Here is a 52,217-nt window from a genome sequence, read left to right on the forward strand (position 1 = left end):
CTCTTGTGTATGCGCTCAAAGTGATAACTATACTGAAAAATTTGTTGGCATTTCCTTGCTGAGGTGTCACAGTTTTGCAGTGTGCACCGATCAGCCACAACCTTAAAACCTGGAAACGGTTTTAATGTTGTGGCTGACTGGTGTATTTTTGTAGCGGATTTGAAATACTCTAATCCTGTCAAAGTTTACAGCACAAATGAATGTTTGCCAGCACTGATGGCCAACAAGCCACTTGATATCTTATAGATATTTGAGTGGTCTTCAGTCACGGGGCTGGTGGTAAATTGTACTGTATGTAGAGGTCTCTCACCTCTTGTTCAACCATCTCTGCCAGGCAGACTAGAAATTTTAGAGATTATAAATTTGTCCTTACATTGTCAAATATTATATATTATATTATATAATATATTTTTTTTTTTAATATATATGTCTATCTATATATAAAGATAGATAAATATTTTTTATTTTTTATACTTTTTTTGTCCTTTTTTAATCTTTAATTAAAATAAAATGTATTTAAATGGACCTTGTGGAACTTGTATTTAGTCACTTTTTAAGAGGGAGGGAGGGACAAACACACACACCCTCACAATCACACACTTTGTCTGCACTTTCTCACTGATAAAAGGACAGACAGACAGACAGACAGACAGACAGACAGGAAGTGCTACATGGTAGATTTACAGTGTCACCACAGTGATTCATCTCTGTAGGGTAAAGTGACAGGTGGGTAGGTTCCTCTGGTTTTAAATGGACTGTTACGCTTAGAAACACACACACACTTACCAGAAACGGGCAGAGGTGACACATCGTGATGCATGTGATTGTGCCCCCGTGAATGAGAATGTCAATGTGTAGTACTCTTAAGGAGAACCCAGCACAAACTGAAATTTCCTAAAGAGGAAGTGGGAATTTTTTTTTGGGTTAGTGGTTAGACAGACACATGTTAGTTCAATGTCACAGATCAACTGTAATTCTAGACTTATGAATAACAAACTTTATGTATGTAGCACATACATAAAACTTAATAAGCAGAGTGGAATAGATTTAAAGGACTGCCATTGCTCACCTTTCTGTAGTGGGTGCGGCAACACTGAACCAGATTTATACACCTGGTTTATGTGTGTGACTCATAGGGTAGAAGTGTGTGGGTTTTGCAAACAAACCGTGCACACTATAGTTTCCCAGAAAGCTCCGCTGTAGACCGGTCTAGTCTTCATTACAAGTGAAGGCATCCTTGAAGGGGTGGGACCAGAATAAGGACAGCGATTTACTGGTAACCTCTAGACACCGTGGTCATGCTCTCACACAGAACCGTTGCGTGCATCCAATCAGATGTGGAGTTGGAGCAGACACTGCTGAAACCACCCTCTTGTCTGAGCCACGGCTGAAGAGTTCAACTGCTGCATGAACTGATGTAGCGTTCATTGTTCAGTGTAGCCGAGCCAAAGCGGGGAGTATCCAGCTAGTGAAAGCATTAGACTGCCAAACAACAATGACGAGGCTTCCCAGCTTTTTTTTCGAGAACAACACCGGTGTTGCTGAATCCTGACAAAAACTGCAGTGTAAAAGCAGCACTTGTGGTTTCATGGCCTGTTACGCGCTGGGCTTATGTTAGCTAATGTTATTTTTTGACCAGGCGCAGTAACACTGCCAATTTACACTTTGGTTTTTCTGCCGATTAAACAAAAGAGATATGATGTATTCATTTGTAAGCTTTAGAAGTGCTGATAGGCGTCGTTTGTCACATAGAGACAGAGCCAGGCTTTCCAGTCTTCATTTTGTTTTATTTCTAAGCTAATTGTATACTAACTTCACCCTCAACTCAGTTAAATTCATCCCCAAGTTTGTATCAGTAAAAAGTAAAATGCTAATAAAAAAAAAAGGGAAGATTAAAATTACAACATGAATGTGCAGGAACTGTAAACTAGATGGAGAAAGACAAGAAGAGCTTTCACTGCAATTATCTTTAGAAAACGTCATAATTTGGTGTAATTTTTGCAGTTTCATGACATTTGTGAGAGTATGTGTAACTTTTTCAGACACTGTATAGTACACTTCATTTCTAACCTGAGGTTGTAACCTGAACGAGCCTCCAACCTTTTCCTCAACCAGAACTCCAACGCTAAAACCAAACCTTACCATAAGGCTTTCTGGGGTTTTTTTTTTTTTTTTTCTCTTTCTCTTTTTAATTCTCTCGGGTTTAGACAAAAGGAGCCCCCCCCCACACACACAAGCACACACACACACACACACAATGTTGAGTCATACTGAACAAAATACTCACAGCTTGATTCAAGTAAAGCCTGACTGGTTTGAGCATATAATTATCTCAGCTTGAGGAAGAGGTTGAGCAGAGGTGGAATACACACACGCACACACACACACGCACACACACACACACACACACAGATAGACCACAGTGGAACATGAGTCAGTGATACAGACAGTATGATTGCAATATTTTCATTTTTATAGGTGTTATCAATGCTCACTTCTTGAAGCTTTACTTAGAAATTGAGATCAGAGTTACGCACAGTGTGCATGTGTGTGTTCTCATGGGGCTCGGGGATGATGATGAGTGAAGCATACGTAGCAGTTTCATTCATAGCCTGTCAGATCTCAGGACATTCCCGACTATTTTGAGAAGTGAAAGGTGAAGTGAGGTGTTTTGTGACCATGTGTGTCGTTATCAGCTGATTTCTGTGGAATCCTCTGCTGGGAATTTTCTGTCCTTTAAAACAAACAATCGCACACACACACTTCTATGGAAATTAATCAAATAAAAAAATTCTTTAAAAAAAGTGTAAGGACAAAGTGAAAAAAGGATAACAGGTGTTATGTTACTTACGATGTAAAGAAGGTGCTCTGTTTTTTACTCTTATTCAGTGAGTTCAAATGAAATAGATCCTGACAACAATATGACACTTGATTACTCTCATGGTGGAGGATATTTGCTCCCACATAAACTATTACCCCCTATCTGGCAGCCTAAGCGGTTGCCTTTGTATTTGGACAATGGTTTCCTATGACCAAACAGCAATTCCTGATATTTCTGGTAAACCAATTGTTACTCTGACATGATGTAGAAACATACTTCCCTGAATGCCATCAGTAGTCACCAGTTTTATTTGTTTCTTCAGGCGTCTTGAAATCCTTTTCCCTTTAGCTGTTGCTGGGATTTTTCAGAATTTACAGTATGATGAGAACTGATTTGCAGGAAACTTTGTGGAAACCTTGGTCACCACATAAGGGTGAGTTTTGAAACTGACTTTCAAGACGTTTAATGTAACACCATCAAACAGCGTTTCCCTTTCAGCAGAGAGAAGGCAAAGTCCCTTTTTTAAAAAAAAGAAAAAAAAACCTGCTCAATTTATGTGGGAAAACATTGTTTCTACTTTTGGTGAAGCTTCAACTAAAGCCAGTTCTTCTAGCAGCTACAAGAATTTCCCAACTTCTATTTTAAAACTTTCTCACATCAGCAGCATCCCACGCACTGTAAAGCAATTTATTTCATATTGTGTTGGACTTATTTAATGAATTTATTTTTTCTTGGCTGCAATCGATAAATTCTCTGCTGGTTGCCCCGCAACTGCTCCTAGCCAAGAAAAAGTCCAGCATATGACCCATGTAACATCTTTTCGTTCATAGAACTGAGTATTAGAGGTGCTAACCAAGCCAGGCAGCCCAGCCTTGTCAGAATCATTTCCCCCATTTCAGTCTTTGTGCTAAATTATGCTAAACTTAGCCTTAATATTTAACGGATAGCTATGATGGAGGTATCAATCTTAACTTTAACTCTCCTACAAATAGGGGATAACTGTATTTCCCAAAATGTCAAACTTTGGCTTTAAATGTAGGGTCCCCTAATCAAATACCAGAAAATAATAAAGGTACCCCGTAGAGTTTTTGGCCAGTAGTAGCCTCGTTTTGCTTTGTTTGTATCTCTGCTATGCTTTTGTGTGAAGTGATACACACTCCTGATGATGGTTTCACACAGTTGGATTCTACAAAACATAACACTGAAAAAAAACAACAACAACAATGTACCAGCAAAAGGCAAAAGGGAAGATGTCTTGCCAATATGTACATGGATGTAAACAATGCAGGTTACAAAATATACAAAAAATCTGCATCTCTAACAAAACCAGGGACTGTACATGTTATAAATCTTGGGTCAACAGCTGATATTTAGAACTGGCATATGCAAATAAGTGTCATCTAGTTTTAAAATCTTCAGTGACTGAGTTGATCTGTGCCACTGCAGGGAGAAATCTTCAAATCTTTCTCAGATCTCTTCTGTCAAAACTTCAATTTGATGCTGTGACCGTGGAACAGATTAAAAAAAAACCACAAACACACACACACACACACACACAAAACCATTTCAGTATCGTTGCAGTACCAGGAACCCATACACATGTTTACGCACGCACAACCAGACTTCCCTGAAGAGAGGAACCGCGATAAAAGAAACACGTCCCTACCACAACATGACTGAGGGCTCCTGCAGCAGCCACAGGAACACAACGCAGAGGTAGAAAGTGTAAAGGCAACGTCATGATCTTACCTGTCAGAACATCCGACACACATACAAATTTAAATTCAGGCCAGAAGCAGATATGTGCATTTTTTTTTTTTTTTTTTATTAAACACTTTCAAACTCAAGTTTACGCCTGATTGTAGAGCTGCAATGGAGGAAGTAACACATTTTCCTTTACAGAAAAGTTTAATGCTGCAGTTTGAAGATCACCATGTGGCTGTTTTTGTTCACATGAGGTATCCTCAGTGTAGGTACGGGTCTTACAGCTTTTTCTGGCCAATGACTGTTTCAGACTCCCAACATTTTTAGGACCATAGAAATCTCAGAGATTGTTTATATAGAAATGAGAGTATTTCCACTGCTTGATGCAATTTTATTTTTTAATAAAATTACATCAAGCAATATCAATATCAGCCTTACAGATCTTCTATGAAACCTTCTGCATGGTAAGTTTCCCTGAAATTGTGTAACTGTGGCAATAAAATGCAATCAGTGAAACCCTGCACACACTCAGTGATCTAGTAAACAAGTGGGTGTGTGTTCCTGGGGCTGGCAGTTCTTTTCTAATATTTCCTGTGGTTTTCTTGCTCAAACACTGCGGAGAACCTCCTCTGCCGTTAGTACTAGAGCGTGATTCTGTAAAAAAGGAAAAAAAAAAAAAAAAAAAAATCAAGACCAAAAAAAAAAAAAAAAAAAACTGTCTGCAAACACAATAACAAGGCTCATGCAGCTGTCTCACTGTTTAGTAGAATAATTTATTGCAGTTCGTTATTTATTCCTCTCTTTTAGGTCATTAACAATAATTACAGTTTTAAAAGCCAAAAGCATTTACAGAGCATACAAACATATTACATACACGCACATTACAATCAGAGACTTAATAATGGAACCTTGACATGGCACGTTTTGATAGAGGTTGCCAGGGATTACAGACAACACGCCACCATGTTGGAAGACAAGATGGCGGCGTGTTCCCCCAAACCATCAGTGTCAGCTCTACAAATTGTGCCAAGCCCCTTCAGCATGTCAGTGATATCACTATCATTCTTCCACTATTTACACTAGCAAGATGGAAATACTAAGAGACAGACTCAAAAAAAAAAAAAAAAAAAGTATTGCTATGAATTTCTCATTTATAAATTTGTTGATGGCTGTACAGAGTTAAAAAAATAACAATGATCGAGCATTAAGACTTCAGTTGTTTGATGATGGCGCAGAAAAGAAGAGAGTGAGCTGGAGAGCAAAGGTGGAAGAGAAAAGCAGCAAGATTAAAAGGATTAAGAAAAGATTAGGACACGGGGAGAAACATGTTTTAAACAATCTGTGTGTGTACTTTGTTCCTAAGAGATCAATCAAGTCATGAATCAAGGATAAAATACACTGATCCCACTTTTTCCAAATTGATCAAATAACACTTCTGTTTGGAGAGATAAGTTGTCTGTTACATTCATCTCTCCCCTCACTGGTTAGCTCTTAAGATTGCTGCAGTAGTAAAACTTTACTTAGCTGATTAAAGGAAGAGGTTGACGAGGGGGTTTGCCTCTACAGGCCGACCTCAGGACAGCATCTGGTTTCCCAAAACTGAAATAAATCCAAATGTTGGTTTTGCAAGAGTGCTTTTGTCTCTCTTTGGGTTATAACTTCGATAATTCCAGGTTTTAAACACGGCTATGGGCTCACTTTGGGATAAAAATATGATCCAAACTTCATGTTTTTGGTTTTTTTGGGAGATATAAACCACATTATACTCCTACTTTTCATTCCTGGAGAAAGGATACTTTATGGCTCTCCAGCCGCTGGATGGGGAAAACCCCCCCCAAAAAAACCAAAAAACAAAACTTGTTTTGACAAACAGTTTATCAAATTTGAGTGAGAATGCTCCCAACAGTCACTGGAGAGTTGAATGCATTTTAGAGTAAAACTATAAAAGCACATATAGAATAAAACTGAGCTCTGAGAGGCAACTAGCTGATACATTCAACCCAGTGTTGTTGTGGCGATGTGCAGACCCGATGACATGGATGTTATTTCAAAAGCTTTCTCATGACTCTTTGAAGTTGAACATCACAGATCGCTATTATACTGCATCACCCTGTGAAGCTGACAGAGTTTCATTTAGTCAAGCAAATGGAACTTTTCTTATCTATTTTTCTAAATATAATCAAACAATCTGAAATACCCTAGTTAAACCAGTAAAACAGCATGTTAAATCATGTTATATTTGAGTACACCTGTGTTGCCAAAGGGTGAACTGCTCCATGTATAAAAAGCATGAATGAATCAGTGCATGGATTGACTCAAGTCACTCAGTCACTTACTACTACTACTTGGTGAACTGCTCTGCATTATATATATCTACTGTACTTCTTATTCAGCAGCCTTTGCTCCATTCAGATCTCTCAAACAATTGGTCAGGCTGCTGACAGCTGAACTACTTCTGCAAATGAACACACATTATCGAATCCGTGCCGGCTATGAACCACGGATTTCGCAAAGAAGTCATTGATGCTGTAATGGAAGTTGAAATAAAAGCCAATCAAACTGAGCTCAAAGTGAATTGATTTCTTTTGCATATCTGAAAAAACGTGCTTCTCAACGCTGCATTCAAGCAACCCGCGGGTCCACCTTTTCCAAAACCTGTCGGCCCAAGACACTTACAATGATGTAAGCCAACTGTGTGCTGGTTATGATCCCCATTAAAAAGCGGCTTTCACACACCTCAAGTTGCTTTCCCACATGAAGTAATGAAAATGGTCACTGGTAGAGCAGGAGATGCGGCTTTAAAAAAAAGATTAGGTTAACATTAAATTAACTTCTACAGTTTGATACCTGCTGCCTCCTTGCTCAAGATGTTGCAGATGATTTAACACATGTTCTATAATAGACACCAATTATCAAATGGGATATGAATGGATCATTGCTTTACATGTGGAAGAATGAGAACTAAACCACATGTGGAACACACATACCTACCCAGAGGCAGTCTGAACATACAGTGGCTAAAAGGCTAGTGCAGCTGACTGTGTGTACTGTATGTATGGTGTGTTTGTGTGTGTGTGTGTGTGTGTGTGTGTGTGTGTGTGTGTGTGTGTGTGTGTGTGTGTGTGTGTGTGTGTGTGTGTGTGTGTGTGTGTGTGTGTGTGTGTTGCTTAATCCAGTTCAGGTGAGTCTGGTGTTTCAGTGTGCGTCTCTGCATCTCTTGTCTTCTCTACAGAGTCGTCTCTTTCTTGCAGCTCTGCAGCAGAGAGCAGGACCTCACCTTCTGGCTCGTCTCTTCCCTCTGGTTCCTCTGGTGCTTCGTCAGTGGGTGTGACCAACTCCGTCGTCGTGGTTTCCTCTTTTAGCGTCGCATCTGTCTCTGTCTCATCCATTGGTGACCCTTCCTCCTCTTGCAGCTCCTCCTCTTCTCTTTGCTCTCCTTTCCTATCCCCCTCTTTGTCTTCCTCCTCCTCCTCCTCCTCCGCGATGGTGGCGTCTGGTCTCTGGAGGGAGTGCATCATGGGAATGTGGCTGGCGCATGGGTGCAAGTGCGGTGAGTCAGCAGGGGGTAGCAGCGTGAGCGACTCCACGCTGAGGGTCTCAGCATTGTTGTCTGTGAGGAGGGAGATGGTGGGCTGCGAGGCCGGGGTGAGGCTTGGGGCCAGGGCCGGAGCAGTGACTGGGGTCGAAGGAGTAGAGGAGGCTAGCGTTGCTTCTCCACCTCCTCCTTCCCCTTCTCCGCCCGAGGAGGAGGGCGGGGTGTGCTCCAAAAACGTACCTTCATCTGGTGGAGAGGAGAGGACACAGTGAGGCGGGGTGAACTCAGTGGAGGAAAAAATTTTTTAAGGATTAAAACTGTGGCTTGGTGAGAAATTATGTGGCTTTTATAATAAAACCTTCAAAAAAATGTTTTTTTCTGCTTTCTTCATGTTGTTTTCCTGTAAAGAAAAAGTATGGCTTCCTATTGAATTTACCGTGAGGAAAAACAGATTAAATATAGCCTACCATCTTATGCAACTGAAATGTGAAACAAGTTAAAAAATAGGTTAATCAATATTCCACATTATTCCCTTAACCCTGCCAACAATTTCATTTCAGGAGAAGAATAGCTTACTGACAACTGACTAACACAGCACACTGTGTTCACTAAGTACTTCCTTTTGTTTTCATCGTTTATAGCATAAAGAATAAACAGTTTCCTTCTAACAAGGTGGAGCTCGTTTTCAAATGTGTCATCGGTGCAGAAAAGCCTCTAACAAGGAAAAAAAAAAAAAAAGAGGTACAGAATGGACACACTGCACAAGAATTAGTCATAAGTAGCAGCGGCAACAGCAGCAGCACTAATAAAAGTAACAGAATAGTGTTTATAGGGAGAACTACAACATACACTTTGTAATACTATGTCAATTACTGTGTAAGCGTACTTACATTGTAAGAGTGTAACGGTGCAGTACGAAAGATATAACAAGATATATTTTGTCAGATCTACAAAATTAAACCAAAACTGTTAACTGTTACTGTTTTCTTGCATTGTGAGGCTAACAAGATATAAACTGAAGGAAGCACCCAAAACAATCCGGACCATTTTACTTGTGTGACTGACAAGACTGGAGAAAGATTGGGCTCCTCTAAGCGGAATTCAGTATAAATGAAATGAAATTCAACTTTTTTTGTGATGAGCTGTTATCCGTGTTGGAATATAAGCTCCCGCTATGACGAGAGATTGTATGAAAAAAACAAACAAACAAAAAAAAAAAAAAAAACTTGCTGTCTATACTCATCTACTCAGTACTGATAAACAGAGCCTGAACAGATAAAATGCTTGAACGAGATACAACACTTCTATTTGAGTTTCTTAGCAGTGCTGTGTCCTGCAAACTGTCAGGACTGCTGATGTGCCACATTCAATCATATAGTTATGGGATTATGTAAAAAAAAAAAAAAAAACACAAAAAAACCCCCTGAAACTACAAGAAACCATTTCATTTTAATCAAACCATTCAGAGTACTCATCCTTCCTAAATTCTCATTCCCCTTGGTATAGCTTATACCTGCTCTGGTAGACAGTTCAGTTGAGTTAAGGTGAAACTTTCTGCTTCCAACAAAGCTTGGTGTACATACGTCCTGATTCACCCCTCGCAGGAATCTACTCAGACATTGGGTTCCCTCTATAACTGATTTAATAGGTTCTCTGAAGGGTACAATGTGATTACTTGTATTCACAATGTTGACACTATCGCCCAAAACTCACACATACTATGTATGTGTATGTAGTATAGTGGTAGAGCATGTGTGGGTGTGTGTGTGTGTGTGGTATAGTGCAGACATCACATTGGTACTGTATAATGTACCGTGTGCTTTTTCATTCATGTTTCTGTAAGTAGGGACTGTAGATGTAGTGTGTGTGTGTGTGTGTGTGCTACCTGTGGGGCTCTGAGCTGATATAGTGCTTGCAGTAACAGAGTCACATCTTCCTGTGCTTCCACTCCCACTGGAGGGAGGCGAGGGGGAGGAGAGAGGCGAGGGACTGTGCTGCGACACGCAGTGAGCCACAGCAAAACCTGAGGATGGCGCACACGTACATAAACAAAATACATCATATTTAAACTATGGTTTAATTTATTAAACTTATGTAAACTATTTAAAATCTTATGTTCATGTAATTTACCCATAACATGCAGAAAAGGTACAGTTATCATAGAAACGGGCCCATTAAGTGGAAAACAAACAAACACGTTAACTTTTCTCAATATCATGATAATTTGTGTGGTGTCGAAACCTGGATGTGACAACGTTCACACTTCAAAGTGTCAAAGTGTCATTGCTGAGACAAACAAGGAGTCCTGGTAAGGAACTGCAGCAGGTATTATAAACCAGCGAAAGGGATTTAGCAGGAACAGACCGGGCGAAAGAACTGAAGCTCATGCAAAATTATAGCAGAGGTTATTTAACATACAAGGAAATACACAAATTAGAAATGAAAGAAAGCAAGGTCTGGGGAGTTTCTGGCTTTATTCTCAGGAGATGTATATAATCACAAAGCCTCTAATCTAAATCTCCTGGTAGAAACAAGAGTGACCTACTGTTACACTTCTACACTGAAGATCAAATCTCAAACCCATTTCCACTGCTCAGACTCTATCGCAAGTTGGTTTGAAGATAAGGGTAACTTTCTGACAACGTTTTCTATAAGTCTCAAGAAGAAAAGTCTTAATACAGTTTCAATGACTTCATGTTGTATTACTGATTATTATAATTTTTCTCAAAGTGTCCACTATTTATCAACCAGAGGTTTGACTTTACTGCCCTTGTTTTATGATATTCAGATCTCGATCATAGGTGCTCTGCTATTATTCTTTTTAGTTTCTACTGTGTCTAGATTTAAAGCCAAGAAAAAAGTCTAAAAAGATGAGTTTCTATAGATCTTTGTAACAGTGTAGAGGCTAAAGCAGTATGTACAGGCAGTGGACTCTGGTTATCTGTATGTTACCTGGTACTTTATCAACGGAGGCAAAGACTGATCTATTTGCTGTGGGGTCATTAGGGGCCCGTCTTGACTGCTCGTAGAATCGGAAAGGCAGGCCGCTGGGTGAAGCGCTGGCTGTCTGACCAAAACCCAAAACATCTGTTGCACTGGGCTGCACTGGCAGGTCCAACAGAGCTGCGTACACAGGAAGCACAGGGATATAAATAAAGCATCTGCAGTGCATTTAGCCCAGGGATTTAAATTTTAATTACAGAAAAAGGTGTCTCCATTATGGGAGAGTAAGGAACTAAATTCAGACTTTGGGAGAGCATGTCTAACTGGAAAAAAAAAATGGTAACCCACGTATTTGGTTTTACTATGACTGGATTCAGTGTAACTAAGGAACATTTTTGTATGTGATACTGCGTTACCAATGAGAGAATCTGAAACAGTTTATGATTGCAGTGGCTATTTTGGCAGGGTTCACATCCTCCTTGACTTTGCTGCATATGCAAGATTTCAGAGATCTGTTATTACTTACTACTGTGTAATTCTAAAGAATCAGACCACTGAAAGGGGAAGTACAAGTGACTGATGGGTAAATCCATCAAAATTTACATTACAATAGGACTGTCAAGTACTTTTTTTGTTTGAATGCTCACACAGAAGGACCAGGCACTTCAGCCAGTGGATGATGAAATATGATGAAAAATAAACGTAACCATCACTCTTCCCCAACATCTCTGAATTATCAAAGATGATCCACTGCTGACCCGAGCAAAGGCAAAAGGTCATTTTGAGCATTTGAGTGAGGACAGAAGGCTTAAAAGCCTTCCTAGTTGCTCACCAGCGATCCTCTGCATCTTCATGCGTCGGGCCTGGATGCGACCTTTGGCCAGCCTCTGCTTGGCGATGATGCAGCGGATGTGGTCAGCGAAGATGAAGTTGGCCTGCAGGATGGGCAGGGGCTTGGCATGGGGGTTGGAGCTGGGCTTATGGATGACAATGTTCAACGCTCTGCTGTCGTCCTCAACACCAGACACCTGCATGTCCTGTTGACAAAGGGAGGGTGAGAGATGGGGAGAGAGGGAACAAGGAGAGAAAGAAGGAAAATGGGAAAGAAGAAAGAGAGACGGAAAAAAGAGGGAAAGGAAATATGGGAAAATGGAATGAAAGATACAAATCGATAGAAAGTGAGTTGAGAGACAGATGACAATAATGGGACATGAAATTTGATCTTAGTTACATTTAAAAATTAGACCCGATAACAGAAGTTAGCGCAGAGCAAAAAGAGGATGGACACATTATATTTTATAAAGTAGGTTCAAAACATACAAGACACATAATGTCATAACACTTTCACAATATCAGTTTCACAAGAACATATCGTATATAATCAGCAATTCAGATTTCAAAAATTCCTTAGAAAAAAAAAAAAAATTCTTATCTGAGGTCATGACTAACTAGAGAATGACTATACATGCTTATACTTGTCAAAAGACCCAGAAGTGACTGTAAAGTATGTTACTATATGCTCCCTCATGATATACAGTGTATCTAGCTTTTTGCTAGTGAGAAGAACTCAGAAAACAACAATTCAACACCTGCAGGATGTAATGAAGAAGGAGGAAAGAGAAAAAGAAAGAAGCAGAAAGGACAAACTGGTGGCAGTGTAAGAGGGTAATCGAGAAACTGACGAGAGGAGCTGGACAAAGAATTTTTTTTAAAAGACAAACCAAAGGTTAGAATAAAAAAGGAGGAAGACACATAAATCATACATGGTTTTTTTAATTTAACATTTCATTTTCTCTTTAGCGTGCGCTCTCACACTCTCACACTCAGACACACACACTCACACTCTCTCACACACGTTCTCACACACACGCACACAACTTTTCTCTTACTTGCAAGAGTCCGGCAAACTTTACTACACCCCATCCAAGACGTTTGGTTTCCGGTTCGACCAGACTCATCTGATACACATCTACAGCGAGGAACCTCTGGGCCTGGCCACCATCTTTACTGACCACCATACAGGCTATTAGGTCACTGTTATCTGAAAAGGATGACAGACATGAAGGTAAATGGACTGCTGTGTCATTCAGGTCAAGGAATGGCACTATGGGTACCTCAAGGCTTTGAAAAGGTCAGAAAAATAATCTGACAATTCACGAAAAAAAAAAAAGAGTTAAATTATTCTCTAAGTCAAGCTTCTCCAGTGACGGGGTTCCCTGCTTTTCCTTGTCATTTATCATTGTTAACAGAACATTTTTTGACCCTGGAGAAAACAAGATATTTGAAGGTGTCACCTTGAGTTCTGGGAAGTTTAGATGGGCATTTTTCTCAGTATTTTTTTGAAATACTTTTTTGAAGTTTTTAAAAGACTAAATAATTAACTGACTAATCAAAAAAATAACTGGCAGATTAATTGATGAAAATAAACATGGTGTTACTGAGAAGACCAGCAAAATATATAATTAAATTTAAAATACAAAATGCACACAGAAATGGAATGTCTACCAACTTCTTATTGTACAACAGTATGTTGAAGTCCCCCATTAAAACATTGAAGCTTCAAGTTTTCAGTTTATAGAGCTTAGGGAGACTAATTACTAAAACTCAGCACTAAAATGCACTGCAGCACTGACACACACAGACCCACACACACACTTAATAGTTATTTCACTGGAACATACTTGATTGCTAATGCAAAACCACATAAAATGAGGACAACAGCTTTAACAGTCTAATTCTGTTTTATGTTACAAAGGAAATGTATACAATGCGATGATTCCTCTTCTTTAGAAAAGCTTCAGTGCAAAATTTACAGTTAGGTCCACAAGTATTTGGACAGTGACGCAAATTTGGTAATTTTGCTTCTGTACATCACCACAATGGATTTGAAATGAGGCCATCATGATGTGTTTGAAGTGTAGACTTTTAGTTTCACCTTCATTTAAGGGGTTTAACAAAAATATCACATTAACTGTTTAGGAATGACAGCCATTTTTATACATAATCCGTCATTTTCAGAGGCTACAAAGTAATTGGACAATTGACTGACAATCAGTTTCATGGCCAGGTGTGGCCTGTTCCCTCATTATTTCATGACAGATTAAGCAGATAAAAGTTGATTCCAAGTGCTGAATTTGCATTTTGTAGCTGTTCATGGGAACTCTCAATATGCGGTTACGCTGGAAAAAAAAATAAAAAAAAAAATCTATCAGACAGATGGCAGAAACTTTAGGAGTGGCGAACTCATCAATTTGGTACATTATTAAAAAGAAGGAAATGCGCTGGTGAGCTCAGCGACATTAAAAGGCCTGGAAGACCAGGCAAGACAGCTAAAGTGGATGATCGCAGAACTCTTTCCTTGGTGAAGAAAAACCCTTCACAGCATCCGGCCAGGTCAAGAACACTCTGGCGGAGGTAGGTGTATTGTTGTCAAAGTATAGAATCAAGAGACACCTTCATGAATGTAAATACAGAGGGTTTACCACAAGGTGCAAACCACTGGTAACACTCAAGAACAGAAAGGCCAGATTATACTTTGCCAGAAAGCATCTAAAAAAGCCTGCCCAGGTCTGGGAGAAGATTCTTCAGACAGATGAAACCAAGATTAACTTGTATCAGAATGATGGGAAGAGAACAGTATGGAGAAGGAAAGGAACGGCTCCTGATCCAAAGCAAACCACATCATCTGTCAAACATGGTGGAGGGAGTGTTATGTAATGGGCATGTGTGGCTGCCATTGGAACTGGGTCACTGGTGTTTACTGATGATGTGACTGCTGATAGAAGTAGCAGGATGAATTCTTATGTGAGATTCAGATTCAGCCAAATGCTGCAAAACTGATGGACGGTGCTTCACAGTACAGATGGATAATGACCCAAAACACACAGCAAAAGCCACCCAAGAGCTTCTCAAGGCAAAGAAATGGAATATTCTTTAATGGCCAAGTCAGTAACCTGACCTTAACCCAAATGAGCAGGCTTTTCACTTACAGAAGACAAAACTGAGGGCAGAAAGACCCACAAACAAGCAGCAACTGAAGGCAGCTGCAGAAAAGGCCTCGCAAAGCATCTCAAGGGAGGAAACTCAGCATTTTATACTCTATGTATAGATACATCAGGCAGATAAGCACACAGTAAGTCAGAACAGACAGACTGATACACAGTTAAAAAGGACAGATAGACACTTTTCTCCCACATGTCTAGGAGCATGTTTGAGAAATGATAAGCCCACATCTGAGCATTTTCACTTTAGTTCACTACAAAACCTACTGCAAAGCAAACATGAAATGTTGATGACCTGATTGACACCTGTGGTTTTGGTTTAAATATCACCCATCCTGACTGTTGTACACACTGATGTACAGCACCTTGATGAGCTTTTCTTTCTCTTCCACTGTCTAACACATGCCCCTTCCCCTTTAAAATATTTATGTTCTTTGGTTCCTCGATGTCTGTTCAAGTATCCTGACCAACCTATTTCTAAACCAGTATGCGACTAAGGTTATACCTGTGAAACTGGTTGGATCTGTGTACTTGAGTACACATGGGTTTTTGTTCATTTAATTAGCCCCTACAGTACAGTTTCTTTGCTTTGGGGGAACAACACATCATTTATTATTTATACAATAAACAGTTTTTTTTTTTTTTTTTACTATTTTTCGTGTTTTTCATCAGTGTCAGACAGCTTTTGGTTCACACATGGAGGCTCTTAGTGTAAATCATACATGCTCTCAAACCATTCAAAGATCAATGGGGGTTGCCAGGAACTTGACTTTACACACTGAAACAGTGAAGAGTGAAAAGTACCTCTCACTGGAAAGGGAGTCCCCGATTTACTGTGATAGCAAAGGGACACTGACAGCTAAATGGTCAGAGAAATGAGGGGAAGTTTTATAAAAAACCCTTCCACCCCCAACTTCTACTTAACGTTGACTACAGAAGGCAGGGGTTGGTCGACTTGTCTGGCTAAAAAGGCTTCAAAAGGTGACACATTTAATAGACAATAAGTTGACTCTAGCTTTTTTTTTGGATCACTGAAACAGTGACAGGTTCAACCACTGAATATGTTTTCAAAGTAATTTCATCCGAACATACAAATCACAGGGAAGCACGTTTCTATGAAATATTTCGTCTCAGGGTGTAGAATGTATTTCCAAGTATTAATCAGGTTTTTAGATTCCCTCCCGCTGACCAGAGGACAGATGTTAAGAAAAAGTTTATTCATGTTTAAGCAAACAAAACAGGACATAAATTTGCAGATACTGTTTCAATGTCTGAACACATATTGCTGTGTCATGATTTTTATAATTCAGAAGGCCAGTTTTTCCAGCTTTCATCATTAAACATCATTAATGATTCAGCAAATGCACTGCAAATGTTCATTGTACAACATTCTGAGGAATTTTTCCGAAAAAAAAAAAGTTTTTTTTAAATTCAGTTTTTCTGACTTTGATGACAACCTGACTAAAGTAAGACACCCCCTTTTCTCCTTTTTCAAATACAACCAAACAAGATCTGACTTATGCTGTTCAGTAACAGGCACCAGACAACAGAGCAGTGAGCAGCTGTCAGCCTTAAGTATGTCCTCCGCACTCCCTGTCCCTGAAGTCACTCCCTTGAGCTATCAAGTGCACCTCATCAACTTGACAGGTTGCACAGACCATAAAAGGTGGAAATCGAGAGACTGTATGCACTGGTGTGAGAACCCCCCCCCCCAAAAAAATGCGCAACACTAGTCTAGTTTCAAGTCTCATCCTCAAGAGACAAATGGTAAGACTTGGGCATGTTCTTTAGAAACCTATGATTTCAGATTCATCGAAAGTGACTTTTTGGAAAACTAACAATTTGTCACTTTTACCTACTTACAACTAGAAACAACCTAAAAAAAAAACGGAGGTTCAAAGGAGGTGCTAATATATTTTATAGACACTTTAAAATTACTTTTACTATTTACAATGTAATGAATACTAAAACAATAAACTCCACTGTTGTACTCAGCAAACAAAAAAGAAAATGCAAATTTTCCATGTTGAACAATATCACTGCTAATTGGAGTCTCTGAACGCTCCTTTGAGTCACATTGACACAACCAAGACTGGGTAGTTTTGCTCAAGCACACTGTCACACTTCAAGTAATATTCCAGCTGATGGGAACGCAACATGACCTTCCAGGGGAGTGGCCATCTCTGCAACCACAAATTTACTACTCCACTGACTTGATATACAGGTACAGCCATTAGCAGATGCTTTGTTACTATAGAGGATGCGGTGAAATGGAGGCAGTAACAGTCTATGGTCAGAAAAAGGAGTTTGTGGGTAGAAGGTGGCAGGTTTAAATCCCCCAGCCCATGAGGAAAAACCCTCCCTCTCCCCACAATTACTCTGTAGGAGTGTGTTCTTACTCAACCACCTTGATCAAATGAAAGTGACAGTAAGTTGGTAAAGGAAAAAAACAAAAACAAAACACACACACACACACACACACACACACACACAGACACACAGTCTTTTTAACCAAAGATGGGTGGAGCTAAATGTAAGAGATAATCATAGTTACTAAAAAGATTGTTTAAAATGACCTTTTCAAGTGACATAAATTACTGGAAGTGCTGTCATATCGAACATGATATGACAGCACTTAAAGAGTATCAATAGGTAAATCTGCCACAGACTCCCTTGACTGACATTTGGAATCATGAAAACAGTCAGTTTCAACCACTGAATTAGATTTGAAAGTAAAGCTGCAGTGAGACATTTGGTTTCAATAGGTATGTTTCCATTTGCTTGTCAAGTGATTTTTTTTTTTTTTTTGAGAGATCCCCACCCCCCAACAAAGAGAGAAAACGTGAATTTGGTGTGATGCCATCACCTAGGTTTGGGAAAATAAATTAGGATTCATTAAAGCTGAGCTACACCAAAAAACACATCCATCACAAAAGCGTAAAGTCTTTCAAGAATTAAAACAAGGTCAGTTATTGATATCAGCTAATTATGGCTGTTTCTTGTAGTCTATTAGTTTAATTAAGAAAATGATTAAAAAAAAGGAAGTGGCAATATCCTAATAGAGAAACAAAGCCGATCTGCAAACAGTATTTCAGCATCTGAAGGCACACACTCCGGTGTGTCATGAGTTTGATCAATTAATCAGGCCATGCAAATCAGGTTTACATCATTAATTGTTCAGCAAATATGTTTCTAAAAAGCAATGACACTGCAACTCAGTCATTAGAGATAATCTGATAACTTTTAAAGCCTCTGACTACCTAAATGTGCCGCAGCTAGTGCAGTTATAACAACTAAGTAAACAACCCAGTGGAATTTACAGTGAACTGTTATCTTCATGGATAGTTCTAAGAAGTGATTTTAATGGTATACTACCACAAAACATTTTGAACATTTGAAAAAACAAAAAATAGAAATATAAGAAAAAATATAATGTAGGTAAAGAGAAAACAAATCACAGAGCATTTTACTTGAACAGTAGTACAAGTAAAATTGTATTTTATAAAAAGTGTGTGATTTTCTAAAATTCTCATCCTGACAGTCATGTGACCAACTGTCAGTACAGAAAAAGACAAAAGAAAGAGTGAAAGAGGAGGAGAAAACAGAGTTAAAGAGACTTTCTTTTCTTGCATCATGGGATACAACTTATATAGATACTGTATGACACTTTCTGCTTTGGGGAGTTTTTGGTGAACCTTAGTTTCCTTTTGACTTGTTCTGCTAATTAAAATAAACATAAAATAAAAATGAGAATAGGCTCATTTCAAATAAGAGTTGGACTTCCTGTCAACTCTCCAACTCTCTTGGATATTAGAGTTACCAGTTCATCTAACCTGCATGTGTTTGACTAACTATACCAACTTAATTCCAGAGATCCAGAGACTAGGCGGAAGATACCGTGGCTGCTTAAGATGTGAGTCTTTCCTCTGTTCCAAAAAAATGTTATTTTAATATTTGTTGATTATTTTGAGAGAGCCACAGAAACAATCACATCCCTGTAAACAATCAAAAAGTATTTATGAATGCATTTTCTCAAAACCAGTAGTTATTTTTGTCCTCTAATCTTCACAACTGCACAATGACATTTTGCTGCTGGTCTATGCCATTCTGCTTAATGTACTTTCATTTCCTCAAGTGTTACATTGCTGCTATTTCTGCTGCTATCTCAAATAAAGAAAAACTTTTACACACATGATACACACACAAACATAATTTGCAATAAAGCCAAAGATTTAATGTTTATGAATAGATTGATACCCTCTGGATTTTATTAACATCCTATCACAATGTGTTGTGTTTAAAGAAGAGATTAAACTGTCCCTTGCAAATGGTGTGTCTGTCATTTTGCTTTTTTTGACACCGACACTTATTAATAAAGTAACAGGTTGAGATGTTAGGAAACAACAGACCCTAATGGTGGTTTAGGTTAAACACAGCAAATATGCCCCTGTCCTTTTTTCAGAGTAATTCTATTCTTATTCATATACAGTAGAGTACTGTAGAGTACTGTGAAAACTTTAGATGTTCAGGTTCTTATCCATCACTCAGTACCATCAGGGAGGCATCCAGTCAGTCCCAAATTTATTCTGCAACAACCCCAAATGTATAACCAGAGTAATAAAGAACTCTCTTTTGCGACAAGGAGAAGAACGAGTCCTGCACCAGATGGCCTGGCCCCCCCAGAGCCCCGATCTCAACATCACGGGAGTCATTCTGGGATTACATGCAGAGGCAGAAGACACTGAGACAGCCTTAATCCAGAGAGAACTGTGGCACATTTTCCAAGATGGTTGAAACAACCTACCTGCCAAGTAGCTCATAAATCTGTGCTCATGTGCACCTAGGAGAACTGCTGATTTACAGGCAAAGGGTGGTCACACCAAATAACGGTTTGATTTAGGTTTTTTTCTGTTTACTGCCCTATTCATGGCATTATTTTTGAAGGGATCCCCACTTTACTTTTAGTTCTTAAAACTTTTGCACAGTACTACATTTCAGCACATCTTTAATTGAACAGGTAGTTGTGTTTGTGTCAGTTGTTATTTCTAAGCTTGTTTTCACCCAACCTAATACAGACACGTAAAAATGAAACTTGCCTTATCTTCTAATATACTTTGGGCAAGCTGCCCTACTTGAGCCAATTTGTGATTAACATTGATTCTAATATCAAGGCATTTTTTTTTAAATGGGTGGGAAAGGAATAAAAAAATAAATAAAATAAATAAATAAATTACGGATGCGAAAAGTTTGAGCACTGCGTGTTAGACAGTATCATTTCTCCTAATCACATTACTGTGCAATTGCATTTGTGACATCCTGCACAGCCGCACTATACACAGGCAAGTTTCCACAACATCAACACACCTGTGTACAATAAGTGAAGATTGTTCAGGTTCTCTCTTGGTGTGTGGGAAGCTGTGTTAACAGATGCTTGTGAGTTTGTCAGTATGCTCGTCTTGCTGCCGTTGTGGTTGTCGGTGCTTGCATGTGCATGTGCCTTGGTATTGTTAAGACTTTACTCGTACGCCTGCATTTTGCTGAGAGTGTGAGTGTGTGAGAGAGAAAGGGAGAGAGAATTGCTGATGAGTGTCAGATATCTATGGTGCAATTGTAGAGAGATGGAAGTTCTTTTTGGGGAGTTGTAGGGGTGGTTGTTATTGTTTTTTTCTGCTCTTGTAGTTAGTGGGGCAAGTGTCAGTAATTTTCTTTCCTTAGCCTTCCTGGCATATACGTTTACTGCACTAATCAGACTTAATTTAGTGTGATTTTTCTTTTATATTGTCCCTACTCACCCTGAAGTTTAACTGTATTTCCCAAAAGTGTAAAAATGATAAATCACCTGTGGTCTGATTTTGAGAGCTGAAGAAAGATTGCTTTTATGACTAACAGTGTACAGTACGCCTCTGTTTCTCTGTATGTGTCTTACTGAGGTCTAAGACATCATCTGTCTTGATAAGGTCTTCAGGTCTGGTCAGAGGCAGCTGTGTCTCAGGTTCTCCCTGAAGCTGAAGTGACAGCGACCGCAACATGAAGAACACACGGATTGCCTGTGCCGAGATTGGAGAGGTCCCATACAAACACGCATGCACAAACACACACACACACACACACACACACACACACATACACGCAGAAATGTTATTTTTAATCAAATTTCCTGTCTGAAACTGACAGTTACACCAAACCATTGAAAAGAATAAAGGAATGACAGCGCTCCAAAAAAATCGTGTTAGAAAACAACAGGTGAGAATCTGACATCAGTCATACCATGTCCTTATCACAGTTAGAATCAGGTTACTATATTTTATCTTTCACCTGAGCTTTGGAGTGCTGCCATTCTGGTGTCATTTGTTTATAGAGATGTTGTTTTTGGTGGAGCAAGAAACCAAAAGATTGTAACATTAGGCACAACTGCTATGATTGTTACAGTGTAATCACATGGGTGTTTGAAAATGTCAACTATTATTTAAGTAAAAATTATTTAGATTTGTTGATTTCATGTACCCAAAAGCCTCAAGAAGAAAGTCATATTTCAATTGCAAGATCTGATTTCCCAGGAATCTAATACTCTGTCAGACATGGAATATGGACTGAGTTCGAGTGTGTGAGTGGACGCACCCTGCGTGTCTTCTCCACATCTCCACAGGGAAGTCTCTTAACAAAGTCAATGCCGGTCAAAGGGGTGCCGGTGGGTGGCAGCAGTATTGAGGCATCCATCATTAGATACTCTACGTTCAGCGGTTTACTCTGCAACATAAACACATGTGCATGAGTACAGCCAAGTCCACGTACTGTACAGCACCCATACACTGTACAAATCCACAAAAAAAAACAAAAAAAAACAACAATGTATCTGTAAGATTGGTTTGATTATGTTTTATTTTTAAAGGGAGAAAGAAGAAAAACAAAACAAGACTAATTTGACATCAAATGAAAGCCAACTAACCGTCATACTCCTGTATTCATCTTCAAACATGTCCAGAAAGATCTCCTCTCCCTACGATGAAATAATAAATTGGAAGCTAGTTAAAAATAAGCCAGAGTATTGATTTCCTTCCCTTTTATTCAGAAAATATATCTCAACAGTCCAGATGCATTCACGTAATAATCTGTGTGTGACCACACATTTATAATTCAGTTGAAACTCTGATGTTACTTAACTACCATTGTGTAGTTAGATCACTATTTGCCCAGATTCCCTCTTTCCTTTTCCTTCCCTTTGTTCATATGCTACAATGAAATACTCATCTGACTCATCTGTGAGTATATGCAGGGTGTAAACACAGTCTACTAGAGTAAAAACACCCTCACAACACTTCCTGATAAGTGTCATTCTCTGTGGGGACAATGATGTACGTGTTTTTTATGTTTGTGTTCATGGTCAAATTCTTGGACCATGGCAGGTTCCCCGTGTAACCGCATTTCTCGACTTTTGCACCTAAGCAACAGTAGCCCTCTGCTACTGCTAAATATGATATTACCAGCGCTGTGTACAAATCCTACTCTTGTGCTGTGTGTTCCAGACCATCACCCACTTAAGTGATCATGGGAGTCAAAGAGGAATTCCTAAATGCCATCTCATCAACAAAATGATGTGAATCAAAACAGGAAATGCTGCACAGATTCGGCAAATTATGTGGATATGCACAGTTGAGCAGCTGTAAGACCAGTGACTGTTTATGTATACACTCATCACCAGTCCACCGTGTTCATTTAACCACCCTAATTGGTCTAAGCCAAAATATTCCGCTTTAAGTATTCAGGTCATTCAAGTAGCAATGGAAACTACTGCAGCTCAAAGAAACAGGAATCCATAACGTCAACAGAATAAAATGCGATCAAATTCAATGTGTTGTCGATCAAGGTAAATAATAAATAAATAATTCCCCCATTTAAACCTCCAATGTTTTCTTCTGTTTCATGTCAGGTGGACATGAAAACTATTTAAGCCGTTGTTTTAACTTTCTGGTAGTAACCATAAACCATAACATAAAGCTTGTTAACACATATTTTTTCCAATTGTATCGCTGGAGTCAGCGTACGGATTGCAGTAATTTTTTCCCCCCAAATGCTGCAAGAGAACTTCTACAGCAATTTACACGAACCATAAACTCTTGTGACTGCTCCCAAAACTGATATCCAAAGACACTCAAAGAAACAGAAAGCATTGAGTGAGGTCATTTTGCCTCTGTGTACAAATGTGAGGTTGTATAGTATATGCTGGAAATACTTTTAAGTTTTACCTTTCATATCTTCAGGGAAATGGGTTCAGTTATAATCATTAGATGCACTCTCACACGCACGCACACATGCACGCATGCACGCATGCACGCACACACGCACGCACGCACACAATACCATACAATCGTATTGTATCCTATCCAGGGGATTTGCATTTCACTTATGACAAAACACATTCAAAAGGTAATTGTGATTCAACTTTTTTGTGACACGACTCTTGAGAAAAACTGAAGAACCTGAGATTCCTGAACAATTCTTGGCCTGTTTGGTTCCTTTTTTTTTTTTTTTTAAATTCTCCCTAAATTATTGTCTGTCTGGTTGTCCTTCCCAGTTACTGTCTGCCAAAGCAGTCAGCAATACCATAGTGCAAAACGTCTTGCATCAATATCAGTTGTAAGACATTCAGAAACAGTCTGCTTCACTGAGTGTTTTCCACTGTATCAGCTTTACAGATGTCTTTTAACTTTTCCTTTCTTATACTTTTTTGTGTTTACATACTGTATACTGTACATGTGTGGGTGTCTATGACATAAACACTTACTTTTGTAGGTTAGTGTTACATGTGCGTGTGTGTGTGTGTGTGTGTGTGTGTGTGTGTGTGTGTGTGTGTGTGTGTGCGCACTGGGATGATAAATGACTAGTTATGTTAAAGAGTCTGTATTAGTGTGTAATACTGTGTACTTTCACCTTGTAGAATCTCCGCAGTAAATGCAGACTTTCTTCTCTTGCACCCTTCAAACAAAACATGAAATATAAACGGAATGTAATGATGGCATATACACAAGTCTGAACCATCATACATGTGACACACATACAGAAATAAACACATCCTTATCTTCATCAAATGTACATTTTCAAACAGGTAAGAGACATATTGCCAATAATTATGTTGGAAATACAGTCATGAGAATTGTGTCATGAGAAAAGTGGTGCCAGTCAAACCTTACACCTAGACCTAACTCTCTGCTTAGTCTTTGTTTTATATTTTATATAATATGGTGCATATCTATGCACCATATTATCCAGGACTATTTCCTGGATTTCAGCAGTTACCAAGTAAGCAGACTCCGGGACATCACTGTTCGCGGACAGATAGTGGTATCAGTCATCTCATCTAAGTCTCTGACAGCAAACAGGCCCGTTTCCGATAATTTGGCACTATTTCATGTGGGAATTTTTCAGAAAAGATGCTCTGCAACAAACCAATTAACATCAAAGTTTTATTTCAAGTAACTGATTGAGCAAATTACTGTGTATGTCGTTTACCGACTGCCCTTCCTGAGAAAGGCTGGGATGTACCAATGATGTTGTGATGATTAACGACTGGTGAATTCCACACTTAATAGGAATCTAATTCAGCTGCTGAGTAATGTTTTCACTACTGTGTTATGTTATGTAGGGCAAATTCCTTCAACAACAATTAATGCTTTCCTGGTAAATCCATTCACATCAAGTGTCAGAGAGCTAGAGGAAGGATAGTTAAGTGCAACCAGTCAATAGTGTGAAACAGTATGTGCTTACCACCGAAAAAACTAAACCTGGAAATGCTGGCCTGTTTTCCTGAATGAGATTAGTAATATGTCTAGTCAGTTATTTCTCCAAAGCAGGCCAGTGAGGAAATCAGCAGGATCAGAGCCCACTTAACATTATATTAATAGAATTAGTATTTTTATAAGGTCAGTTTTCTGGCATTTTGCCCTTACTGGATATGATACAGTAGAGAGCAAGTAATCAAAGTCACAAGCTGACAAAAAATTAAGCTGATCATCCCAATACAGGAAAACCATTTCAGCCAAAGGCACAATGTCCCAATCGAAAGGGGCTCTTCATTCTGGGAAACTCTCTAAGCCGAAAGCCCCAGTAATGTTACTGACATTGCCAGACCTGCAAGGAAAAATGATTGTAAGATGACTTTGGGGAGGTTTCAATTCACTTTTAAAATGTGATTTTCTTCATAAATGAAATCCTGGGAAAAAAAAAAAAAAAAAAAAAAAAAAAAATCGCAGAAGCATTAGCACAACTACTTCTTGTAACTCTGTGAGGGAAGGAAGCAGGAGTGTGTGTGTGTGTGGAGGGGGGGGTTAAACTGAAATGACAGAAGAGGAAATAAAAAAATTTTGTAAACGATGAGGAAGAAAAAGCAAGTGCTGAGCAAGCCAAGGCATGTAGGAGGAGAGAAAGGGAGAGAGGAAAAAGAGTCAGAAGGAGTAACTAAGGGAAGAGAAAACAGTGAGACCTGATTTGTAGTTTAGACAAAGTGCTGGAGGAGAGGAAAAGTGAGGTCTGACTTGTCAATGTTTTTAAAGTCTAAAAAGTCTAAATTCTAAAATCTGCTGAAAAAAAAAATTGTGGTTCATAACCGCAAACAAGCACTCATTGAGAAACCCTGCAACTATGGATTCTGAGGAACTGATGAAATTAAATGGAAAGGGGCTGTTTCACTGAACTAGAAGAAAAAAAAACTCTCCACTGCCTGTTCTGACCCTCTGATACCTGAAATTCTTACTGTCGGTTTGTGGAATTATTTAGTGTGTGTGTGTGTGTGTGTGTGTGTGTGTGTGTGTGAGATATGTTGACAAGATTGCATGTATGAGAGAATAATGTACATATTTGTGTGTGCTGTACCTCCAGGCAGGCGAGATGAACATCTTTGATTATACAGTGGTTTCCAGACAGCACAGACTGCTTTAATAAAAGGCAGCCCAGCTCCAGTGTAGCTAGACGCACTTTACCATCTACATACACGTCAGAGAAATATATGAGTAAGTAATAAGGATAACATACTATGGTTCCATACTTTCTTACCGGAAAATTTTTGGTTTGTGTCTGTGTTACCTGGCTGCGCTGCCTGGCTCATAACTCTGATTAGTCTCTCTACCAGCACCAGGCTGTATGAGCTCCTCTCCCGTTCAGGAACCGGCAGCTGCAGCCGCTCCAGAAGATCTTGGTTTATACCTACAGACAGGGCAGGAAGACCAGGTATGGAAAACGTTGCATGCAAATTTGGTGGTATAAACATGAACATGTGATGTTGTAGGTTTGTTCAAAATTGACGTTAGTCAGATACAACAGAAAGTCTTACCTGTAGTCCTGGTATCTACCCCAAGATAATCTGACGTGTACGTTGACTATCATTTCAGTTAACCTGGATTCTAAGAGTTAGCTAGCCTAGCTAGTTGGCTAATGTAGCAAATCAATTATACGTTACTGTCCCAGTTCCTAAAAAGTTGTCCTTTTGCAGATATAATTTTTGAAACACCCAACAACAGCATTACAGTGTGGTCACATCAAAACTGGTGGTTGTTACCTGCAGACCATAGGTAAACTGCATTACATATATCACTTTTATCTAAAGCATTTTACAGTTTGCCTCTCCTTCACCCATTCACACACACTAACTCTCACACCGATGGTAGACATCTACCATGCAAGCTGCTGGCTGGCTTGACCACTGGGAGCAGCTGAGGGATTGAACCGCCAACCCTGTGATTGACCCATTCTCCCTCTTTAGCCACAGCAGAAAAAAAAATGTAGTCAACATTTATAATTTATAATATCAGTGAGCAGGAGAACAGTACTCTGCCAAAACACCCCTTAAATTAAGCAATGTATTCACTTATGTTGAGTCAATAAAGTCCTCTGCACAGCCTTTATGGACCTCCAACATGGCTGCCAGAGGGTGAGCAACTACACACTGTGCTGCTGCTTTATGTTAAACATGCAGCACAGCTAACTTGATTCACTACGTATCTAGACCCGGTGAACAGAAAGACCAACCTTTGCTGTGTGAGACAGCATAAAGCAGGCAGAGGACAAACAGGGCGTGGTAGTCATCGCTGGTGCAGTCGAGGGCACTGTACACCATGTCTAAGAATGGTCTGCAGAGAAAGAGAAAAGATATCATCAATCCACACTTTTGTCTTCCCTTTTATTTATTCTTTCCACTTCTACACCAATCTGACAGTTCAGTGTGTTCAGATATGTGCGTCCATGTACCTGCTCCTCTGTGTGTGTGTGCGGGTGGCTGCAGCGGTCTTCTCCTCGTCAGTGATGTTCTGCTCTGTCAGCTCGGACACCTTACACTTCTCCATCACCACCATCTCTATCTCTGTGCACACACACAGACACACACTTTGTACTTACTGGCATAAGTAAGTGTCCGTAAATGTAAAGTTTTTTTTCCTCTATCATAAATACACACTATTTACATTCATATCACACACCCTCACCGTACACACACATCACAGCTATGAAGTAAAAATTGAGCTCTTTTTACTAGTGATTATGAATGTGCAGTCTGAAGTGCTTCCTTCTCATGCTTCACTGGTTCAAAAAATGATCAAATTCATTTAAGCAGCAAAGATGTCCCAATCATTCAATCAGTGTCTGCTTACTATTGATTAGAGAACAAAATACTGATTTTTGATGCACTATTTGATGCATTAAAATTTAGAGGAACCATATAGTGTTTCAACCAACAGCATGTCACTTAAGTTAGAAGTTATCATTTATCCTTCAAAGGGTTTCTTAATTTATCACTTTTATCAATCAGTTGAAATTAGTAGGTGTCATTTTTCCACCCCAAAAGGTACATGTCTCATTTCAAAACTCTCTGTTCCTCTGCAGCCCACGATGCTGTCTCTGTTAAAACCGATGCTGTAACAAACAATTCCATACATTTGAGTCTTGAGAAGTGTCAGTTTGTGAAGATTGTGTAGTCCTGCATAAAGACTCTTCTGTTCAGTCAAAGTAAAGAAGGAATCATTTCAGGTGAGTGAAATTGTCACATCTTTACTTTGTGCACGCGCGCGCGCGCGCACACACACACACACACACACACACACACACACACACACACACACACACACACACACACACACACACACACACACACACACGTTGATACTGACAAACACACACATGCACACAGAGCAAGAGTGAGAGTCAGGCGGACAGGTGAGGAGCACAGGATGGATGGTGTGTCACCGTGGAGATGGACAGTTGGCTGCTATGGAGATTGTGTCGGACGTGATCAGTGGTAGCCATGGTACCCATGGGGAAATTAAAAGGCGCTAGACATGTGACGCAGCAAAAAAGAGGGGAGGCCTCATCTCAAAACTAGCCAGAGAGGAATTTTTGATTAAGCCAACTTTCTTTTCGCGTTCACTGTTTTTCTTCCGCATTTTCTTGTAGCCTAAACTTTAACATGCTCTCATTATAACAACAGGTTACTGTTTTTTCAAACACTCTTCTGAAGAAGAGGTAGCATAGTCTGAACTGAATTTGGCAATAAAGTGTAAATGCATGGAGATGACAGCAAACGTCATGTGCCCAAAATGAAAAGCAAAAAAGCAGAGCGCATTTACAGTAAAAGTTAAACTGCTCATCTTTTAAGTTATTCAGTCTTTTAAAGAGTTAGTCTCTCTCTTTTCTGTTTGGAGACGAGGGCTGCTGCTCTGGTGGCTGTTGGGTAACCAGGGTGCATCATGGGAGACTGTGTCTGATTGACGGGAGTAGAGAAACACTCACAAACACAGTCCTGTACTGCTGTGTCCAACGAGACACACACTCACCTTCCGCTGTCTCCCCACTCGCTCTGCTTCCCTTAGAACTCCCACCTCCACCTCCTCCTCCTCCTCCTCCTCCTACTCCCTCTGTACCTTTTCCCTTCTCCCTCTCTCGGCCTCCCTCCCTCTCTCCTCCTCTGCTGTTATCATCCCAGCTCTCCTCTCCTCCAAGTCCACCGCTTCCTCCCCCTCCCCCAGCCCTTTCATCATCCTCCTCCTCGCCCAAGTTCTTGTAGTTTGGCCTCTTCTGGGTCCTCTTGCGACCGCGGTGTCGGGACATCTCAAGGGAGCGCTCCAGAGACTCCGGGGGCTTGCTGAACCGACGCACGCCTCCTGCACTGGCCTGGGGGATTGGAGAACGACAGAGAATAATCAGAGACACAAGGGTGTGAGACAGAAGACAATGCATGCCTGGAAGTTAGAATCACAGAGTAATTATTTTTATTAGCTTATCATGAAATCATGAACGTATTTTGTTATTGCTTGCTTTCAAATATCTTTTTGGTTAAAATAAAGCAATGGCCCCTCTGCTACTTTGCCTCTTGGTTTTTCACAAACACAGTGGTATCATAATGGCAACACAGCGCCATACCTCCCAGCATGTGTTGAATACACAAGGAAGATAATGGTTCAAAACAAGTGAGAGAAAGAGAAAAAAGGGGTTTGGTGTATTTAGTGAGCTAATGATGTTCTGGAGAATACACACTCAGAGAAAATACTTAGAAGAGAGTATCTATCCTGTTTCCAGAAAACAATATCACAGCAACCCTTTACTGGAAGATGAGCATGCAAAAAACAGACACACGTGAGCACGTATGAGACACATGCTTCCATAAAAACCCACATGTATAACTCATGTCCTTATATCTTCTCACCAATGTGCACAAACACAGTGCCTTACAGTTAATCTTTCTTGTATTGAGAAAGGCTGTGAAAACACACGTCACTTCCCTCCTGATACACCTAATCATAGTAGAAGAGAAAATTACCACTTGACTGACAGACAGACAGACAGACACACACACACACACAAACACACAGACAAAACACAAACTTGTACTTCTATCTTTGTGAGACCACTCATTGACATAATACATTCCCTGGCCCCTTACCCTAACCTTAACCTTAACCATTACAACTAAATACCTAACCCTAACCTTATTATAACCTGAACCCTTAAACCAAGTCCTTAAAAACCAACACGTACAAGTACATGCACACACAGTCAATAAATGGCTTTGAGGCCATTTCTGTGATGCTATACTGGAACTAGAGGAGACAAATTTCTCACATATAGCCATCACGCTTGCTGCAAAACACAGATACACGCACAGGAAACAGCTGGTAAGTCATCAGATGCTGAGCAAAGATGTCAACGCTGTGACTTACAGTAAAACTGAGCAATCATAATGACAATACTTTGAACTATTATTACCAAATTCTAATGATAAAACTGCTTCACTTCATTAGAATAAAATAATTGAAATGACTGTAGGAGTAATAAAAATAAAAATAAAAATACATAAAAAACTTAAAAAAGAAAGAAGTGAGCATGTGCTCAGGTTTATATGGCGATCAGTAATAGGTCCAAGCCCCCAACAGAGGCAGTACAAGGCTGTACAAGAATTTGCAGTAGGTAACATAACAAGAAATTAAAAAATCATGCTAACTATGGTTGTGTTTGGAAGATTTGTGTAACTGTAAAAGTAGTTGGTTTTATTTTAATTACCTATTTGATTGAGTATGTATGTATATGTACGTATTTGTCTGTGTGTGTATATGTAAATGCATATGTATGTCATACTGTCTACACTATATTAGTTAAGACTGACTTATGCAATTACATGAAACTACTTTGGTAAGGAATAGAGGCTAATGAAGATATAAATAAATACATAAATACTGTAGAAGGACCAGTGCTGTTGCCAAATAAGGGGCCATTGACTACCTGGATAATCCTGCCTCTGTGTATCTGTATAAAAAGTTGAATCTTGTGACAGAACACAAAGAGGAAGAGGATCAGGTAACTCACACTGAAACTAGCTGGCCCTGTTTGCCAAACTTCTTACACCAACACAAACCACCAAACACACACATATGCATGTGAAAACGTAGGTTCATAGATAGACAGAGGTACACCTGATTTACAGAGTCAGAAGGTATAGGCCCATCGTCCTTATTCAAATTTTCTGCCAAGAACGTCCTCATTTGCAGTTTCTCAGCATCCACACCTGCTGGAAGACGCCTTGTGCCACATGAATCAAAACAAAAAGTTATCTTTTTAATGATTAAGTCAGTTTCTCTGGCTAAACAGATTTATACCTTGACAATTTTGAATGCTAAAGATTATATTTTTTAAATACCCTCTCTCCTCCATCCCATCTTGTGTTCCTGTTTGGCTTGTAAGGAAAAAACACTAAAGAACTGTTTAATTTTAGCTCAGTCTGACAATACAGGAAAGAGGCTGTCAAATATTAAAATATGTTTTAATGGTTTGTGGTTCAGATTAAGTCAGCCCTCCTTTTAGAATATTACCTCTTCGCTACTCATTTCCACAGAATAATTAGTGAATTATTTTTTTATTCTTCCTGTAGCTAGCCATACTTTAAAATCACTGATATCTGTATCGCTGGCTACATCTGAACAGGATTGTACTATTGCTGCTGCTGAAATCACACTGTGTATGTGTTCAGGCATAAACCACAGACTAGTATCAGTGTGTGTGTGTGTGTGTGTGTGTGTGTGTGTGTGTTGCACCCGATAGCTGACTATGTTCTGGTAAACCGCTCAAACTGTGAGCTGATGCTGAGAAATTAATAGAGGTCAGGGTGCATGTAAGACAAACCTACACACAGTCAGGCAAACCCATCAAAATAGGGCACCATTTACAGGGAAAATATATACTTACAAATGCACAAAAATAAAACAGCTGCATGTGATTTTGGGAAAAAGCAAAGATACTGGTACACACCTGCAAATGTTACATAAGAGAGCGAGAGAGAGAGAGAGAGAGAGAGAGAGAGAGAGAGAGAGAGAGAGAGAGAGAGAGAGAGAGAGAAAGAAAACACTTCTTCCAGGAAAGAGATCTGGGTTAAGTGAGCCAGCTCAGTGTTCCATCATGTGACCTATTTCCTGCCACATCACAGACAAACAGGAATTGCCATTTGACCACCTGCGCAGGAACAGTGTCCATGCCCCCAAGTTTCATCTACAATAAATCAAACAATAACACAACAGCAGTTTTATCTTTTGTGGCAAACACAATCCAGCAAGTATGCAGAAAAAGAACCAAAAAAAAAAACAAAAACAAAACTCTGTACAACTTCTAGACCTGACACCACCAGGAACTTTCATGAGATTTTGGGCTTTTTCCACATGAAATTGTGCAGTAATACAAATTAACTTGGTACCTGCAAACATGGAGAATGACCAAAGCATGCAAGTGAACACAGGTATGAGCACATGCAAGCAATGAACAAGAACACAAAGACAGAAATGCAAGTAAATATCCCCATCTGAAATAGTGATAAGATTTCTATTGAAAATAAGAAACTTATAGCTTTTGTTAAATGTTCTTCTGTTTTTTCTTTGAGAAAGGCAAGCCATCAAAGTGCCTTTGTGGGGTGCTCAGTAGCAAAGCATTATAGAACAAATTTAAAAAAAAAAAAAAAAACAGGAACTAATGAGCAGCATTAGCTGTATCTCAAATCTCTTTCCAGAAAATTAGGACCATTTGAAAACTGCTATGCCAAGGGTTACAAATGCAACATGGCAATGTCTGGCTGCCTCCTGTTGTATCACGCCTCAACTCATATTCACTGAAAAGGTATGCTGCTTCTTACAACAGCCATAGGTGTAGGACACACACACACACACACACACACACACACACACACACACACACACACACACACACACACACACACACACACACACACACACACACACACACACACACACACACACACACACACACACACACACACACACACACACCACAGCGAATAACCACAAGGATTCTCAGAAACGCTCACTACCTCAGCACACCCACCTGGCTTTACAAACAGATGGTCAAAAAAATGAAGAAGTGGGGGAGAGGGGATGAGGTAAAAGAAACTGAATAAGAATTAGAAAATGAGAGGTGAAGGGGCTCAGATGGGAAAGATAAGGGGGAGAGAAGGGGGAGATAGAAAAATACAAAGAGGAGAGGGAAATAACATGGTGATACAGATATAGATAAAAAGGGGCATTCAGAGAAAGGCGTTAGAAAACAGAGAGAAGAAAAATCTGACAGAATATTTCAATCCAAGGCCTGGAGAGAAGAAAAGATGGACATGAGGAAGAAAGTGTTTTAAAAATGGAAAGACAAAAAAATGAGTAATTTGCCTACTGCTGCCTTGATGTGGGTGAATCATGGAGAAAACCATGACCCTGCGATCTCATAACCACGTACATGCACTTCTGGAACTCCACTGAGTGTGTGTGTGTGTATGTGTGTGTTTGTGTGTGTGTGTGTGTGTGTGTGTGTGCTTGCGCGTTTGTCTGTACATGCATGCATCCATGTGGTTGCCTGCGTGGGTGTGCTTGTGTTCATTTCTTGTTTGTCTGCTGCTCTTCCAGTGTGTGTATGTATGATGTACTCTGTAGTGTGAATCTATATCACGATGTACAGTCTGCTGTGTGTGTACATTGCACTTTAGTGGAATGTACACACACACATTTCACTAACATGCCATGTACACACACATTCACAGAAATCATGTTTTTGGTCTGTACAATGTTTGTGTTGTGTTTGAAGTTGTTAGAAATGTTTTTGTGAGTGTGTACCTGTGTGTGTGTTTTACCGTGTTCTTATGGGTGCTGTGTATGTCTGTCTGTGAGGTGAAGACAGACAGGTCCCCATTTAGAATAACGTCGGCCAGGGCGTTGACCAGTGGCTGATAGTGGATGATCAGAAACACCTGGAAAGCAAACAGACACACTTTCTTAACGTTGCAACAAAAATGTGTTTAAAGCAAAAACCATTAATTGAAAATGAAGTATACAGTATGGGTGAAAAATGACATGGCAAAGTTAACAACTCTGCCAGAAAATACATTTTGAACAATGCAAAATGTTTTCCTCACTACAAACCTGCAGCCTTCCTAAAATATTCCAAAACATATTTAGTTTGAAAACTTCTTGAAAACTACTGCAAGGAACTGTTCTGCTTGAATAGCCTTGTATTCAATCTTCTTTACATTTCCTGAATGATTTGTGTGTGTTGCTCACTTGAGACAGCAGGTAGAGGGACACCTGAGGGTTGATTTTTCGCTCTTCAGACTGAAAAACAGAAAACATAAAAGGCCAGCCAAGGTCACATGTGTAGCAGTTCCACTGTTAGTATCTATAAGAAAATAAAGGGCATAGTAAAATCCATAATGAGCTGATACTGGAGAGAGTGAGGAGAGGCGAGTTTGACAGATAGATTTCGTGGGTCGGACAGCTTTGTCAATTTAACTGTGCACTTGGCAAGAGAGTGCTGAAACTGGGATGTCTTTTCATTCACCACATCACTGCCCCGCTCTAACTCCTCCAACACCAGTTCCAAAATGTCCCATTTATGGAAGCAAAAACACTCCATTGTGAATTGCATAGTTTGGAATGGGTTACAACTACACCAGCATCTGCAGGTGGAGGAGTAGTATGTTTATGTGCTGCTGAGTAGCTAAAACGGTGTTAAAATCTAAGGTCAGCGTAAAACCATTCATTACAACCAACTGTAAAAGTTTATGACATTCATGTTTGATAATTATTTGTAATCCCTTTTGAGTGTCATAGCTTATAAATGCAATGCAATGTGGCACCTGAATGGCAAAGGTCTGTTATCTTTTCAGCATGTGAATGCACCATCAGGAAAGATTGTCAGATCACGCCATGTATTCACCATCGTTAAAACTTGAAAATTAAGTAACTAATGAAAACCAGTGTGGATGTGTGTTTAATTATGATGCATTAGCTCAGCTTAGCAAGTTTCAAGCCACTGCGAGTTGACTTTGATAGCGTGCTAAAATGAACTGAAAAAAATGGGCCCTTGTAAGGTTGGGAAAACGCGTTTAAAAATTACGGCGCCACTTCCATGAATTGGGAAATAGCTATCAGTAAAATATTCAGTAAGTTGTATGCACATGCTGGACCGACCCACTGGTAGGGTCCTTTAAGTCATTAATCAAACAAAATGCCAAACATTCACTGGGTCCACCTTCTCAAATCTAATTCACTGCTTTTACTAGTTTCATATCATTCTAATTTAACTGTCTTTGGGATTTTGACTGGATTTTCAAGAATTCACCTTTAGACTGTGATGGGCCTTTTTCACTTTCACTCACTTTTCTGACGTTTAACAGACTACACAATTTATTGAATATTTGCAAACATAATCATCAGATTAATCAACAGTGAAAATAATCATTAGTTGCAATCCTGAATTGACGACAAAAAAAAAAAAAAAAAAAATGCTGCCAAACATTCGCACACACAGTTTCTCTGACTTGTTTTTCACACATTTGCTTATGAAGAAACCAATGTGTTATAACACATGTACTAAGAATTTGGTGTGCCAATGGTTTAGATATGAATGGAGGTAGAAGTTTTGACACAACAAAGGCTTTCTGCTATTGACCTGTTAACATCAGTGTAACCTAATTCATTTAGACATGCACATGAGGGTAACATACCGTCTCAGGGCTAACCAAAGAGTACACATAGAGGGGCAGGAACAGACGGTTGAGGAGGTGGTCTGTCAAGACGTCATTAAGGAATTCGCAGTTTATAATGAGAATGTCGTTCAGGTAGTGAAGGTGGTCAAGGTGCTCTGCTACCAGGTCACTTAACTTCCCCCTGTTCTTATGTCTGGGACATAACAGACATAACAGGCATAACAGGCATAACAGACATAACAGACATAACAGACATAACAGACATAACAGACATAACAGACAGACAGACAGAGAGATTATATGTTATTATGGCATTTTGATGTACATGCAGATACAGAAAATAGATGACACTGATGTACAGCTGTAACATTTATCTAACTATAAATCTACTTAAGAAAAAATTAACATTCTATATTCACTTATTTAAAGATTAATAAAAAAAATACATGACCAGCAATATGTGAAAAATTATACAACAAATGCAGTTTATACCATGCTTCATGTCCTTGTATAGAAATGTAATCTATGGAGCACTAGGATAATGGTTAAAAACCAGGCAGCCTGACCCCTAGAGGCCACAGTGAGAATTACACCGGGAAACTCTGAAAAAGATAAATGGCACTCACTCTTCATCTGTCTGCACACACTTGTCCAATTCAATGACATGGCTGCCAATAAACCACACCAAGTTGCTGAAATATGGGACTGCTGTCTTATCCCGGATGTAGTGCAGCATGTGCTGGTTGTCCACTGGAATGAGTAGAGTTAGGGAAAGCAGTTGTTACCAAGGCTGCCCATGTTGTCAAATACAGACAGACAGACAGACAGACAGACAGACAGACAGACAGACAGACAGACAGACAGACAGACAGACAGACAGACAGACAGACACACACACACACACACACACACACACACACACACACACACACACACACACACACACACACACACACACACTCATGCATACTCATGCATACTCATATGTACACACACTTTGTGATCCAGGAGAATTACCAGAATGTGACAGTTGAATATGAACAGTAAAACAAAAACCATTTAAATTAAGAGACAAATTAAGAAAATTAACAAAGCACATGAAGTCAAATTAAGTACAGGGTTCGATCGATCCAATTTTATTATTACAAAATAAAGGGAATACCACTGAAGTGGGATTAAGAGGAAGCCAGTCGGGTTTTAAATTGAAACAACAGTGTGACTAGCTTGACAGGGGCTTTTAATGCTGTAATTAGACAAATAAAAACTGCTTTTCCAACCTATTTCCGGTCTGTTCAATCCAAGCCTGTGATCTGAGCCTGCACTCACCTGCATGTCACACCCACTGATACTTTCTTAAGCATAGCTGTCTTTAGACAGGAGAAAGATCTGACCCAGGTTTGGTCCAATATTAGTAATAGTAATAACGTCATTAGTAGTTATACAATTCACAAGATTAGTCATAGTACAATATTCAAAAAAATGAAATAAAATCACACTCATGCAAAGATCAATGCTGTGTGAAGGTCAACAGTATAAAAAGCCCGAATATCAGGCTGGGCAGCAGGCTACATTTAGCAGGGGTCAATGTTAGTAGTACGAGGCATTCCCCGTGTCCTCAGTGCACACTGAAAGAACAGCTATGGAAACGAAAAGTACAGAGCAGAAAAATATGAGACAAGTATACTTCAATGCATTTCTCTGATCTGTCAGGAATAAGAGCCGACTGCAGTTTAACACACAGGGCAACTCAGGGAAAAACCACAAAGTGTGGACAATCACGGGAGATATCAAAGCCAGTTTCAGACACTTTTCTTCTGTGACGAACAGCTTATCTGACATGCAATGTGAGTAGTCCTGGTGTAGTGACACTTAAATGCAAATAAAAGCTGGTTCCAATTTCACAATGCCAATCCACGCAGGTCAAAGTGAAACAAGTAACGAACGAGCAGCCAAATCAAATTAACGAATTAGATAATAGCAGAAAACAAATGGACAAATCACAAGCTGCCACTACTAAGAGTCACAGTGTCATTCCAGTTTAGTCCATTAGAGAATTAATGCATAGGGAGATACTGGCTCAATAACCACAGTGACCAAAACTGTCAAACCCATCACCAAAATAACAAGCAACATGTGCTCTGCTGAAATTAGGTCTGTGGAACGATTAGCCCAAGAAAAATCAAATTAAAAAGGCATGCAGGTTTTTTCTGCATGTATGTAGGTGGGTGATACAGAATGGTCTATAGGAACAAGAATTGAAAGGATATTCATACCGGTACATTTATAAAAAATACATTATTAGGAACAAATAGGGCTGGGTATCGACAGACATGTGATGCATAATAATAACTCATTTTAAACCGACTTTTTCAATAAAAATCAGCCAACTTAGAAAAGCACTGACATGGGTTTAAAGGCTAATATAACACGTGTTTTAGAATTGTGTCTGCGTTAATGTACTGTGTGAACAACTGGTAAAAGTATAAAGAGAATAACAACAAAACATATTTTCACAATACCCAGCCCTAAGAAAAAGACTGAATGAATGGAACCACTTACATGAAACTGGAGTTAGGCAGATGGGGCGCGCAGAGGGAGGAGGGAGGAGAGAGACAAGGAGAGGAGGAGTAGGAGGAGTGGTTGTTGAAGAGGAGGAGGGAGAGGGGGAAACAGACACAGGGTTAATGTGAGTAAAGGGGTGGCTGGGTGTGGCGGGGGAGGGGGTGGAGGTTGGGAAGGACCCCGCAGGTATCTTAACAAATAAAGTGCAAACAATGGCACACCTAGAAAAGGTATATATACTTCACCTTGACACTTTGCACTTATTTCAGGATTTTCGCAATGCGAAACACAAAAAAAGCTGATTATGATTGACATCTTAACACATGAAACTCTCTCAATACTGTTTAATTACTGCACCAAGCAAGTGTCATAAACAAGTAACACTGCCAGAAAAATGCTAGTGTAGTAACATAGTTAAATAAATAATTAAAATATATTGACAGTAGCTTAATTAGTCTTGATGCTGAATAAAATCCTTTTCCAGGTTATCATTTGTTGCAGTGCATGTCCCAAGGAATCAGTAGGACGCATCAAACTTTGACATGTTCAACATTATGATGCTGAAAGCCCCAAAATATAATAGTTTTCATAGGAACGTACGATTCATTTTCTGTGCTGTGATATGTAAATCATGGGTAAATTTAAAAAAGTTGAATCAGTTTCTTTCACTATTTTAACACTTGTGCCTAAATTTAAATTAGCATGATTTTTCAAGTGTTTTGATCCCCCCCCCGCCCAAAATAAGTCACAGCTTTTATATCTGAATGCCTTTTTATGTCTTCTGTACAGAAATTCAAATTGTGTTGTTATTAAAAATTGCTATACAGATAACCTTGCCTTGCCTATCACTGCATAGAATGACTGTGAAATTAATATTCTGCATTACAATAGTGTAGTGTCCTGCACAACCAGTCACAGTTGTGGCACGGAGTTGATACTTCCCTCTTAGATTCCTTACCATAGCACAGTCCATGGCCAGCCCCACAATGATATATTCCCCACACCACTAGGTTACTTCATTAATAACTTGTATTTCTACTGTGGTTAAAGACAGTTGTGCCAACTGTAGTGACGTCACTTTTGAGAGTAACAGAGGTAAGACTTTATGGACGACGTAAGAAGCAAAGTTGTACAGGTTCAAAGTGTTACATACATAGACAAGACATACAGGAAGCCATAGTTGATATGCTGCAGTGACTATATGTTGAGGCAATGTTATGTTATGTATTGTGAAGAGAAGCGTGATGTGACTGCCCAAAGCACCACCCGCCTCCCGTGGAGTGACAGCAACCAGCACCGAGGCCTTGAGGTACCCAGAGAGATGGCAGGAAGGAGAAGCAGAGGCTAAAGCAGCACAGTGCACAAAACAAGGCAGCCACTGGAAAGGTCTTGTTGTTTACAGACTCACAGCATCACTGCTGTACTGCTACTGCACTCTGCAGACTGGACATTTAGTTTGCAAAACCTGCAGTGCTAATGCGCAATATATATACTGAAAAGGAGATTTCACCAGAGGACTTTGCAAGCTGGGTAGTATGGGCTTGCTGAAGAGTTAGCTCATTCACAGTTAGTAAATATGTGTATGTGAAATCAGTGAAGCGGTGATGCTGAACTATGTGGTAAGGCTACGCTAACAAAAAATTTGATTGGTTTACTTGCTTATTTATATGTTGTTGGATTATGAAAATCTCTACCATCACATATTTTTATTCAATTTTGTATTTTTTGCATCTCATTAAAAAAAAAAATCTTTTAAAAGTAAAGCATGACAGTAACTTAGCAGGAGTTAACAAAAATAATACGAGAAGATCATAAAGACAAGACAATAAATGGATTGCCGCTGAATAATCAGCAGATATTACTGAGATAATGATTAAGAAAAAGTGATAGTTTGAATTAGTATTCGATATTAGGAAATGATACCCTTCATTTGTCATCAAAATAACCAATCATCCCCAAAGTGGCTTGTTCTTAGGCGATCCACAGAGTCTGAATAACCTGTAAATATTTCTACATATTTACTGTAATTCTGCATTTCAGCTGACTGTTAGAAGTTAACAGCTTTTATCTGTCAAGTTATGAGCAAATATTTACTGAATTTCCAGCTTGTGCTGTAAACCTGGTGGAGTATCACTTAAATAGATCTCTACCTTATAGCAGACGGTGATATTTAAAAAAAAAAAAAAAAAAAGGATGCACTAAAATCAAATTTAGCTACCCGAAGGGCCACTTAAAGATTTGAACTTCTTTGACTCTTACCATGTTGCTGTGAATTAACAGCAACATTATAAACAGAATAAATACATTAAATGACACCTTTTAATGTGTCATTGTTAAGTGAGGCCTTAAAAAGGTATTATTGGGACTACATTAAACATCTGAAAAGCCACTCTTTTACTAGTCTGATGTTTTTTCACTTACAGTAGAAGGCAACAAAACATTTCAGGCCATAAATTCTGCAGACTGTATATTTGTGTTTGTCTGTCACAGCATTACCTGTTAATCATGCTCATGCACCAGAAGCAGCAGCAAGAGGATGGAAGGAGTACAAACAGAGGCGGCAGGCAGTCCCAGCATCCCATGAGGGAGTGTGTGTGTTTGTGTATGCGCACATGTGCAACGTTAGCATGTGCGCATGCGTGCTCCTGGCACTCACCTTTGTAGACGTTGAGTGTGATGGTGCGGACTGCGATGCGGACCATGCTTTCAGGGTGGTTGAAAAACTTAATGGCCTCGGTGTACAGGGCAAAGTCATTAGTGTGCTGTGTGTGGGAGACAGAGAGGGGGCGCTGGTGAGCAAGGCATGGCTTTGCACCGCCATGCTCAATCCACAAATGACCACAGAGAGAGAGAGAGAAGGCAGCTTAGTAGAGACAGAAATGCTGGGCACTGTGGGCTGAATTACATTTTAACAAGAAAGGTCTTACGTGCTTTCGTACAGAAATAAGGGCTGGGCAAATACACAAAAATCTAAGTTAATTTAGAGAATGCGTTAAAGAATTAGTCTAAGACCACATGATACACAAGAAGAGCTTGTGTTGTAACCTTATGGACCGACTCAAATCCTACAGAATTCAAGATGAATGTCTTATGATGAACTCTCTAAATCCAGCCAATATGGATATATTGACTAATCCCTCCAAAATACTGTTATAGTGCATGGACAAATGAACATGTTTCGTTGCTGACTTGTAGAATTTGCATTTCATATAAAAAGATTATTATCAAGTAAAAGAACACACTAAGCTTTTGCTTTGGGTCTTCTTGGCCCATCCTGAATCCTGAAAAAAATGACGCTCAAAAAGACCAACTTTAAGTAGTAAAATCATTTCCATGGACTAAGAGCTGGAATAGAGGGACATTTCTTCCTAACAATCTAACAGCACTTTAGATGGTCATCATGTATTAACATACCGGCATGCTGCACTTAGTAAATCTGGGTATGACAAACCGGCAGCTCTGCATCTTACAGTCATCTCTCTCTGTGCCAGTGCCTGATCCTCTACCCAACCATTCCTCAGTCACTGCCACCTCCAACCAATCACAGTTGAGGGTCAGAGAGCAAACAGTCACCCAGAGGTCACAGCACATGAAGAATTCTGACCCTCACTCCGAACCCAAACCCAGAGAGTGTACTCTAGTTTTAGAAATCTGACTTGTGTAGATCTGACAGGAACAGAACAGACCAAGTTTAGCACCTATCCAATGGCGCCCTCTGGAGGGGAACAAACTGTAAATCACCGATTTATAAACTGATTCTGACAAATGAAGTGAGAGATGAATTATAAATGTGACCTCTAGAAAAAAAACAAAAAAGTCTGCCTTAAAACAACAGTCAGGTGCCCATATGTAGACTGAAGCTGAAGTTTTAGTTTGCTGTAATCATTCCTCCTGTTCATTCTTGCTACATGTAGATCCCTTCCCAATGCGCCTCCAATGTAAGTGAGGGTTGACAACATCCAAAGTCTTTGTTGTGTGTAAAATGTATAAAAATATATTATAAAGTTTATCTGAAGCTTATATGAGGCTTCCACAGTCTGACTTATACAAATCAAGCGGGTATCTTCTAAAGTTAGTGTTTTTAGTAAAGAATTCCAAAATTTGCCCTCCATCTCTTCCATTTGAAGAATGTTGAATAGCCAGTATGAACGGGAGGAATGATTACAGCAAGCACAAACTGTTTCATTGTACATTTGTGCATGTGGGAATTGTTTTTAAGACATACTTTTTAAAATGTGAACCTATCCTAAAAGACTTCATACCCAGAAATATCATCCTTTCCATTCCAAAAAGGCAGATTTCTGTTTTTATTTCTAATTAATAAATAATATAAAGTGAAGTAAATTATGAATATGAATTAAAATAAATCTGTTCAAGGTTATTAAACTACACAGGCTCTCAGATCTACACATTGGGTCTGGTTTTGGCTTCAAGGGTAAAGCTACCATCAACAGTACACCAATAACTTTCCCCAGCACACACAGGCCAATGAAAGAACTACGGATACTGCTGAAACAATGAAGTGCAACAACATCATCAGAGATTATTCAGGTGTTCAGTGGTCTTTGCTATTACCATCCATTACCACACGCACCACACATGTACCCTTAATGATGATGATGATATTAAAGGATTATTTTTAACTCAAGACTAATAACAGTTTTGAAGCTCCACTTCAGTGAAACAAGATATTGTTGTCAACACATTCGGTAGCATTACTATTATAAATGAAAAATTCCCTCAAATGAAGGTAACATCAACACTTATGTGTTTATATCCGCTTATGCAGAGAAAGATGCCCGTTGGAAACGTGGTCTGGAAAAAAAACAACCCATCTACATAGGAAGCTGATGTTTTGACACAGGAAGCGTGCAGCTGAAGACTGGCTGATAAGTAGTAGCCTGATAAGTATAAAAAAAAGTTCGACATGCAAAAAATGAAAATGAAAGATTAGCTTCTGCGTTTTTTTTTTTTTTTTTTAAACAAACTGGCTGTATACATTTTTTTGACAAAACAATAATGTACATAAAGTTATTTTGTGCACCACTGTGAGATAACTGTGAGTATTAAAATCCGATCACTAACTGCCTTCATTCTCACCCTCTCATCTTTTGTCTCTTCCTTTTTTCTGCTTTGTCTGTTACAGAAGAGTGCCCAATAAGGGTTGCTCACACTGACTGATCGATCCTCTATGTTTCACCATTCTTTCCATCCACTTTCTTCCCCCCTACACCCCATCGCTCTGTGGCCTCACCTCATTGTAGAAGAAATGCACGGTGTGGTTGTTGAGTTTCAGTGACAGGGTCTTGAGGAAGGAGATATAGTAGGCCATGATCTCCTCGTCTGAGAAGTCAAACTTGTGGACGATGATGGAGTTCACGTGGTTGTTCGACAAGAGGTAATCTGAGGTGGAGAGAAGCGAATACAGGCATAGAGGCTCTACTGTTACTAGGTCAACAGTGAGGCTGGACTTTTGTGTACAGCGAATGTTATTTTTTGTGACACGATATCACAACTGTGAATTTTTTAATACCTCTACATTTTGCCTAAATACAAACCTTACTTACTTTATAGAAAATATAAGCCCACTGTATAAATGAAAGTATATCATCTGCTTAGTCGTCTATGCTTGGATTGTTTAGCCTACAAAACTCATCAAAAACATGTACACATCTACACACTGTACATTTTAGTCATTAATATTGAAAAGTGTTCATAACTCTACCACAGCCTCAAAACATGCCATGTAACTGAGTAAAGCAGCAGTCTCAAAAAAAAGTCTCAAAGAAAATTTGTTTCTTTAGCAGGGCTATTATATTGCAATGCAATACATCATGCTTGTGTTTATTTTTTCAGCCAAACAGTGTAGAGCCAAATACTTACATAAGGACGTCTCATGGCTGATGTTCTCAAACAGTATGTTGAGGGTCTGGAGGAGCTGGACGCAGACATAGCGTCCCGACTTCTGACGCAGGATGTTAAGGAAGAAGGCAAACATGTTCTTCTCCAGGAAGAAGCTGAACACATATAGGATTCGTTATGACTTGATCTTGAAATATATATTTATAATAACCAAATATCAAAATGAAGAATGTTTCTCTTTCACAGCATCATTGCATAACTAGTAGTTAAGACAGACACCATATATCCACAGTGTCCCTGATTAGATTCCAGCAAATGGACCTTTGTTGCTTGTTTTGTTGCTTCTGTTGCTTCACAGTCTAATAAATGCAATGTGCCAAAAACTAATCTTCACAGTAATTACTGTTAGTAGGACTATATCTCAGACTCGCTAACTCTAGCTATCCCCCAGAAATTACTAAAAGAACATTCCAGTACTTTGCACCATAGAAATCTAATGTTTTCTTTTCAAGTAAAGGTCATTATCATAGTGTCCCAAAAAGGCTGCACCTCAGTTCAATTCTTACTTAAAAAAAAATAAATTATATATATATATATATATATATATATATCGACAAAGTTCTATATCCAATACAACAAAATACCAAACAGTTACTAGCCTAGAACATTTTGAGTGACCATCCATGTCTAATCTTTCAACGTCCTAGGACTTTTCTGCTCTTCAAAGCCATTTCCTGTTTCATATTATAAAGCCGGAAGTGGTAACTTCTGATTAAAAAACAAAACACTCTGGTGTCATGGGCATGAGTCCCAAGAAATGATTGAAATACTTCAATGGCTTAGGTTGAAAAGAGTACACGAGTGTTAGATGCATCTTTTGAAATGTTTAACTGCATCTTAACCGCACAAAACAATATGCAGTGTTCTTTTTGTAGTATGCTGAAGTCTGCTCAAGTCACAATGTTACTACTTTGTGCAGAGTCAGCATGACAGGAAACGAATAAGGACTGTCTTTGATACTCACTCACACACACACACACGCGCACACACACACACACACACACACACACACACACACACACACACACACACACACACACAAACACAAACACACAAACACACAAACAAACAAACAAACAAACACACACACAGTTTTGCTTAGTTTAGTTTTTTAGCAATGTTGCTAAGGAAAAAGATGGTGGGGGTGGGATTTTCTTTAATTGTAAATTGGAGCACGATTATCCATTTGTAAAAATTTAATGTTTTCTGTTCAAATGCATATATGTGAGGTTATAAAGGAAGATGCACAATTAAAAAACCTTACCTACAAGAATAGGGATTCCAATACAAGTAAATATAAAGCTGTCAATTTGATTCCCATGCATATCACATCTGCACTTTATGCCAAATCTGAGGGATTTGACATGAAGACACTGACTAGGACTTACTCAAACACAGAGCTGTCATTCTGGTCCCCCCAGATGAGGATCTCTGTGATGGAGCGGATGGTCTCTACCAGTAGGTTTCTGTTGTGGTCTGTCACTGTGGTGTTTTTGGTCAGGACATGGTACATATACCTGATGGAGAAACATGAGTGAAGGGACAATGTGTGGAGGAAAGTGGCAAATGCGCAGCTTTGTTTTAATTTGTGAATGTTCACAAATCCATCTTTAAACCTAGCATGGGAAAGACAGATCTAAAGACATACCTGGAAGCTGCAAAACAGACCAGAATGAATTAGTTTATAGGACAATGACAGCCCCAGTGGTGATTTAACTGGGCTTGACAACTGTAAACCCTGCATTCAAATAAAACCCACCTGTCAAAAGAAAAAAAAAAATGCCATGAACCCACAAAGGTAACCTTTAATTCTGAGCCAGTGGATCATTTCCAAATAGTGTAATGTAATAACCACCAGGTTAAAGCCCCTATACTATACACCCACACTGTTTCCACTTATATTGCCTGGTTAGACCTCAGGACTCTGTAGGCGTGTACAGACTGAGCTTGACTGAAATCAACCCCTCTCTCGTTACTTTGTTGCACCTGTCGGGGTGGGACAACAATTCAGTTTTAGGGTGGATTTTCACTCTCAACCTAACAATTACAAGCTAGCTCACATGTCTATCTACGTTACCTAACAGAAAAGGGACGCCACAGCCACAGAACGCATTATTAGCTGACTGGACCTCAGGACAGCTACAATTAGTTAGCTACTGTTGTTTTAGCTGTTTATAACTGGGCTAATGTTACCGCTTACAGTCGTTCTCAGCAGGTTACCATACAGGCTAACGTTAGCTTATCTAACGCTAGCTACTCACTTCAGATGGTCCAAGGAGTGGATGTTTTTCGTTCTCCCCTGTCCTCCAACCCAGCTCCGTGAGCGGGCAAACATGGTTGTGGTTTTAAGGGGGATTATGTTTTTGCCAGGCACGTTATTTCGCTAAGGTTAGTGTCCGCATATATCCATTACACCCACTTTCCCGTACAGATAGCTACTTAGCAAACAGAAGGTGAGAGGCGGCGATAGCTGCGCTGAGGAAGTATTACGTAACATTTTCAGTGGACGGTCTGTTTGGGAGTTGCAGTTCTTTTCCCTAAGACGACTAGTTGATACGGGACACAAGAGCCAGTGGAGCAAAAACTACAGCTTTCAATTTCCATATTAGCAGTGACGATTAACGCACGCGACACGTCCTGCAAGGGGGAAGGGGGAGGCGCAGTATTTTTGATTGATACATTTAAAGGCGAATCACGGGAGAGCCTGCAAATCGGTGAGCCAATCATATGCAGAGGTTTCAGTTGTCGCTTTGTGGTCAGGAGTGTTTTGATGCAGTTGGCAAAAATGTTGAAAGGGAGGTTTAGCTGTAGAAACATCGATAGGAGCGTGTATTTGTGAATGTTTTTCCGGGTGCGGATGGTTGTACACGAAAACTTAGCTTCCTGACATTTTCGTGTTTGTTTATGCTAGCATTGCATGCTACTGTTTTTAGCCCTAGCCAGCTGGCGAGGCGTGAATTCCGCAAACCCAAGAAACGAATGTCAAGAATGCGTGGAGCTAGCTAACATGATACTTTAATACTGCCCGTCGGTTATTATTAGCTATGAACACTACGCCCTTAAGTCTAGCTGTTTTCTTGTCGTTTTCCTCTGGACCTTACAGATAAAAAACACCTAGTAGCTGTCTCTCAAACACTGTTTGCAGGTCGGGACTAGCCGAAATGGACACCCCAGCCCCTTCACCCCAGACAGATTTCTAGCGGTGGCACCAGCAACTCGAATCCGCCACATCCTGGCCTTGCACAATCACAAGAAGCCAAACCGTGACTGTCTTTCTTTTCTATGACACACCAAATTTATGCACAGCTAGATTCGGTGGAATCGCTCTTGGACGATCTCCCATATATGTTTTATCTCGGCCTGTTCTTTGTGAACGTCTTGATCCTCTACTATGCCTTTCTGATGGAGTACATCGTCCTGAATGTGGGGATAGTATTTCTGCCTGAGGACATGGACCAGGCGCTGGTGGACCTCGGGGTGCTGTCCGACCCGGCCTCTGTCCCTTACGACACAGACACGGAGTTGGATGTTTTTGAGGGCTATCTTGAGTGACAGGGCGGTCCCGGAGGAAAAAATGATGCAGATGGTGATGATGCAGAGGTCCGGTGCAGGTTGGGCCAGCGTGAACACTCCCTGGTAAGTGATGTGGAGAAAAAATCCTTTCAAGCGGATGCTGTTGTTGAGTTTCTCTCACAAAGACACATCGGTGAATAAGTAAGCAAAGCAAGCAAGGAGTTATGTTTTATGACTTGTTTTTTTCTGTTTCATGCTCAGAATCCAATACTGAGATTAAAATGTTACACACTAGACCCAGTGGTTAACGTACAGGGCAAACAGCAACAAATCCTGGAATCTGTTTATGGCTCAATTGATATCGATACAAACAGATTTAATTCTGTTGATTCTAAATACATTTCATCCAGAAAGCACAACCATTTTTATGCCATGTTTTAACACCTGTATAAGCCTTTTTCAAAGCTATTTTTTGGCGAATATCTGTAACACTTGTGTCTCCATGTCTCCAGGTTGTCTCTAAAGAAGGTAACCTGAGGAAGAGATCCAGCACGGCCGACCGTATGATGAGTGATTGTTCCCACGAAAGAGCACTCTGCACTTGATCAGCTTTCAGTCACTCTGTTGCCATTCTGTTAGCAGTGGACGGTGGCAAGACACCAAGGGTTAGCGCTGCCATCTGTGTTCCTCACTTTGGACACAATGAAAGATAAGAGGGAAGCACTATGTACTGCAGGTGGAGAGAGAGAGCTGTTCCCTGTGAATTTTATCAGAGATGTGGAGCATGTTTCAGGTCGTCTGCATTGCTTGCCAGTTCAGATACACCAACCTGGCATTTACACTCAACAGTTATCCAGGCTGTGGAAGATGTGGTGGCTGACTGCAGAAGGAAATGAAATGAAACACTTTCCACTTCAGTCACAGCGTGATGTGCTTCACAGTAAGACATTTCAGAAGAACTGGCAAAGTTCAGGAAAACGCTGTGCACTGTAGGTCTGTTGCATACTTAATCACTCACAAAACAGCTTGTTTGAACTATTTGTCCGTCTATATTTTCAGAATACAGAATGCATTGCTGCTTTGCAGGCTCACTCATCCTTGAGGCCTAATTTAAAATGTGTCTTTTGAGGCCATCCATACTGTATGTGTGCTTCAGGGATGTACACACTCTCAGGAGCGCAGTTTGGAACTCTGGGCACACTAGCAAGACATAACACTGACACTGGATACGGGCTGTGAAACTATAGGACATGGGAGAGCCCTAAACTCCTCAAGCTCTCTTATAAATCAGGAACACCAAACTGCACTTGCCGCACTCTTCACTGTAATGCAGAGAGTATTAAAGTATGTCTTCTGTTAACCTATATCGACTTAGATAAATGGGGTCATATGCAATTTTAATTTTCCACAAAACAATTAACATTAATAGATTAGTTATGAAAGCTGGCCAAATGTGCCAAAATGATATTAGTATGTGTAGTGTCAAAGGCTAAAACCTCATATGAAAGACAACCTCAAAAGAAGTATTTCAGATATTTGACATGTTCATCCTGTATTTGTTGCATACATGTTTGTTCCTATAATGTTAGACACATAGACAAGACTCAGCTCATGATATTGGTTGTGCTGTTTTTTTTTTTTTAGTTGTCAAAGTTCTGTTTGATTGCTGTTTCTTCTGTTTACTTTGTTATGAATTTAGAATCCAGTTCATAAAATGTATATTCTTGGCAGCAATAATAAACTGGATTCAAGCAATGGGGCAATTAAATACTTAAACGAATGAGATCAATGTACAAAATCAGGTAATTATTCCATCCATCTGCTAGATTTGGTTGTTGATGGGTGGAAGAAGACCACCTTGTGTCAGTGACGCTTGTAAAGGGATAGTTCACTTGATTTACTAGATATTTGTAAGCCTTGAAAGTACTGTACATACTGTTGGTCTGTGAGGAGCACTTACAGCTCAGCTAATTAACTAAATGTTGATTTTCGTGGTAATACAGAGGAACCAGTATTTTTTCTCATAGCATACTATACCTGTCTACCACAATATGCAAACTGTGCATAATAATCATTGCATTGTGGTTGTTGTGCACCAAATAACCAAAGCTGTAGAGACGGAAAACCATTTCAAAATATTTGTACATGCATGTTTCCTACTCTAAACAAGCTTTAGTCCAGAATTTCATTGCCTGACTATCAATGTTTTGAACATTACACTCTACCATACAGCCGTTCACCAACATGACTCTGCTCTGCTGTACTCAGTTCATCTGGTCACATGTCGTTTCAAACAACACTTTGCCCACTCAGCTCAAATGATACACTAAACATAGCCAGGTGAATTTTGTCTGCTGCCACATTGTGTAATGAATTTAAAAGAAAAAGCTATGGGGAAACTCAAGAACAGGGATGAAAAAAAAAATAAAACACATGGATGACAGTGCAATTAGATTGTGTAGGACAGGTTTTCTCCATCAGAATCAATATCCTTCTTTTTGGTTTAATGCTGCCATTAAGCAATATGCAATGGTGACATTTACAATGTTTGAATTTGTCTGTGTAAATCAGTATGCCCATAAGAAATCATTTTTTCTGGCAAGATATAAATTTCTCTGAATCAGCATTTAGACCACATGACACTAAAGCTCAGGATACTAATATTCATTAAATATTAAAAACATGTTTGTATGGATTCTGATCAGATAGTCAGAATCAGGTAAGGGCTTCCTGTAGATTAACAGTGAATAGTTAATAGAACTCAAGAAAGTATGTACTCAGTCTGCATCATGCTGGAAATGGACGACATTAACAGGCTGATATATGTATTTTATTTTAACTAAAGCTTAATTTCAATAGATGAGTTGGGTAATTAAAATCCAATACTGAAACTCTCTCTACTCTCAAACTCCCAATATTGAGAAATCAGCGGAAAGGGAAGCTGCTAGATGAGGAGGATTCTTGTTTTGTGTGAAAACTGTTTATAAATGACTGGCGTTAGTTACAGGTGAAGGGCTGTGCCATTTCCCAGGCATGATGCCACGCTGTGTTGCTCAGGCTCTGGTGAACACTGTGCTCACAGCATTCTAATTCATTGAAAACTCTATGTCGACTCTGACAGATGAAAACCTTTGCTTGGTTTGTTGGATGTCGTCATCGTCAACCTTTACCGAGCGCTTGTGTCTCCCCTCCACATCTGCTTCTTTGCAGACATGCACATGCTACAATAAGCTATGGATCGTAACAGAGTTTTATTTTCCAATGTGTCTATTTAATAAACTTTGAGCGAATGCCAGCTTTTTGCTTCTTTCTTTAACTGTCATTTCAGATGTCTGTTTGTAGAATATCAAGCATTAGATGAATGTATTTGAAGTGGACATGTTCATCTCAGACTGTTTACTAGTAGCCATGTGCTGTGCTGGTGTCATGTTACCTTTTGTCCAAAAGAGAGCATCAGAGCACTAGAGAGCAACAGGAGCTTGTTGGAGCGCTTTGATACCGCTGATACTTGCTAAAGGAAACCCTCAATAGATAAGACAGGATGTGCTGGTCTTCAGAATTGATTCAAGAGTACGTCCTGGATGTTTGTAAAATGTCCGAGATTGACAACTGACACCTGATGTGAGGTAGCACAACTATCTCCTGATCCTAGACTGAGTCATGCAGCCATGAAGTGTACAATGACTGTATCAAGATATTTATACTATTTCACACATTGTAAAATAAAGAAATAACTGAATCAATATTTTCCCTTTGTATTGATGGAAATTTGAGTATGGCTTGGTCCTTTTACACATAATATAAATATTTTTAGTTGTTTAATATTATTTATTTTTATTATTAATATTAGTACTCTAATTGTGATTCCAGTCTTAAGAGGGTTCACATACATAAGTGAATGGCAAAAAATGAAGACAGAATTGCGTACCTTCAGTGTTTATTTAGAAAGACACTGCTGCTTGTATTCTTGTGTCTAAAACCAATTACACAACCACAATAAAAATGCAAACGTGAAACATTCAAACTGTTGAAGAGCAGCATCATTTTGAAAAAAAAACATGAACCAATTTAGCCTCACAATCAGACTGAATTTCCATTTTGGTTCACTTCATTTATTCATGCATTTGAACTTATGAACAAATCAGATCTGTGAGTGGTGGTTCATTGGTCCGGTGGAATCAGGTCTAGATGTTAAAGCTTATGGAAGATACCTGTGATTCTCTGATGTTTGACCAGTTCAATGATCTGGTGCTAATTTTTGTTTAAATTTACTTTTAAAGGGGCACTCTAGTGGTTTAGTATTGCAGTATTCACAAGAGACAGATTAGGAGAAAAATGTCAAAATTGAAGCACCAGCACCCTCCCTGTCTGGAAAATATCCTTGTCTTTCAAACTCTGTGCCCATCCGTTTGTAACACAGGCTTTCTGCTGAAAATGGAAGTCTCCAAGCCTAAATTAAACTCTGCTTTCAGAGCCACAGACGACATTATAAAGCTGTTTTCAGGCAGTGATTAGCACCCTCTGTTGAGTAAACTAAACTTACAGTAATCTGTAGAAATCTTGGCGTACCCCTTTAAGAGTAATATACAGTAAATGTCAGGAGACACCAGAGGTCACCATGAGGAACACTAAAAATAATAACCAGGTATTTATGTTCTCAATACGGTTCAGTTATTTCCCCCTCTTTTTCCATGACATCAAAATTAGGGA

The 52,217-nt window shown here is 39.4% G+C and overlaps 2 protein-coding genes across 3 annotated transcripts; one reads left to right on the plus strand and one right to left on the minus strand.

Annotated features, from left to right (window-relative positions):
• Positions 1–5,278: 5,278 nt before the first annotated feature.
• clec16a (C-type lectin domain containing 16A) lies at positions 5,279–46,627 on the minus strand. 2 transcript variants are annotated; one of them, XM_040157127.1, is made up of 24 exons: positions 46,256–46,627; positions 45,383–45,511; positions 43,956–44,089; positions 43,327–43,475; positions 40,729–40,834; positions 38,396–38,401; positions 36,137–36,260; positions 35,529–35,703; positions 34,084–34,134; positions 33,657–33,773; positions 28,819–29,155; positions 27,242–27,353; positions 27,023–27,123; positions 26,081–26,200; positions 25,871–25,980; positions 23,933–23,977; positions 21,951–22,001; positions 21,623–21,751; positions 20,931–21,051; positions 12,893–13,044; positions 11,836–12,040; positions 11,013–11,183; positions 9,946–10,083; positions 5,279–8,306 (listed from the first exon to the last, which is right to left on the minus strand). In XM_040157127.1, exons 1-24 carry the CDS (start codon positions 46,327–46,329, stop codon positions 7,693–7,695), a joined length of 3,471 nt encoding a protein of 1,156 aa, XP_040013061.1. In that variant the 5' UTR covers positions 46,330–46,627; the 3' UTR covers positions 5,279–7,692. The 2 variants fall into 2 exon arrangements, with proteins under 2 accessions (XP_040013061.1, XP_040013071.1); XM_040157137.1 differs by lacking the exon at positions 38,396–38,401.
• dexi (Dexi homolog (mouse)) lies at positions 46,463–51,213 on the plus strand. Its single transcript, XM_040157149.1, has 2 exons — positions 46,463–47,630; positions 48,020–51,213. Exon 1 carries the CDS (start codon positions 47,277–47,279, stop codon positions 47,544–47,546), a length of 270 nt encoding a protein of 89 aa, XP_040013083.1. The 5' UTR covers positions 46,463–47,276; the 3' UTR covers positions 47,547–47,630; positions 48,020–51,213.
• The last annotated feature ends 1,004 nt before the right edge of the window (positions 51,214–52,217 follow it).

This window comes from Xiphias gladius, chromosome 3 (assembly GCF_016859285.1).
Source record: "Xiphias gladius isolate SHS-SW01 ecotype Sanya breed wild chromosome 3, ASM1685928v1, whole genome shotgun sequence".
Lineage (NCBI taxonomy): Eukaryota > Metazoa > Chordata > Actinopteri > Istiophoriformes > Xiphiidae > Xiphias > Xiphias gladius.

Bases quoted from the DNA above. Each gene is read 5' to 3' on its own strand.
- clec16a (XM_040157127.1), bottom strand. From the start codon at position 46,329: ATGTTTGCCCGCTCACGGAGCTGGGTTGGAGGACAGGGGAGAACGAAA. The intron at 34,135-35,528 runs GTATGTTACCCT...TCTGTTTTTCAG, and splicing joins CTTTGGTTAGCCCTGAGACG to TCTGAAGAGCGAAAAATCAA. The intron at 26,201-27,022 runs GTTGGTCTTTCT...CCCTGTCTGTAG, and splicing joins TGCTGTCTCACACAGCAAAG to GTATAAACCAAGATCTTCTG.
- dexi (XM_040157149.1), top strand. From the start codon at position 47,277: ATGACACACCAAATTTATGCACAGCTAGATTCGGTGGAATCGCTCTTG.